Here is a 66420-nt window from a genome sequence, read left to right on the forward strand (position 1 = left end):
GATTACTTAGTTAATATTTGCAAAATTCCTTGCAGTAAAAGGCCCTATACAAATGCTAAGTGTCAGTATTTTAGCACTGCTTTATTATCATCATTTCAAAGAGAAACAATTAAAAATAACAGCTTTTGAATTTTTTGGCAAATATTTCAGTTACTAAAGAATGCAGTTTCAATTGAAGCTGTTTAACAAATGCTACACACAAATTTAATCTGAATTCACCAAATATGTATGGCTGAAAAAAATTATTTAGACTAGATTCACAAACTCAAAGTGGTGGAATTGGTGGACCTTCACCAATAGGCCAGGTTAAGGTTCTCACCACTCAGGCTGTGGGTTCACTGTTCATATCCCTTCACCACGAAAGGTTTATAAGTGGTAGCCCTTTGCTTTTGTTTAAAATATAAAAAATGTAAATAAATATTTTGTTCAATATAATTTTTTTTTGGCAAGAAGTGCAATGAAAATTAATCTCAATTCCATTTAGTTTGTTAAAATTCGTTTTTTTCCTCAAGAAAAAATCAGTAGTTATATGGTCTTAATAAAAAACACATGTACATTGCTTAAATGGTATATACTGTACCACATCATGTACCCTGCATTTTATTTGTTACAGATGCCTTTTTTGTCAAGTCAGCTTTGAATGAGAAATTTATCATTTCTTCCTGTTATTTCTGTTATTTTTTCTCTGCTGTAAGACATTGTGACATGCTGAAGTTGGACTTGCACAACAGGCAGTTCTAGTGTCTGGAAAGCTTAATGGAGCATTCATCACTCTTGGAGCTCTGTTATTTCTTTATGTCACAAATTACTTAAAACATTTTTGTTCTTTTTCTTTAGGGCATTCACTCTATGTGGGCAAGTTGACCCAAACTATCCCACTTCCCATCCATACACATTCTCTTGAATATTTTCAATTCAGTGTGTTTCAAGAAACTAAATTTACTGCAAATGTCATGAAAAAGATGTGTTGTTCCCAGTGTGGCAAAATACAGCTTTTATTCCCCCCAAAATCAAATGGCCAATATGTAACTTGACATACAGGTAAAATGGGTCTCTTCATTTTTTTCCCTCTTTTTGTTGTCTGATCTTATTGTGTGAGATTTTTTTCCACATTTACATGTGATTGTTATGGAAAAAAAATGATTGTTCACTCTTCGCCTACTCTTGATATTACTAAAAAATCAATACAGTATCATTAGTATATCATTTCCTACATGTATTTCCAATTATTTACAATAACCTAGAATCCTTAAGAATGAGCATAGTAAAGTAAGATTTTTCCAGTTATAATTTTTCTTTTTATAAACATTAGAAGTATGAAGTCCTACAGGCCTAGATTCTAAATGGTTTATTTACCTGTGAGGTAAATGTATTCATGGTGGTATGGTATAAGCAGCATTTCATTTAATCTCAGTTTACTTAGCCCAGTGGTAACCAACCAGTGAATCTTGATTCACCGGTAGATCTCAGAGCCTCTTGCGGTAGATCTTGGAGCCTCCTAGAGTTGGTCCGAGGTTGGGATGGGGGCCTGAGTGCACATGTGCATGTACGCAAGTGCCCCAACACAGCAGGTCAGTCTGTGAGGGAGGGAATAGATTTTCATAGATTTCATAGCTATTAGAGCTGGAAGGGACCTCGGAAGATCATTGAGCCCAGCCCCCCGCCCAAAGGGCAGGAAGTCAGCTGGGGTCATAGGATCCCAGCAAGATAAGCATCCAATTTGGTTTTGAAGGTGTTCAATGTAGGTGCTTGAACCACCTCCGCTGGCAGGCTGTTCCAGACCTTGGGGGCTCGGACAGTAAAGAAATTCTTCCTTATGTCCAGTCTGAAACGGTCTCACAGTAGTTTATGACTGTTTGACCTCGTCATCCCTTGGGGTGCTCTGGTGAACAAACGTTCCCCCAAATCCTGGTGGTCACCCCGATAAACTTATAGGTGGCCATCAGATCACCCCTGAGCCTGCGCTTTTCCAGGCTAAAGAGCCCCATGGCTCTCAGCCTGTCATCGTAAGGTTTGTTTTCCTGCCCTCTGATCATACACGTGGCTCTCCTCTGGACTCTCTCAAGCTTCTCCACATCCTTTTTGAATTCTGGAGCCCAAAACTGGACGCAATATTCCAGCTGCGGCCTCACCAAGGCTGAGTACAATGGGAGAATGACGTCCTGGGATTTGCTTGAGAAGCATCTATGGATGCAACCCAGCATTTTTGGTTGCTTTACTAGCAGCAGCATCACAGTGCAGACTCATGTTCATCTTCTGGTGAATGATGACCCCCAAGTCTTTTTCTTCTGTAGTGCTAACCAACGTAGCACTGTTGAGCCTGTAAGGGTGCTGCAGGTTTTTCCTCCCAAGGTGGAGAACCTTGCATTTTTTGGTGTTAAACACCATCAGGTTCTCGTCCGTCCATTTGCTGAGCCTGTCCAGGTCAGCCTGGATCACCCGCCTGTCTTCTGGTGTGGATGCTTTTCCCCAAAGTTTGGTGTCATTGGCAAACTTGGCCAGTCTGCCCCTGACTCCAATGTCCACATCATTAATGAAGATGTTTCATAGATTTCATAGATTTCATAGACATTAGGGCTGGAAGGGACCTCGGGAGATCATCGAAATATGGGTCCAAGGACAGAGCCTTGGGGGACCCCACTGGTCACAGGACACCATGATGAGTGACTGCCATCAATTACTACCCTCTGGGTCTGACCACGGAGCCAATTTCCCAGCCAGCAGATCACGGTGCACCCAAAGCCACAACTGGCCAGTTTCACCAAGAGGTGATCATGGGAACCAGATTGAAGGCTTTTCTGAAGTCAAGATATATGACATCAATGTCTTCTCCCTTGTCTAGGTGATAAGTCACCTGGTCGTAGAAGGAAATGAGATTGGTCAAGCAAGACCTACCCGCAACAAACCCATGCTGGCTATCCCTTAGGATGTTGGCATCAGCCTGTCCATTAAGGATGGCCTCTTTAATAAACTTTTCTAAGATCTTCCCCAGGATAGAAGTCAGGCTGATGGGCCTATAATTAAGTGGATCCACTTCCCTCCCTTTCTTGAAGATAGGCACCACATTGGCCTTCTTCCAGTCTTTGGGCACTACACCAGAGTGCCAGGAGTTTTCAAAGATCCATGCCAGGGGCTGGGCTATGATGCTCACCATCTCCTTGAGTCCCCTGGGATGTAGATTGTCAGGGCCGGCTGACTTGAAGGTATTCAGCTTCTCAAGATGTTCCTTCACAAGGTCAGCGTTAATGGAGGGCAGGGGATCTCCCTCACCCGGACCTCCCTGTCCCATAGCAGGCATGGGTGTCCCATGGGATTGATGAAAGACCGATGCAAAGTATCCATTTAATAGGTTGGCTTCTTCCTGGGCGTCAGTTGTCACTTGCCCCATCTGATTCAGCAGGGGTCCAATGTTGCCCTTGCTTTTCCTCTGGCTCCCCACATATCTGACTTTTTATTGTCCTTGATGCTTGAAGCTAGTTGGAGTTCAGTTTCAGCCTTGGCTTTCCTGGTTTGCTCCCTGCAGGACCGGACCAGTGCAGAATAATCCTCCTTGGAGGTGAATCCCATCCTCCATCCTTTGTAGGCTTTTCTTTTTAGCCTTAGGATGTTTGCTAGGTCCCTGGAGAGCCAGGGGGGCTGCTGTGCCTTCTTGCTGCCTTTCTTTCGAGATGGAATAGACTTAGCTTGTGCATTGAGGATCACTCCCTTGCGAAGCAACCACTCTTCTTGAACTCCCCTCTCCATGGGGTCATGGTCCCTTAGGGCCTGACTGACAAGCCTCCTGAGCTTGTCAAAGTTGGCTTTTCTGAAGTCAAGGACTTCCGTGTTGCTGACTGACTTGCCAGCTTTACGGCGGATGGTGAAGGTGATCAGCTCATGGTCGCTGTCACCCAGCTTCCTATCGATCACTAGGTTGCTGATTAGTTCATCCCCTGTAGCCAATACCAGGTTGAGCAGCGCTTTGCCTCTTGTTGGCCCATAGACTTCTTGGGTCAGGTAGAGGTCATCCACGCATGAGAGGAAGCTTTGCGACAGCTCGGATTTTGCTGAGTGATCCTCCCATGAGATGTCTGGGTAATTGAAGTCACCCATGACAACCATGGTCCTGGAGCATGCGGCCTCAGTCAGTTCCCAGTCGAACTCCTGGTCAAGTTCAGGACTTTGGTTGGGAGGTCTGTAGTAGACTCCCACTGTTGTGTCCCCTGCACCATGTTCCACATGGATTTTAACCCAGAGGGTCTCCAGTCATTTACCCTGGTTGCCAATATCAGCTTGCCTCATGACCCGGCTGGGAGTTCTCTGAACCGTGTCATTGGTGCCCACATGAATAAGGAGCATGGGATAGTGGTCTGTGGACTGGAGAAGCTTTGGGATCTTCTCTGCAATGTCCTGGATGTGGACTCCGGGAAGCAGCAGACTTCCCAGACTAAAGGGTCGGGGAGGCAGATTGCCCCCTCAGACCCCCTCAGGATAGAGTCTCCCACAACAAACACCTTATGTTTTGTCTTGGGGAGAGCAGGGGCAGTAACTGCAGTTGAGCCTGTGTTGCCTGTGGGAGCTGGCAACTCAGCAGGCTCTGTTGGAGCAGCAATAGGTGTGTACCTGTTTCTAAGATCCAGCGGGGCAGGGGCCTTGGTGCGGTGGGCCTTAGGGCCCTTGACCACCTTGGTCCATGCCCCTGGCTGGACAGAGTGGGAGGTGCCAGAGTCCTCCTTTGTCCTGGAGGGAGATGGTGGTCTACCCTCTGGTTCCCGGGGGAGAAGAGCCTGGCAGTAGGAGTTGATCTGCTCACAGTCCCTGATGGCATGCAGTCTCTGGACTGTGGCCTGGAGCTCCTTCAGCTGGTGCACGAGAGACTCCAAAAGGGAGCAGACCCCACACAGGGAGGTGGCCATGCTCCCGGGCCCCAGAGCCTGAAAAAGGGACAGGCAGCCTGCGCAGCCAAGAGCCAGGGGCTCCATCTGTGTGGAGCCCAGAACCATGGGCTCTGTCTGGGTGGCGGTTTCTGAGGTGCCTGAGGCGGGGGCTGCAGAGCCCAAGGGCTGGCTATGGCTGGGACTGTCTACCCTGGGGGGTTCTCAAGCAGGGTCTGTGCGAACTCCATGCTAAGTCACATGCCAGCAGAGAAGCGCGCCTGTTTGCGCAGCCTGTTTGTGCTGCTCCAGTCGCGTGGCTCCCTGGGGGGCTGGGCAAAGTAGGGGCCTGGGCAGGGCTTGACCCAGCCCGGCTCCACGCAGCCGCCTCCTCCCACTCAGTGAAGGGTTAACCCCTTCCCACTACGGGCCCTGCTTGCCTGTGGCTGTGGGGCCGGAGGCAAGGGGTGGAGGAAAGATTGAGGCCCCTATGGTGAGGGACAGTGAGTGGAGCTCTGGCTGGGTGAGACTTACCTGCTGGGGAGGTGCGCCCCCAAATAATGTTTTTTCAATCTGTCCTCTCCCCTCCCCCCCACAGACTTACCTGCTGAGGGTGGGGAGGGGGAGGCAGTACACGGTAGATCTTTGGGTTGCTTTTAAATGCCAAAGGTGATCTACATAAAAACGTTGGTGACGACTGTCTTAGTCTTTGAATTAATATTATTTATTTATGTTATAATAGGACCTTGAGGCCCACATGAGTACAAAGCCCTAGTTGGGTTCTGCACGTTTGTATGGTAAAAGACAGTGGCAGTGTTGCTGTCCGCTTCCAGGCATAAAATGATGCTACAGGTTTAAGATGCTAAAGTTGGACTAAACTAAAGGATGAGGGGATCATTTTACCATTATGCCAAATTAATTCTGGTTTGATTTAATGTCATACAGTTGACTTTGTAATTTGTGGGTTGCTAACCTTTTATCTTTGATACAAAGACACTATTAATTAACATTACTAACTAATTTTTGAAGAGTGACAAAAATGAAAGAGAAAAGAGAGCCTCATTAGTATTTTCAAAGTTGCATTGAATGTGGAATACCCATCTACTTAGGTTCTACTCATTCAGATGGCACAATTCACTCCTACATGATCTTTAATCAGTTGAAATAATTTGTTTCATAGAAACAACATGCATTGTTTAGTCTAGGATAAGAGGAGAAGGAAGCAGATATGTCAAATGGTCCCTATCTAAAACTAGTCAAAATCTTTTATTTAGATCAGCGGTCTTCAAACTTTTATGGTGAAGATCTACCACCCTTGCCCTGCCCTGCCCCCAGTCCCTGGCCGCCCCCCACCTCCCAGACAAGCCACTCACCCAGACCATCCCAGGTGGCAGGGGGCATGGCTCAGCCCAGCCATGTGCATCCTGCCGCTCCCAATTGTGGAGCCTCTGACAGACTGAGATTGACCAGTTGATCAAAATCGACTGGTTGGTGACCACTGATTTAGAGTCTTTTTATATAAAAATATGGCTTCCTTATAAAATTGTAATTTTCATAGAAAATCACTTGCCTTGACATTTTGATTGGTATTGTTAAAAAAACTTTAATAAAACTAAAAGCTATTGTTGACATTGGTTGTTTTTTTTAAATGTTCTTTATCAGCATCCTTTTTAACAAATAACTAGAATTTGGAATTTTTATAGTCCTGTTGCTATGTGATAAAACCGCTGTTTTTCATCATTAATTCTTTCATTGTCTGCCTAAACCATGTTTTGTAAATAACTTTGATGTGAAGAGAAACAGAGACAGCAAAGCTTTTATGCATTGGCTTTGTAAACTTCCAGTAATCATTTGTCTCAGTTTATTTTCACTCATAATGATCTGCTTTACCCTCGAAGAGGGACATTAAAAAAATTGTGCGTATATGCATATTTTGCCATGACTCAGTAGAAAGATTATCCATTTGTTGTATATGCTAATAAACAGAATTATAAATTACCTTCCTAATCTAACCCAAGAAAAATTAGACCAATTGAGGTCAAAGGTTTTTGGCATAAAGTTACTCCTCTTAACTTCATCAGGCTATGATTAGCAGTGTAAGGATATGAACCAGGGGCAGTGGTGACTTTCAGTCACTGCCATGATCACAATTGTGATTGCATGGCTGTCAGCAGCACCTGCTTTTTAATCCCTGCCTCCCCCTGGCAAGTCAGTGCTAACACTGTGATCTCTTGAGAGCCAAAGGTGACTGAGAGAAGATGCTATTATGATTGAAAACATTCCAGGACTAGATTTGGCTTTGATTTAAAGCATATTCAGGTCTAATGAGTTTTGCATGGTGACAAATCAAGGGAGTATTTAGCTCTGTCACAGTAATCAAATGTGACTCTTTTCTTTTTCATGGATCCTCCAGTCAACTGGTTTATGATTTCTCAAGCAGAGAAAATATTGAAATGAATGTCCCCTTTTATAATAATGAAACACAGGCAATGATTCCATCTGCTAAGTATTATTATTCATAATTCAAAAGCAATCAGATGTTCCAGTCGGGATTGGGGCCCCATTGTGTTACATGCCGTAGGAACACAATCCCTATACTGAAGTGCTTGCATTTTAGGAATAGCAACATTCTGTTTCATAGGACTTGCTCTTTTAAAGCACTTTACAAAGTCTATTGGACACATTTAGTAATTTCTGCTGTAGAGGCCATGTGCTCTTAAATGTTCACAGCTTCCTTTAAAGCTCCCAGCCTTCCTTTAAAGCTCAACTCCCAGGCAAGTCTATGCGGACTGAGGATGATAAACATTTTTCAGTGAAGAGTCCTTTAAGGGGAATGTCAGATACCAAGGAAGTGAAGGGAAAGTCACATTTATAGTACAGTTTTTAAGCTGCTGTAACCAATTCAGTTTTGCTGTCCTTTAGCCTTTAATTTGTTTGCTGCTACTGTCCATGAATTTGGCCAATTTTGGGGATAGCTGCTTTACACCTATACTGGCATGAGGGACTATGTTCTCCCTGAAGACAAAGGGAAGTTAACTAGCATTTCAGAAGATGATCGTATGTGATTAATAACATTATTCCAAACAATGTTTCTATAGTACTTTGACCCCACTAACTAATCACCAGTAGATGATCATCGCTATTGAACTGAAATGACTGCCTGCTGAGGAAGAGGTAAAATGTCACATCTTTATACTTTCAGTTTCAAGAAAAAACACTTTGAAATGCCATGGCCTCAGGGAGATTTGATCCAACTTCTTAGCAAATACTGTTACTGAGAAATACAGAGAAATATTCGTCTTTAAGGACACATAAATAAATGCTGAAGTAATATCAGTACATCACTGCTATTTACATTTCAGGTATCCTATTCATTCCTATTAAAACCATATAAAAGGAGAAAATGAGTGTATTTTATTGAGGAACTATATTGGGGAGCAAAGCCTCTTAAACTTTCTTCTGAAATCTTTTCCATGTATTCATCACTGAACTTGCTGTTCTTTGCATACCAATGGCCTGTGGAGAACAAATGAATGTACTTCCTGATCATATTCTGAAAGTGAAGTGTGTAGTGGGGAGGGTTGTGTAGGGAAGAAGCACAAATGGAAATAAAAAAAGCGGAAAAGGAAAGGAAACCAGTACATATTTATCTCCCCAAATATACTTTGTTGACACTAGTTGCATGTGGCAGAAACCATGACTTGCCTAAGCACTGTGCAGCATGTGTGCATGGTGCTTCATAGAACGTTATAAAGTACATGAGTAGGACAGTTAACACTGGCCGGATCTTCCAGACTGGATTGATGCTGCTTCTGAAGATGCTGACAAGGTTCTATGGTGATGTGTTTCCTTCAGGCTAGAATTCTATTTTATTCAGTTTTTAATACCACAGTTTTTTCATAGTAACCAGCGTAGTACTTACGTTGTAGCAAAATCCCCATTTTTTCTTTTTTTTAATTTAAAAATACATTCCTTCCCCTTCCCCAACCATTTCTGACTTTCTCTCTGCCCTCTTTATCCCTTGTAAGTGATTACAAGTAGTACTAGGTAAGCTAAGTTCTTGTATATGATTATTGTAATAAGCCCCTTTTTTATATATTGTAAATAGTGTTCTGTTAAGTTTGTATTGATTTTTACTGTTTTATATTGTATTATATTGTATTCCTATCATTTGTGCATTGCTTTTTATTGTTTCATATTAATATTGTATGGTTTAGGCCTGTGTCTGTAAAGTGATGTCAAGTATCCATTCCCATCTTGTTCTCGTCTTGTCCCCATTCCCTGTTGTGTAAGTATGTTACAATTCTGTAACCTCTCCCACGTAAATTGGTTTTCCTTGAATGCCTGAAACAAAAGAGCGAATGGATGAGTGAAACACAATGATAGCAGAACCCCCTACTAAATCATCCCAGCATCAAAACCAATACCTCGACCAAAGGCCCAGCCAGAACCACCCTCAGCATTCAAGAAACAAAAGATGGCCCAACATACTATTGTGCCGAAGCTGCACATGCTCATTAGGAACATCTGGAACCCTCTGCAACAGGGCTGACTTGCCTGGTCATGCCCTCCCCATAGGAGATTATAGGTAGTCTGCCCCATAAAATGGGGCAGTGAAGACTGACTCCTTGGGATGCCATCTTCACCTGGACCAGACGTGCTCCACGTTGCGCTGCCTATCAACCCAGAGGCCCTGCCAGCGACTACCCCCACCCACCCCGGACAACACATGCTGGAGAAAGTCCCTAACTGGCCATCGAGGACCCACTCCCAGCCTGGATAGGTAGCTATCACCCACATCTTCTCTTCAACCAAGGACTTGGACTCTGCTTCTCTTCCCTACCTGGGAAGTCTCTGAAGTCCACTGAGTCTCTTTCTCCTGCTGCCATTGTGAGTGTGTGTGGGAATCAAGCTGGACAGTACAATGTTCATTTAATAAAAAAACTGTTATTTGAACCCTGAGCTGGGTTTTGCTTTACTGCGGTTCCGGCCCTGCTCCAATCTCTGCTCCTCGCCCCTCTAACTTCTGTCTCATTTCTTGCTCTCCTGCTTCTGGCTCACTACCACCTCCAACACCTGTCCCATGTTCCTGCGGCTCCAGCCATCTTGAGCTCCTCTCTGCCTGCAAATCCCTGTTTCTTTGCTATTGCTCCATCTCCACTGCCCTTTCCCCTGATCTCTGCCACTTGCTCTTTAGTTACCAAGCACCTCAAGCATAGATACCACCGGCACCAATACACATACACACTGTCACCTGAGTCAGTTTTTTTCCTGTGTGTGTATGTGTATGTATGTGTGTATTGTGTATGATTTCATGTCATTATCATTAGCGCATGTATATGCTTGAATTGGTGATAGGTATGCATGTGCCTAGGCTGGTAATTTTGGATGTGTATGTGCCTGAGTTGGCAGTGTGTGTGTGTGTGTGTGTGTGTGTGTGTGTGTGTGCGCGCGCCTGGTGGGGGTGTATGCACCTTGAGCGTGTATGTGTGCCTAATTGGCTTTTGTGTGTGTGTATGTGCAATTGTACACCACACCCTCCTGTCTAACAGTGCGATATTGAGATCCTGAGCGTTGGCCTGACCCCACAGAGCAACAGTGTAACCTGTCAATGTATAAGCACTGACCTGGAGATCAGGCAGTGTCTCTGTTGTGGGTTGGTACATGTCTAGCAAAGGGGAAAGCAGACCCATAACTAGCCCCCTCTACATGTTACAGGTACTGAATAATAAGCTGGTTAATTGCACGATTAACTGAAACTAGCTACACATGCAAAGTACCTATCACACCATAAAAAGCTCCAACCAGCTAAAAAGTTAGACTTTGAAAATGTGTACTAGCTTTGTAGCTGGTTGGCATCTGGCTTTAATTTACAGGTGTAATAGGGCCTGTGGCTGGGAGCCCTGCCCAGTCAGCTGAGCCCTGTCAGCTGGGAGTCCTGCACTGAAAGGACTCTCAGCCCTGGCAGTGCCCCCCAGGTGCTGGGACCCAGAGTCCTGGAGCTGCGGATGCTGGGTCGTGGCAGCGCATCTCCTAGTGCTGGGACCCAGCTGGGTCTTGACATTTGTTGGGTACAGCTGCAATCTCCTAGTCCCCAGGGTGTGTGAAGCCACAGGAGCTGGAAGATCACAGCTGCCAGTCTTCCAGCTCTGGGAGTGTGTCAAAGCCCTGGGGCTGGAAGACTGCAGCTGCTTTGGTCTCTCAGCCCTGGGAGCTTCACACAACCCCAGGGCTGGGAGATCGCAGCAGGTTCCTCTCCCAGCCGTGGGGGTATGGAGTGTGTCCAGCTGAGGGCTCCCAGTTATGGGAGCTTGCTTCTTGCCAGTGCAGGGGGAGCCTGGGATCAGGCTCCCCCTGCACTGGCAATAAGATGTGATGAGATCTAATGCACAATCTCATAATAATACCTATTGCTAAGCACATGTGGCACAAAAGGAAGTGTGATTGTGTGGATAGTGCATCCCATTGTGCCTATCCCATTGTGCCTGCATGAGCAAAGGGGCCCTGATTCTCTTAGATGTGAACATAAAACCAGTAACTAAATTACATGAATGATTTGTCCAAAGTTCAAGATTTCTGTTGTGCTCCTTCAGCTTTCTGCTCTGAAATATACAGTGCTTCGAAACTTGGAAGAGTTGTTTATATGCATATTCTCAATAACTAATATTCACAATGTGAAGGGTGGGGGCAGAGAAAACTTCCGTATGATTTCTCTGTGATACAAAAATATTGAATATTTATTTTTGACACTTTTGATAAAGATACTCTTTGCAGCCTGAAAACATTTATGCTAGACATCCTGGTAAAGGATTTTTCTTTTATACTGATTTGGACAATAATTTATTAGTCATTCAAATCTTAAATGGCAAGTTTATTACTTTATAATTTTATAGTTTTTTCCAATAAAAACTGTATGCATCAGGCTTCCTTTAAAATCTCCTCAAGAGATTTTGTAATTGACTGGAGAGGCAATAACAGCTGTATAAACAAAACCAGTGCGGTTGGCAAGCTAAAAACAGAGCTTAAAACATTTTGCTTCAGTGCTTAAAAAATGCTTCTCAGTATTCCTAAAAACAAATATTTACAGTAACCTTCCCCCTCAATGGATACTTTTTCCCAGCTGATCTGGTTGAAGGGCAGTCACCTGTGGATAAAGTTCAATGACAATTTCCTTTCTTGTCAATTTGAGTGCAATTTAATAGAAGCTTTTGAAATTATTTTTAATTATCTGTGGCCTTCAAAACTTTCATAGAAGTCAATGGGAGGATTGGAGTCTGAAAGAATTTCAGGATCTAGCATCTAGATGGGACATCCTTGTGGACTTTGCCCTGAGACAAGGTGTCGTTGAGTGTTATCAGTAGGGATCCTGGTTTTCTCTGTTAAAAAATCCAAAAATCTCTGATTAAAAAACCCCAAATCATTTATTTTCCATTTTGAAGGAATGTTGGCTGCAGTGGGATGGACCACAAAGTGGCTGGTTTCCAATAATTTTTACATGTATTTTTCAAAAGAGTATGAATTAGAATGAAAAAAGAAAAATATTTCTATCATCTTAAAATATGGTGGCTGAAGTAAATTAAACTCATCTTTTTCTTGTTGGTTTGGTCTGTTTCTTTCATGGATCAATGCATATGAATCTGGAGGTCAAGGCTTGGGAGGAACATTAATGGAGCAGTGAGGGCATTCCCCTGCATATGAGGAAGGGGGAGTGGGATTGGGTGTACAGGGACAGCCAGTAGTCCCCTGTGAGAGAGAGTAAGTATGTTTTGGGCACATCAGTGCTTTAATGTGCAGTAGCCTATTTTACTGGTCATTATAGCGTCATGGCAAGAACTGTGCTAGTTACACTGATGCACAGTAAAATTAGGCTACTGCACATTAAGCATCACTAAAAAAAAGTGTGCTTTCACTACTATGCATTAGGGCAACCTAATGCATATTTAGTTGGCACTTCCAGGCGTTTCTACACATTCTCTGAGGGTGAGGGAGGACACTTTAATTAGAGTGGCTCTCCCACAGATTCTCGTGTATCAGCATCTCTGCGCTTCAAAAATGGTGGTGGGGGCACTTTAACCACAGCTCATTCAATGAGCTTTAATTAAAGTGCCCTACCACCATTTCTGAAGTGCAAGGATGCTTATATACTAGATGTAGAGAGCGGCTGGAGCATGCTAATTAGCGCGCTCCAGCAGAGTCAATTAATCAAGTCTGCCCCAACACTCTAATTACAGCATGTCAGAGCAGACTCCCAGCATGGCTACAGGCACCCACACACATTAGAGGTACTAAACTTAATGCACAGCAGGAAAAGCGTGTTAATGAACATGTAGATGGTCCTTGAAATTTAAGAAAGCAGGAAGGTAAGTCGATTATTTTTTAATTTGGGATAGTTGAGAATTTGTTTTGTTATACTTCATCATTTTAATATTTTATTCTGTTTTTATAAATTATTTAATCTTTTATTGTTAGCTGCACTGAGCCTTTTTTGAGAAAGGCAGCAAAGAAATCTAATAAAGTCAAAATAAATAATTAAATAAATATGTTCTTTGGGTCTTTAGTGCAAGCTATATATTGTGCAACTCTCATCCAACATGCACAACAAATGAACCCTTTAAATATATCAAACCTAAGGGTTCTAGAACTGCTTTGTACATACTCTATATGTATGTGCAGTAATTGTTGAACACACAGACAACTGATTGCATTGTTAGCATAATATGGTATGTTTGTTGCGAAAGCAGAAGAGCAATAGTTGCTCACTTACTGTTGTGTGGCAACTATGTGGAAATTGAATTATGGAGTAGTGGTTAGACCATAAGTATGGAACACCAAGACTTGTGGGTACTATTGCCAAATTTCCTTGGCCTCATCTGTAACTTGATCCATATGGGTAAAGCCCCGATGAAGTCATATAGGTACAGGAATCCACCTGTATTGTTTTAGTTGCAGGTCTTGTGTGTGTGTATATATATGCGTGACTTTGGATAAATTATTTAACCATTCCAATGCTCACTACAAAATGGCTCTTCTAATACTTTTTTTCTTCATAGGAGCACTGTGAAACACTGTGACTTTGATTGTGGCAAGCTGTCTCTAAGTGTTAATGAAGATTATGGTTTAAACAGAACTTGTAGTACATGCGATTGACAAAGTGGCCTATTCACTTTGGTTAAGTTTTCTTTTTTTTCTTTCTAAACGTCACTGTCTGCTTATTTAGGGTCATGGATCAGTAACTGTAAAAATGGGAAAAAATACACTGGACAATGCTATTTTTGTCACCAGTAGAAGTCAATAAATGACAGTTGCAATTAGTTGTAATGGTTGTACTTATTGTGAAACCACTTTTCTGGCAAGGTCTCTGTTTCCAAATAATTAGTGCTGACCAGTCCTGGTTTGTAGCTCAGTCCTGCCCATCTCTTTGTTGCTGTTTTTCTTCTGGGAAAAAATGTGACACCAGTTCAAACCTTTCCTCTCTCTTTGACAATGCCCACCGATCTAACAGGCTCACCCCATGCCCCCCAGTGTACTAGAATTAAAGAAATCATATGGTCCTTGTTTGTTAGCATACTGAACAGTGATCTTGAGTCTTGCACACCTGCCAAATGTTTCACGTTGGGGCTAGAGAAATGTATGCCTGTGCAAAGTGCCAGCATCAGGCCTGGAAGCCACTCTGCATGTACTGAAGCCACATTTTTCTTCTTTTTGCCCAGGAGACAATTTCATTCAATGTTTTTAGTATTGATGGGGGTATCATGTGTCATAACCTGGGAGCACGCGGATAGTGTTTTGTGCTTTGCACTACTCAGATACAAGCTGAAGACTTCTCTTCTTATGGGAAATAAGTAACAATAACATTCTTTACTGATGCTTAATATTAAGTCCATATAGATCTGATCAAGAGTTCTGAATGGAATCAGGTCCAGGGGGAATAATGGTATGGATACACATACACTTGGAGCAATCTCAGCTGGAGAGAAAAAGCGGAATAGCAGCTCCAAAGTGCTGTTACACTGTGTGTGCATAAACATGTAGTGACACAGTTATGGCAAAACCTCTCCAACTTTAACCCTGATTAATCCAAGGTTGAAGTTGGGGCAATTTAGTTTACTGTGGCCAATGCACACATAGCAGTTACAACCTAACAGCTGCTATGTGCTCTGAAGCAGCCGTTCCTCCTTTTTGGAATATGCTCCAAGCATACATTTGGTTATTCCCAATATTGACTATCTACCTTGTCTATCTAGGTAGTGCCTTTCCCATGTCTCCATGTTTAGCACAAAAGGCCTGGAACTCAGCATTACCATCTAGCTACTACAGTAATAGTGGCCTGTCTGTCTGGTGGCCTGCAGAATGCAATCAGCCTGTAAGCAGTTACTTTGCCACCCCCAGGCTCCCACTCACTTGTCACTTTCCCCATCATCCCAGCATCAGGGGGCTCTGGGATCCCTATCCCTCCTCTGGCTTCCTCATCCTGCCCCCATCCCAGGGGGCAGCATAGCATGGCACAGTGCATGATGCCAGGGGAGCCCACAGCATGATGAGCTGAGGATGGGGCAAGGATGCCGATGTATGTGTTGCAGCTGGGGGGTGGGAGAGAGAGATGTGCAGTGCAGGGTGGGGGGCAGTGGGAGTGCTCATAACTCATGCTGGTATGGGGCATGTGGGTCTCAGATTTTAGTAATTGGATATAACTTCTATAGTATAAATAACAATAATCTTACAATCTTTATGAAATACTCTAAGATCCTTGCCTGTATTCCATGCATACCCCAAATACCCAAATGAAAACAACTGGGTGTCAAGGAATGCAGGATCCAGTCTTGCATGCACACAAAGGTTGACTATTATAAATGATCTTTCAGAAACTGAGTTCTATTTTAAGGTTTTAAGGTTTTTTGTTTAAGGTTTGTGACAAAATAATGACATGCATACCTAAATACTGAAAGAGTCTTGCAGCCTGTCCCTTTCCATATCTGTATATCTGTTTATCCACAAGCAGGTACTGTTCGAAATACAAGGATTTCTTTTTTATTTGTGGACATTGCCCTTAAATAGAAAAGGATATGTTCTTTTATATTTTCCTTATACTGTAGATACATTTTAACAAAGTCTGAATCAGTTAAGCTGTTCTACTTAAGAACACTTTTCCAGCATCGGAGAATAAATACCACATTTATTTGCTTACTACATGCCCCCAGATAAGAAGAGCAGTTTGTTTTAGGAAGGTTAACTGAAGACAAAAAGATTTTTCTCTTAATAAAACTGTTTCCCCATTTAAGACATCAGTTGCTCATTTTAGCAAAAAAAACGGTGAGTATGAGACAGGAATAGAAAAGGTACTTAAAATACAAAAAAAAAATTGTTTTTAGAAGATAGTTTTCATTCTGGACTTTGAAAGTCTGGGGACCCTGCTTACAATAACTTTAAAATAATCACAGGAATTAATGATGGAAGAGACACTTCCTCCTATTAATGCTATGAGGCATTTATAAATGTTCTCCAGGAGTGTCAGGTGGGGGGTGCTTTAATTAAAGTGGCTCTAAGAGCCTCTAATTAAAGCATCTGGAACATCTTATGTATCAGCATTCCTGTGCTTCAAAATGGTGGTGGGGCACTTTATCTTAAGCTCATCAAACTAGCTTTAGTTAAAGTGCCCCTGCTGCCATTTTGAAGTGTAGGGATGCTGATACACAAGATGTGGAGGCTGGCTGGAGTGCAGTAATTAATTGAGTCTGCTCTGACACACTGTAATTACAGTGCATTGAAGCAACCTTGCTGCTCATGTATATGCACCTCTAGAGTCCATGTCCTAGTGCTCTGACTAGTCTACCTTTAGTTGTCCCAAATCTTTCCTTGGAGGATGATTTTATAACTTAACACTGTTTCCATTTCCTAACTGTCCCAGACTATTCTCTTCCATTAAATATTTATAGCATTATCAGCCTCACCTTTGCCATCACTTAACTTAGCTATATTTATTATAAAAACTGTGTGACCTTGTAGGTCTTAGATCACTAGGTAGGTTTTATACTACTTTGCATGCTATGGCCACTCAATTTCAGGGGAGCAATGGGCAAAGAATTATCCTAGTTCAAAAAAGCATAGGCTTCTACCCATTTAAGCTAAAAAGGCTTGGTTTCAGTAGTGTAGGGCCTGACACATGGTGGGTTACTTCTCATTTCATTTTCTAGCAATAGTACAAAAACACACTGGCTGTTACATTACTTACTCCTTTAATTGGAGGAAGCTATTTTCAGAACATCTGGGATCCATAGGAGTTTACATTGTAAACTTGCAGGAATATAAATTATTCACTGATGTTAAAATGTAGATTGAAGAATAATTAGAAGTCACAGTTTCTGCTTTTATGCAGAGTAGTAATTTTGGCTTTTCACAGCAACAGCTGGGGAAGACCTAGGAACATCCCTTTGTAATGTTGTTTTGAACACTGCAAAGCAGATCCTCTCCTGATGTAAAGCCCTTTGGATATCAGTGGAAATATAGTTAATAGTGGAAGATGATCTTCCCCTCAAGATGATACAACTGTTCAAAGCTGTTGAAAGTCATGCTACACATCTCAGTAATGCAAAGCTGGAATTTTTTGCAGGGAAGAGACTAGGAGGTCTTTAATTATTGGAGCAATTATAAGGATTGCATACCTGTGATTTGCCTATGCATTGAGTTGCCAGTAGGGGTGTATGAAACAGGCCCCATTCGATTTGGATTCAGATTTGGCCCAGATCAGGGATAGTGATTTGATCTGTTGATTCGGATCACTGTACCTGATTGATTCGGTCAAATCTGAATCCAACAATTTGATGCTGATTTGGCGAATCAACGATTTGGACATGGGCACAGCTTTAAAAGTTTTTTCTATGTTCCTTGAGGTAGCAGTGTAGCTTGTGATCATTGTGGTGCTGGGGCAGATGGAGTGTCTCACAGCAGCCCGGGGGCTCTTCAGCATGCTCAGCAGCGAACACAGAAGTGGACCATAAGTACTTTGGGTCCACTTCCAGGTCTGCTGGGGAGCGGACATGCCCCCCTGCACCCTTCCGGCCCAGAGGTCAGCTGTGGAGAGAACCTGGGTGCCCTCCCCCCAGACCCAGGAGGCACCAATTGCCAAGCTGGGAGGGCCCCCCAGCACGCTCCCCGGTGGACCTGGAAGTGCTTCTGGTCCACTTCCAGGTCTGCTGCCGCGTACACTGGGGAGCCCCCCATGTTTCTGTGGGATGCTCCATCTGCCCCTGCACCACAGCGATCACAAGCCCCTGCTACCTAGAGGTATGTAGAAAAAGCATTTAAAGCTGTCTCTGTGTCTAAATCACTGAATCTGTCTGAATCTCTCCGAATTGATTTGGAGGGTTCCAGATCAATTTAGAGAGATTAAAGGGTCCTCTGATTTGATTCGGAGATTTGGCCACTGCATCAGGCTGAATCTCCGCCGTATCGAATCATGGACTGAAGCTTTGCACAGCCCTAGTTGCCAGCTATATGACTAGGGTCTGAGTGGGGAAGTGACAGAGAACTGGAGGGCATCAAAAAGGGTGAGGAGAAGGGCCTGAGTCGCACAACAGAATGGAGCTGGCGGTCCCAGTGGGGGGAAGCAGCGTAGTGGTGGCAAAGAGAGAGGGGATAAGCAAAGCAATTGGAATTGCTGGACTTGATGCATAGGATGGAAATCCTTCCCCAATTTAACTCATGATCCACACAAGACGGGGTGTAGTTAGAAAGTCATCTTTTTAGTTATATACTGAGTGAATGTGAGAAGGAAGCAGTAACATACAAGGCTGTCTAAAGTCAGCTTTGAGAGCAGAAGGTATTTTAAGACGAGGAGAAAATTTACCATCCTAATGTCACACTGTCTAAATGTTTGTTGAAGGATCTGGGCAATAAACTGGACAATGTATTGGAAACTACTGTGTAGGGGAAAATCCTACACTCATTGAAGGAGGGAGATGATGACTTAATAGATGTTTTCCATTTCTTATTTCCATCTCTCTACACGTAGACATATTCCATATAATCCAATGCAAAATTCTTTTCAGTTTGATTTTTTTTTCCTTTTGCTATTTGTCATGACTTGATAAGGGGCTTATGTCACTTGAGTAACTAGCTGCAATTTTACACCTTCAGGTTCATTTGTTTTGTCTGGTTTCTGCTTTGTCAACAGTCTGACGTCGAGCTGGGCTGTGTAGTGGAGTCGGGCGAGGTTTCTGATAAGAGATCAGACTCATTGAAAGCAGCAGGTGAAGTCCAGTATAGTCTTGATCTGGCATGTAAGATAGTTAGTATGTGACACGGGGTGGATGGAACCAATTGTAACAGCCAACATGAATTTCCAAAGCACCATATCAGCTGAAGCTAGGCTAACTCCATGGAGAAAAGAACAATTATGGTATCATTTGCTGCTGTCTTACTACATTTCACTGTATTTTCCATTTTGTAAATCTTTAGCACTACTTCCTTTTTCTTTGTCTTCATATACAATGTGCTCACTTACATATTTATATCATCCCCATCACTCTAATACTGGACTATGTTATTGATTTTTAGCAATACCCCACCTAAAATTAATTATTGTAGAGTATTTAAATAAGTCAGATGCTGTAAACTGGTTGCTTACAGGCTCAGGATCATCACTGCTCAGCTACGTCTGTAAGATCAGTTCAAGGCTACAACTGGCTAGTAATTTTCAGTGGCTTTGTTTCCAGAAGCATCTCAAGTTGGTGGCCAAAAAGGGTGCATCCAGGCGAGCACGCACGAGTGGTTGGTGACTCCTCAGAGCTGTCTGAGGTGTAACAAACTGCACGTGGTGCACGTGCACCCATTTGCTAATTTGCAGCATGATGTCAAAATCTGACACCGGGAAATTTGATACTGGGAGATAAAAAGAGTGGTGTAGCACCTGCAGCAGTAGGGTGCTCCACCAGAAACAGAGCTTGGCCACTCAGAGCCATGCTCTGGCTGCTGGCCAGACTCCAAGTGGCTGGATCACCACCACTGCTGCCCTGGGAGGCCCCCAGGACCCTAGGTAAGGCTGCTGGGGCCAGCACAGGTGCTGCCTCCAGTCTCCCCTACCCCTCCCAGGACAATTTGCAATGAACTGGAGTGTGTGTGCATGGATGCACTCTGAGACAAAAAGCAGTGGCATGAATATGTGCTGTTGCTTTTTGTACCACAGGAAATGCATGTCCCTGACCGTGTGCGCCTGTCTGGACATGCCAAAATGATGTATCCATACTCTACAGTCACTTTTAAAAATATGTAAATAATTCTGATATGTACTAAAACATACCTCTTTAATGATCCCTGCACCAAAACTGATGCTAAAATTTAAGAGCTTTAGTTATGAAATATTAACAATATAATCTATTCTACTTTGTTATTGGTTTTATATACCAGGGTGATAAGTTTCCTAAACAACTTGTCCAACTGATTTGTCATTATTAAAGTGATACTATTTTATTGCTTAAAAATAAATGTGTTCCTGCAGTTTGTCATGTATTGTTGCTTTTTGAAAAACAATAAGAGGAAAGTAGTTATGGTATCAAAGGAAAAAAAATGTAGGTTAAATTATTGTCAAGTAATGAAAAACGTGTTGTGGTAATTTCACACAATACTTCCCGTACTATTTTCAAATATGCTGAGAGCATGTTTATATAAAGATATAGTTTCTAAGCCCTTGTTAGGACCACAGATGCCCTAACCATGACTTCTTGAGGGAAAGAAAAAAAATAGTCATGTAAGCATGTTTATTTTGCAGTGGCAAGGAAGTTCTGACTTGTCCCTAAGACATGACTCACTGGTTCAGGGCTATAAAAGCAAAGATATTTACACACTAAGAATCAGAGTTTCAGAACTCAAGAATCCAGCATGATGAGACCAAGCCTTCCAACTGCTCTCCTGTTCTTCTTGGGCCTGTCATATTGCTTGGCACTGCCTGTACCCTATGATGATAGCAATGAATTCACAGAGCAAGACCTCAAGTTTGCAGAGGTATGGTATATAATTTTTGCATGTTAGAGCATGCTGTATGATTGTTGCTGTGCTTTGGGAACTGGATATATGATTTTATTTTTTTCCTCTAGCGTTATTTACGGACCCACTATGCCCTCCACCGTAACCCTGCTGGCTTAATGAGGAAGAGTGCCAATTCAGTGGCAGCCAAACTTCGAGAACTGCAGTCATTTTTTGGGCTGAAGGTGACTGGTGAACTAAATGAAGAAACCTACGAACTGATGCAACAGCCAAGATGTGGGGTCCCAGATGTGGGGGAATATAATTTTTTCCCTAGAAAACTCAAATGGTCAAAAAATAATTTGACATACAGGTAAAATCATAACATTTCACATCTGTTTCCTGTATTCAATTTAGTCTACTACCTACCTGTTTAACAGTCATTATATAATAGACCGATAAGCTCAACAACAAGAAAAAGTCCAGGCTTTGTAAAAATCTCATGGTGCAGTTTTAAAATTATGGTCTTGATCTAAAGTTCATGGAAGCAAATGCAGATCTCTCCATTGGGCTTCTCTACATGGGGGAGTTAGCATGCTGTCAGTTAAGGTATAAACTTACAATGCACTAGTTCTCTGATCTAGTGTCACCAGACACACTTACTCTACATTCAGGTTGCCTTTGTGTGGTGTAGTGCAATACACTGAAAGCGTATTAAGCTATGGTACACTTGCATACTTTTAGGACAAAGAATGCACACAAAGAATTTAAAATAGAGTAGCTAGGACACTGTACATCTCGCCTAATTTCCCCTACACTAACTTTCCTACATAGACAGCCCCAGTGACTAAGGCTTTTGATCAGCTCCTGTATAAATATATGCAGTTATCACACCATAAGAAAATGGCTGCCATTAAAAAGTCACGCCAGATGCCAAAGATGAGAGAGAGAAGAGTATTTCTGCCTATACTTGAATATGAATGTAATGTAGTATCTATGATGCCTTAGTGAAGTAGCTATTGACAAATCAAGATTTAGTAATGATAACCACTGTATCTCTTAAAAGACTTCTCTATCTTGTGTTACCTCTCTACCATGGTGGGGAAGAGTGTATTAAGAATAGCTTCTGAGAAGTGACTCTTTCCTAGTCAAAAGTAATTTCAGTTGCCTGGATCCGCCAAGAATTTAACTGCAGATATTTTATTTGCTTGTTATAGAATTATGAATTACACACAAGATCTAACCCGTGCTGAAGTGGACAGAGCTTTCAAAAAGGCATTCAAAGTATGGTCTGATGTGACACCACTTAACTTTACTAGAATTCGTAGTGGCACTGCTGATATCATGATCTCCTTTGGAACTAAAGGTATATGTGAAAGATTACTTTTTAACATTATAATTATCACTTCATCTTTCAAATAACAAGAAATTTAAATGCTGTTGCTATTCTAAATGTCACTTTGTAGAACATGGTGACTTTTATCCCTTTGATGGACCTTCGGGACTACTGGCTCATGCTTTTCCTCCTGGACCAAACTATGGAGGAGATGCCCATTTTGATGATGATGAAACCTGGTCAACTGACTCCAGAGGTAATATGTTCTAAAGGTCATCATAAATACTTGTCAAGAATAATATTCATTATTAATTTCGTACCTATTTACAATGTTTACAAAATCCTTGGCTGGATAATTATCCTCATCTGGTTTGTAAACAATTTACTTTGGGTATTCTCTGTTAAATAATCATTCTAAGAGTTGTGTGGTTAGTTATTTTGCCACCTGTTAGAACCAAGTAAAATACAACTATATGGCATGAGATTTTAAACAAAAAATGACAGTGATTAACTTTTTGGAGGGATGTTGTTTTAGCAGGGTAGCTAAGACATCTTACTGTAGCTCTGGATGTATGAATTCAAGCCCTACTCTGAATTTATGGCAAAGACTACCTTCAGATTATCTAGTTGTAAAAAATGAGTACCTGGTTATTCAGGCTGACCACATCACGTCCTTGTAGGCTGCTAGCTAAGAAGCTAGTGTATCTTTATCATGCTAGCACTATGGGCCTTTAGGTTTGGGTTCATATTGTGTAATTTTTGGATTCTCAAACTTTTTCAGGACTGTCAGGGCACCTATACACAAGCAGTGAGGCTTCTCCAACATGCTGTAATTACAGCGTGTTCGATCAGACTTGATTAATCTCCATTCCCAAAGCACTGTATAAAAACCCTCACTGGTCTGCATGGTCAGGAATAATGGATAACATAAACCACAAAACCCAGAGAAACAAGGCTGTTTTTTTTCTTAGTGTTCAGGTATCTCACTATTTTTTATTGAAGTTTGAGGATTCTGTTGTCTGATCTGAGTCACAGTGGGTGTGTCTACATGATATCTTTTCCTGGGCAGTAAATGAGTCTACTGTGCAGTTAGCTACTAACTGCGGAGTACATACTGCATAGTAGTGCATACGTAGACACTAACCAGGAGCAAATTTGCTCCCAGTCAGACCCACTACTAGGGGACCACAGAGGTTGGGGAACTCCCCTGGTCCTGGTGCTGTTCAACTCCCAGGCCCCCTCAGAAGCCAGGAGCCAAGCAGCTACGGGATGCTTTCTGTCACCCCTGCTCCTCCCCACCCTCGCCCCTCCGGCTCAGGTCCTGGCTCTCTACAGGAGCTGGGAGCCAAGCAGCACTGGGACTGGGGAGCACTCTGCTTCCCCATGCAGCCAGGGGCTGGCCAGGAGCTGTCCTGCTTCTGGGACTCCCAGCCAGCTCCAAGCTGGGTGTGGATTTCCCTGAGCAGCCTGGATCTAGCTGGGAGGTGCCCCAGGATTGGGCCAACTCCTGACAGTTCTGGGCTGCTCAGGGAAACTCCCACCCAACCCAGAGCTGGCTGGGTGTTGCCCCAGAAGTGGAACAGCTCTGAGCCAGCCCCTGGCTTTGCAGGGAAGCCCCACTGGGCAAAGGACTTGTCCTCATGTGCCCCCAGTGGGTGCACCATAATATGCTATTAGCGCAGAGCAATAAACTCCAATATGCACCAGTTTATTTCTCCCAGGCTCTGCATACAGAGGGTGAGGACTTTACTCCTTTATGTCAGAGTTAATTAGTTTACTGAGGCCTAATACCACTGCACATGTAGACCATGATGCTTTACTGCACAGCAAATTAGTCTACTCTACAGTGAAGTGCACATGTAGATGCACCCAGTGTAAGCCTCTCAGTGACACTAGTGGGAGTTGTATATACTCAGCTCTTCTGAAGTTCAGACCACTTTTATTTAGATTGAAAATATCTGGCATTGTCTACATGAGGAACCATTTATAAAAGATGCAGCTAGTACCGTTGTTCAAGCTGCTGATAGTACTATACAGCATGGTATTTTCTACACCAGCTGATAACAGATTGAATTGATGTAGTACAGAAAACAGGGTCAGGATTAGTGAGCTATGTGTACTAACACTGGAATCCTGACAAAATTTACCTTGATTTTAGTAGGGCCAGATGTCACACTATAGCTTTCAACATCCTTAAACTAGGATGCAACTGGGAACATTTTCAAATAAAATTTAGAGTTAAATAAAAACTTGTGGAGCTGAAACCATTGGACTCATATTCAGTCTCCCATTATCTTGAATAAAGAAGTTGTCTTGCACTTTGCATTTCAGGTTCCCTATCTCTAAGATGGAGAAAATGATCCATTCCATTTCACAATGCCTTGTAAAAGCTCATTAATGACTGTGCATTCACTTTGAGAAGGCAGGGGTCTATATAATTATTGTAGAGCATTACTGCAAAAGAGAGATAATGGAAGGAAATCAAACTATAAAACAATAAGATACATGTGTATATTAGTTTAACCAGTACAGTAATTTTGCTTTTCTTTCTCACAGGATACAACTTGTTCCTTGTTGCTGCCCATGAATTTGGTCACTCTTTGGGGCTTGAACACTCCAGAGATCCTGGAGCTCTTATGTTCCCTATTTACACATACATTGGAAAAACTGGCTTTGTGCTTCCTGATGATGATGTGCAAGGGATCCAGGCTCTCTATGGTATATCTTCCCTTTGCCATTCAGTCCCTATATCCTAGTATATATACATTACACTGCATGGCTGTGTTCCTGCTGCTGATAGGATGGCTCTGGTGGAGTAAGATAATTCCTATATCTTTGGGTCATCGGTGTCACAAGAGACCCAGATTTAGCCATGAGGTGAAAAATGCAACAAAAATTATTCTAGAGCACGAGTAGTTATTGTCTGCTGGCTGCCTGTTGTAATGGAAATTTGGCCTTCTGTGGGAAGGATGGGTAGAGACTAAGAAGAGGAAACAGGACTGTCTTTACAGGACTTTGGAAGGAAGCAACCTTCTGTCCACTAACACTTGGTATCCATATATGATACCTATTTAGCTTTATTCACAACTATTTTTGCAATGTAGCTAGCCCTCAAAGGCCATGGATGTGACCAGTTAAAGGGAAAAAGAAAAGAAAATGAATATCACTAGTCCAGACAATCTCTCCATAAAGGCTGTCTTCATCATGGTACTGAGAAACTTTTTAATGTCCCATACAGTATGTGGTTATCTTCCACACACTGGGAAAAAAGGCTGTTAAGCCTATGTCATAATTTGTGGTTCCAGGTCCAGGAGACAAAGATCCCAACCCCAAACATCCCAAAACTCCAGAGAAATGTGATGCAAACTTAACACTTGATGCAATAACAGAACTTCGCGGAGAGCTGCTAATCTTCAAGGACAGGTGAGAAAGCAAGTGATAGATTAAAGGGCTTTGCATAGAAACATATGCTGTGTGCTCTTTCAATGTATAGGGGCAAGCCCTTTGATTAGTATAGATGAATAGAACACCTGGCTAGATAACCTTTACATAAAATATAAGTAAAAGAAAAAGCACAACATATTTCTTTTATAATTTGAATATCTTTGGCCATGAAATGATAATTGATTACATTTTCCATTGGCTAATTTTCTATATTAAATGTTAAACTGTGTAAGGCTTTCTTAAATACAAGTAAGTCAGATTGCAAACTCAACAAAAAAGGCTGCAAGGGGCTCACTGAATATCATATTTAAACAGCCTCTGTAACATACTGTCCTGTCACTCTGTGACAATCAAGAGTTACTGCCTGAGAAACCCATAGAATCATGTATGTGTAAAACTGTTATGAATGGCAACTTAGATCAGATATACTTGCCATTTGACATCACTGCACTAGATTTACTCCAAAATTAAGAAATGAATTAACTTTCTGAACAAAAACTGCCCATCACACAGCTCTTTACCTGATGCATTACCACATGGTTTTTACTTTCCTTTTTTTTTTTGAGACAGAAAGTTGAGCTAAAAGAAATCGAGGTACACGTTTTTCCTCTTCTAGGAAAATCATCACATTATGACTGAGAAAAACGATCTATACCATGGTGGCTAGAAGTGAAGGATGTGGTCTAACATATGTCCCTTGTGGCAAACACTAAGAAAGAAAAGTTAATATTGACAGAGCCCTTGGATGAAGAAAATCATCAAAAGTATATTTTCTGTTTCTGATTTAGGTTCTTCTGGCGTCTACATCCCCAGATGGTTGAACCAGAACTGGTGTTAACCAAATCATTTTGGCCGGAACTTCCCAACAAGTTTGATGCTGCTTATGAAAACCCCATCAAAGATCGTGTGTTCATGTTTAAGGGTGAGTGTTTTGTAACTGGCAGAGAAGTGAAAGTATCTTAATCACTCCCACTGTTTACAGTTCATAGATTTCATAGATTTCATAGACACAAGGGCTGGAAGGGACTTTGCAAGATCATTTGGTCCAGCCCCCTGCCCAAAGGGCAGGAAGTCAGCTGGGGTCAGATTATATCTCAACCATCCTTACTCAGACAGAATTCCCCTTGGTTTCAGCTCATGAAAACCTACAGGATTTTACATGTATAGAGAGTATAGAATTTAGCCCAGAGAATGATATCTGCACCTAGCATAATAGATTCTGTGGCAATGTGCTATCTAACATCAGCTGAAAACCTGTCCCTGAGACCCTAAGCAGTCATACAGAAAACAAAAATAATGTCATCATGTCTCATAGGCTCTACTCCTTTAATATCTTGCTGTTGAAGGTATGCTGTTGTAAAATACTAATATGTGTTTGGTGTAACTATTTACAGGCAGGAAAGTCTGGGCAATGAATGGCTATGACATAGTTGCAGATTATCCAAAAAAAATTTATGAATTGGGATTCCCAAAAGAGATGAAAACAATAGATGCAGCTGTCCACATTAAAGACACTGGCAAGACTCTCTTTTTTACTGGAGACAAGTACTGGAGGTAAGTTTGTGATATAATGATTCTAATTTTCAATCCAATCTTATGTAAAAGAGCCCATAGATTTTTGATGTACTATGTCTAAGTGACTTTTTGTCATCCTTTCTTCAAAGTGTCAGAGGAATCAGCTGCTTAGAATATACTTCAAGGGTCTTATAAAGATGTTTATAAAGTTTCATAAACATACTGAGCTAAGTGGTGACTATAACCACACCCCTGAGGAAAGAGCACTAAGTGCATCACACCAGGAGCTGTTGTTACAGTCACATGTTACAGTGACCATAGGACCTTGAGATCCTTTCAAAGGTGCTACGGGGTGCCACACAATGGCAGCCCTGTTAGGTGTGCAAACTTGATTCACAGGATAAACCTAGATATTTCAAATAGAAATCCATAGTTGTGGTCTTTCTAAGTCCTTCGCAACAGAAAAAACGGCTCCATTATTTTTTTCTGTAGGCACAGAAGACTGACAAGTAAGAGCTGGCATTTTCCATGGAGTGCCTTGTGTCTATCTAGGGAAGTCTCAAGTCTAGAAAAGTTGGGAGCCACTGCTCTAGATGTAACTCCTTCCCTGCTCCCTCCCTCCTTAGTGTATGTGGCACAAAGTAGTAAAGCTGTTGTTGCCCTGTGCCAGCAGCAAATTCAACCCAATCTGTGCTGCCTAGTAAATTTGACTTAGAGACAATGCTTTACCTGCTGCTTGTCCAGGACAGACATACAATTCCTGCTGTTAAACTATGTACCCAGATTATGAGCTACAAGCTATCCCATATAGTCTTTAGTTTATTACCTGGTTGGGAATAATTACCTCCCTTGACCTTGTTAGCAGTTGAGGTTGTGTTTCTGGCATATCTTGGAAATGAGATTCACTGTTGCTTTTAATACAGATATCTGAATGACTTCTAGCTACTCAAAAGGTGATAGGACTGTGTCAGATTGCAAAACACCAAGCTCTCCAAGTTTTCTGAATTTGCATTTCTTTCATCTTTAATATAGCTATGATGAAGAGAACCAGGTTATGGATGAAGGATACCCCAGGCTGATAGAGGAAGAATTTGCAGGAATTGGCACCAGAGTGGATGCAGTTTACCAGAGAAATGGTAGCTATTATCATTTTCTTAGTTTTCATTATTACTGTAAGAGTGAAGTGAAATTCAGGATTTTTGTTCAGTAAAAATTTGCAACAATTTGAATTTGTCCTTTGACCAAAACTGGATCAAAAATAAAAAATTCACATTAAATTACATTTCCAAAAATGACCTTATGGAGAGAATAGATTTCAAAATATTTTATTTGGGCCTTACCAAAATACTTTATTATTTTGACAAGATTAAAATAATTCATTTTGAATAATAACATCACATGGTATTAACTCAGTACAGTTGAAAAAATGCACTTCAATCTTATAGTAACAAAATGTTTTAGTAATTTATTGAAATTGTAGACTAAATTCATGTCTTCCTTTAAGCAGACAAGACTCTTGGGGTAGAGGCCTTATTTTTTATTAAATTAAATAATAGTTGCAATTTTTTTTCTTTGCCAGCTTTTGGGCCCAAATACCCTTCTTTAGGCAAAGGAGAATTCAAAGATTGTAAAATTTCTCCCAGGCAGAAAAGAAAAGCATCCCAGTTTTCTGGAATCCATGTTTCCTGATGAAAGAGTGTTCCTCTGATATATATTCAACCAGCTCTAATTACCACATATTATTTCCCGGTGTGTGAATAAGCACACGTTTATTTTTTTTCCCTTTTCTAAAAGAGCACTTCATATTGTACAGTACTTTAAACATTCAAAACAATGAGGAAGCTTGTCAGGATTTATCATATCTGGTTTACAGAGAAGAAAGGAACATGAGCTGCTTTCTCTAAGGCCACAGAGTAGGCAATTGGCAGAATCAAAAACAGAAATCAGGACCTTATGACTCTCACACAATATTTTCAAGTCTTAAGTATAATAACTGAATAATAATATGAATGAAATCCTATAAACCTCTGACTGCAATTCATCTCAACAATATCTTTTTCTTCAACAGGCTATCTCTACTTTTTCAGTGGACCGCTGCAGTTTGAATACAGCATCTGGAGCAAAAGAATTGTCCGGATCCTGCACACTAACTCCATTTTCTGGTGCTAATCACACTTTATATTTAGTGACCATGTTGTAGGCTGTGGAACAGCTTGTAGAACATGGAAATAATACTGCGGGCATAGGGTTTTATAAGAGGAAAGCATGGTTCTGTGAACAAGCTCTGGTTATGTGCCATCAAATATATACTGTATATATGGAACTTTATAACTTTATATCAGTCTGGAACTGAGTTAATTTAATAGGAAGAGAGAAAAGAAAATAGCCATCATTTCAAGGGGCATTAGAACATTTAATGTCAGTGTAGAAATAGATTTGGGGTCCCTTGGTAAGATGCTAAATGAATCCTCTGTGATCACAAGCACCACAGCTCTGAATAATATAAGGGTCCTTAGTATCTTAACAGAGGCTCTCAGTGCCTCTCAAAGAGCAACCTACCAGCCTCAGGAGTCCCTATTTAAATAACTAGGAACTTATTCTGTGGTCCACACCTTGTGTACCTTCCAGTACACATTTCTTATGTGTAAAGAATTGGTCAGGGCTGCAGGACTGAATCCTAATGGAGAGCTACTGGAGTTAAGATACTGGAGTTATAGACTGTAAATATATATTCCTACTTGAATGTCCCCTTGGGAGTGGATGGCCATGTCATCTTCACAGAAAGCAGAAGAGGGAGAAATGGCAAAGGAGATGCAAGGAATAAAAGGTTTTTGGAAAAACCAGCAGTCTGAATGATACTGTAGAAACCAAGAACAGAGGACAAAACTAAGCACTATGAGACATTTAGGAAAGGTCACTGCACTCTTGTACTAATATAGCATCATGAAGAACACCCTGGGCTTTATCTTTCACAGGTGTTTCTTCAGGTAGATCTATGGATTCTCACTGAAATTGCAGCTATTTAAAACAACTAAGAGTTCAACTCTCCATTCCAAAATATGTTAAAGTTACATGACTTTTTGACTACTGAGTCAATGTTTCCACCCATTTTGTATTTATTTTAGTTATTTCAGTGCCATATATGTTAACTGTTTTTTTGCAATCAACATAAATGATACAAGACTGTGATTATTTCTCAACTTCAAATGTATTAAATAAATGGAATGAATAAAAGTAAATTGTGAATCTTCTTCAATAAAAATACCTAGGACTTCATGCCTAAAAAGACACAAGAGAACTACAGAGTATTAACAAAAACAAATTAGGAAGCATGAAATTGATTTTAATAATTATGTTATTTTTATCACATTTTTAAAGGAAAAATCATGTTTTCATTCATTTTTTCATTCATTCACATTTTATTAAAATATTTTGCTTTGTTGAACAAAAAGCAGTCAGACCCCAAAACAGAAGAATGGGCATCATGGGTAAATGTATTACCCATGGAGCAGAATATCAGAAAGGATTATTAAATTACCCAGACATTATGTACTTTCTTTTTTTTTTGCTTGAATCATAAATAATTGACAATTCAGTAGCATAAGTAGGGGATGAGGTGATTGGGGTACCAACTCTGGGCGTCTACTTGGGCAGGGGGCACAAAAATAGAAACTACTGGGTTAGTGCTGCTGCCAGTAGCAGTGACCCAGCTACTGCTGCTGTGCTGTGCACCATTGCCATCCAGGGTGCAGAACTGCCCAGCTAAAGCAATTAATTTCAAGGAACCAAAAATTAAGAATCTCCCTTCTTGAAAGCACTCCCTTGAATAAAGCTCGTACTGTAACAATTTTTCCCAACACTACCAAGCGAAATGCGGGAATTTGTCATTTCTCAGGGTTTTCAAGTCAATATCACATGACTGTCTGGAAGAAATACTTCAGTCAAACTAAATTATTCAAATTAATATAGGGGTAACTAAGTGAAAAGCTGCAGCCCATCTTATATAGAATATCAGACTTGATGCTTGATGATCTAAAGATCTCTTCTGGCCTTAATATCTGTGGATCTTGGAAGATTAGCTGCTTTTTCCAAATACACCAGTAGCAGCGTTGTTTAAGTTAAATATGAGAAACAGCGCTGGTAAAAAATACAAAGTAGAACATTAAGGCTAAGTACAGATATTCAAAAAGGCTGAGGGAGAATTGATTCAATGTATTCAGGATTCACTAAGCTGTGTAGATTGGATTAGGAGAGAACAGAACACATGCTTCTCCTTTGGTAGGGACCGGGGGAAGCAAATGTCTGCATTGGCTAGGGCCAGCAGCTGCGGGATGATCCTGCACACCTCCCAGTGTGCCAGACATTGCTGGGGGTGGCCCAGCCTAGCTAAGCTGGGGCCATCCTTGACTGGCTGTGGGGCACACCCCCACAAACCCTTACTGTCACCCGGATGCCACCTCCATTGAGACCAAGGCTTCCAGAATGGGCCCTGGCACCCTTAGAAGCTGGGCCAGCAGTGGCATAGGAGAAACCAGAGTTGGGGGGTAGAGGCTAGGAGGGAACTGAGGCTTCAGCTCTGTCAGACCACAGCCCCCTTTGTCCAGCTTCAGCTCCCCGCTGGAGCTGGCAGGGGGGTGCAAGGGGAGCCAAGATGGATGCTTTCCTCATGGTCCACATAGCCTTGGCTCAGCCAGTGGGCAGCCTGGAGTTGGCAGGGGGCCTGGGGGAAGCCAAGGCTGATGTTTCCCTCAGGGTCCATGCTTGCCCAGCTGGGTCAGCGGGCAGCCTGGAGCTGGCAGGGATAGCCAACAGAGACCCTGAGGGAAGCATCTGTGTTGGCTCCTTACCACCCCCCTCCTCCCCTGCACCAGGCTGCATGCTGCCCGGAGCTGGGAGCCATGCAGACAACTCTGTGCTGGCCCAGGTGTGGGGCCAGCTAGGTGCTGGGCTGGAGCAGCACAGGTGAGGTGTTGCAGTGGGCTGCCCTGCAAAGGAGGGTCTGCAGGGAGGACTGTAAGGCAACTTGAGTTGGGAGGGGATCTGAAGTTCAATAGACCAGTTTAATCTAAACCAGGTAGGTTGGATACTATATCCATCCAGATATATTAGCACTGAGATAAAAGGCACAGGCTGTAAAAGGTAAATGGTTACTATTCAGATAAATGGCTAGTTATTTGGGTACATAATGAACTAGAAAAGATAGAGTTTGGGATGGTACCAAAAATATCCTTTTACAGGGTAAAAAACAAGGTTATATCTTTGGTCTCATCAAGTGGGTGCGCTCTGTGGTGGGGCTCAAAGCAAGAGAGGAAGAGCCCTGGTTGAACACTGGTAGTAAGTTGGTTGTTATATGCACTTAGTTCTCTGGTAATTTTAATTGCAGTTGTTACATTGTCCAGGAAAGGAAGGTGTTAGCAACTGTGTCTTTAGAAGGTTTTTGTAAAAGTTATGTTATAAAGAGTCTCTTCTTCTGTAATGCTGAGCCATTCGAACAATCTGTCATGTTTCCTGGTCCTCAGTGAGTTCTGCACAATATAATCAGGTGAGGTTTTTGGCTGTAGCCGTGTTGGTCTAAGGACATAAGCAGGCAAGGTTCTTTGAGTAGATGGGCTATCTTTTATTAGACTGACTGAGTAGTTGGAAAAAAGTTCTTATCAAGCTTTCGAGTGCAGTCACCCTTCTTCAGGCATAGGAAGTCTCTGCTGTTCAGAGACTCCAAGGAATGAGAGAAGCTAAAGGTGTGGCAGGATGTCAGCGAGCATGTAATTAGGTGGAAATTAGGAAAACAAAAGGTAAAGCAGAGAAGGGGGGAGAATGGACGGGGCGGGGGGGAAACCAAAGGTGAGTAAGGGAGACTCTACAGTGGCGGTAATTCAAGGCAGAAAAGAGGCCGTCTGTGAAAAAGGAAATGACTGGAAATTAGGAAGACAAAGGGCAGAAAATGCGGAGAGGTAGAGAAAAGTATAAGAGGTCAGGTCTGGCAGGTGGTGGTGAATCAGTTGTCAGGCAGGTTGTAATGTGTCATAAAGTCAATATCTATACTGAGTCCATGATTGTTTGTATCCAGTAGATTAAACACCTTTTGTAGACGAGCCTACGAACTTTACTTCATAAATCTACTGGATACAAAAAATTAAGGACTTAATATAAACTTTGGATTTATGACACATTACAACCTGCCTGGCATCTGATTCACCAGGTACCTGCCAGACCTGACCTCTTACACTTTTCTTCCCTCCCCACTTTTCTGCCCTTTGTCTTCCTAATTTCCAGCCATTTCCTTTTTCGTAGGCAGCCTCTTTTCTACCTTGAATTACCGCCACTGCAGCCTCTCCTTTACTTACCTTTGGCTTTCCCCTCTCTGCCCACCCCCTCCACCCCTTCCCTGCTTTACCTTTTGTTTTCTAATTTCCGCCGAATTACATGCTGGCTGACATCCTGCCACACCTTTAGCTTCTCTCATTCCTTGGAGTCTCCAAACAGCAGAGACTTCCTATGTTTGCAGAAGGGTGATTGTGCCTGAAATCTTGCTAAGAACTTTTTTCCAACTACTCAGTTGGTCTAATAAAAGATATCCCATCTATTCAAAGAACCTTTCCTGCCTACAATTAGGTGAGAAACATAAATGAGCTTTTCATTATAAAATATAAAGGTTAAAAACTCAGACTGGATTAATTTAAAATCAGTAGCATGATGGAAAGGCAACCAGTGCAGGAACTGAGTATTTGTGCTCCAGTTTGTGATTCTTTGTTACTGATTAACTGCAGGAAGAAAATATTTTTAACACAAAGACACTTTACATTTAAGGCAGGAAAAGAAAAACTGACCCAGGCACTAGATGGCAGTAGTGCTTCTCTTCTCAGAGAGTGATGCACAGTAATGGCAAGCTGGCCTGTTGTAAAAACTATAAAAACAGTTTGTTTTAAGAATGAGGAAATAAGTCCCTGTGTTTAGTGAAAATACTAAACACCCGTAAGTACATGTAATATATGGCTAAACTCTGCTGGAAACATGGAGCCCTGGGGAAATAAGGCAAGATACATAGATGGCTACATAGCAGCTGTCAGAGCTGCTAACTGGTACATGTTTTTCAGTTCACTGGCCTTTTCTTTCTTCAGCATCAATGCCATGACGTTTTAACAATGTACCTCCCAATTACTCCCATACCCTAGTTTTTGGGTAACTCTTTGTAGTGGAGGACTGCTTTAAGAGAACTTAGCTTAGCACAGGCCACTTCTCGTCCTGTCCAGCCACTGGACCTGGAGTCACTGTAGAAATTTTACTAACAGTTAAACTCCTATAGCAGACTCAGCCTCCAAGGACAGGCTGGTACAAGATCGTAAATAATAGTGTAGCAGGCTCAGTGCTTCAAGGACAGGCTGACAAGACACAGGCCTCGTAGACACAGGCCTCGTCGCCTTAAAGTCTGAAGCAGAGATACAGCCCCCGCCATTAGTTAACTCGCAAAAAAATAAATAAAATAAACAAACCGGTTTTGAAACAATTAAGAGTGTTCCCACACTGACCTGATATTCATAGTGGAAAATCCCCACCTGTGCGCGCATCTTGTCTGTAGACTATAAATTGCCTCTAACAGTTTTATTCAGGGCCTCTGAGTTCGCTCAGGGTGCCAGCATGCTGAATAAATTTTGAGACAGACAGCGACTCTGTGTCTTTGGGAACAGCTCTGCAAGGGGTTACGAACTCCTCAACATCACTGCTCCTCAACCCACCTGCAGCGCTGCCACTGCTTCTCCCTGCCACCCGTGTGAAACTCTTCTGCTGCAGAAACACCTCTCAAATGCCACAGAAACCCTCCAGCTCTCCTGGCTGGATAAAATAGGTCCATGGGCTGTAGGTTGCTGACCTCTGGCCTAGTCATTTATCTCCATTAAATACATGAAGATCGATAGTCCAGTCCATGGCTAGAGCAGAGTTTTTGTCCAAGCTGCAAGCCTTGTCTTTAAAAAACAGAAAACAATCGTGCTGCAGGGCTTGGATTCTGGAAAATAGAAGAACAGGGAAAAGGTTTTTTCTGTTGTGAAAAGAGCAAGCAAAGCAAGAGAAATGTTTTCAAGATAAGCCAAATATTTACAATAATTTGAAAAAGATGTTATAAGGCATTAACGGGAAACAGGATTTAACAGTTATTTGGTATTGATGTTTCTGGTCTTGTGACTTATCAAAAAATGGGGAATAGGGAGCAGGTCCTGAAAGGTTCTGAGCACTCGTGACACCCAAAGATCTCAAGTTGCAACCAAGAGACTAACATCAGAGGTGAGTAGAAAACTGCTTTCTGTTCTAGTTTTTCAGCTTTGGAAGCTTTTAATGAAGTAAACAACACGCACACAGTCCCTCTTGTCTTTTCCCACCTTTTTTTCCCTTTGCCCTTTCTTCCAAAAGAACCTATAGCAGGGGTAGGCAACGTTTTTTGGCCAGAGTGCCAAAAAAATCACATCTACTCTGTAAGGTGCTGGAGTGCCAGCCTGCAGCAAAAACATAACTGGGGTGGGGAGGGGTACATGGCAGAATGCATTGCATATTTAATACAGTTAATAAGTATAAATGTTGCTTTCTTTTTTTTTTTTTTTTTTTTACAGTAAATACCAGGTTTTCTAAAAATTCTGAACCTGGTGACAGTAAATAAAACTTCATGTACTGCCTTTGTACCTGTGAATTCTTTTTTCTTGTTAAGCATGTTGTGATGAGAGGGGGAAAAGAGGGAGAGGAGCAGGGACCAGTAGGCAGCGGGGGAAGCACTGCGGGCAGGCTGGCCTGGCCAGGCCCTTGGGAAGGCTGCAGCTGGAGGAGGGTGAGGGTCAGGTGGGGAGCGGGGGCTGCTCCAGGACTCTGCAGGCTTGGGCCACAGCGGGGAGCCCAGCAGAACTGCAGGTGAAGCCCAACCAGCCCACGCAGCTCTGTGGGGATGGGGTGCAACCACCCTGCCCGCAAAGGGATGCTGTCTGGCTAGGGCAGGACTCTGGGCTCAGGGGGCTCCCTGCTTGGCCTGGTGCATGCTGGGTACAGTGCAAGTGGCAGCAGGAGCTGCAGGCTGTTCCCCTAGGCTCTAGGAACAGCTGCCGCATCCAGTGCTCAGGGTCAAGCTGGCCGGGAGCCTGCAGCAAGAGCAGCAGCTTAAAAAAAAAAAAAATTAAACAATTTCCTTGCATGCCTCCCAGTGTGCCAGGGAAAATGTCTCCACATACCACTAGTGGAGTGCCTGCCAGGGGTTGCCAAACCCTGACCTATAGCTTTGTAATTTGTCAGGACACACATCTAAAATGAGAAGCTACAAGTTCAAGTCCCTGCCTGTGCCTAATTCAAACTAGTGACAGGAATTTCAGCCTCCTCTAAGTTAGCCAAATGGTCTTATCGCTAGGCTATTCAGCTGGTCTGAGGATGCTATATCTTAGGTAGGATATAGTAATGGGGGACCCTTAACCCTGCTACAGATATCCATTTGGGGTGTGGAAAAGCTAAATAAAACTCTGGTCCAATGAAGACTAAATGGCTTATTTAAAGTGGTAAGGCTAGTCCCAAGATTTTTTTCTTATTTTGATTAATCTGTGTTTTCCAACAAAATCAAATTGATTGAAATAGACTCAGCCAGTGCTACTTGATATGACATGGAGGTGCTCAGCACATTGCATGATTGAGTTCTGTCCCCTAATCTTTCTCATTACTTCTTAGCGTAACTTTAATGTGGCTGGACTGGTACATCCTTTTTAGTCATGTCCGGTCAGCTGCAAGTTACACTCTGGCTTTTCAATCTTCTGCCTGAGAATGCCCTGAAGGTCTATTCCTTTTCCACTAAATTTCTGCCAATGTATTTCATCATTATTTTTTGCAGCTTTATATTGCCAGACTAGAATTTATTAAATGACTCTCAGCTTGCAAATAATACTATCCATGCCTTCCCCACTCATTTTTCTTCTATGTAGAAGAGGGATGGATAAGGATTTTACTCTAAGGAAAATTGTTCAAGCCTAGCTATGCAGCTGAGAAAAACTTGCACCATTTTCTTATTATGTAATCATAGTAACTGGGCACCAAACAATCTGTGCAGATTGCATTCATTTTCTCATAATACTCCTGTGAAGTAAGGAAATATTGCTAATGGGGAATTGCCCACTTGATCAAGGCCTACTTGATCAAGTCTCATTTACGAGTCAATGTCTAGCTTGAGCATTTGATGAGTCTCAGACATCAGCTAAGTGCCTAGCTCTTTGGCACTGTCAGGATTTAGGCAATCTGGGACATACCCAGTATATTTAGGTGCATAGGACCTAAAAGCTCAAAAGCCAAAAAGCTCAATTGTAGCTAAATGCTAGAATTAGGCACCTCAGTTGCTTTATGAATCTAGCCCTAAGTGGCTTGACCAAGGTCAGAAGGGAAGTGAACCTGGTTTCCCTGGAGCATAGGAGAGTCCCTTACCACTATGCCATGGCAAAAATGCTCTTTATATTATATTAAGTGTACTCCCTCCACCTTTTTTTTTACATTGTAAACAGCATACATACATATCATAAACTGAAGCCAATTGGGGATTTTTTTACAAAGCTTTTCTTTTTATCAAAAAATACTGATTTGTCAAAACTCAAATGTTTTATGTAAACATAATTGGAACAATTTCTTGGGTTTCAGATGAAATCATCTGGTGAAATTAAGAAAATGAAACTGTAAAACAGCTTCTAGCCTGGTAGTCTGGGTGCTAATCTGGGTAGGTGACCCAGGTTAATGTCTCTGCTGTCCCTGAAACTGATCAAATATGGACTAACCTTGTCATCCAATGGTCATGATGTTCACCTGGCATTAGAAAGATAGAGACTCCAGTCTCTATTCCAATGAGCTCTATTCCAATTTTGCTGCTGCAGCACCTGCTTTTCCATCTCACTACAAAGGCAGTGTCTGGGGCTACTGTCCCAATCGTCCCCCTCAGCTATACTACTGACCCTAACCACAGGTGCAGTCTGCAATTGTGAGGTGAGGGAGTCAGAAGCAAAGTGAGTGGACAGTAAAGGGAGTCTGAATCTAGGAATATCTTCTTGCTGTGGCTTAAGACTCAGTGGACGCATCTACACAAGATGCCTAAATGCGCGGTGGATCATTCTACTCCACATTACTGGCTCATGGAAAAAATGATGCTAATGTATTAATGCACAGTAGAATTAGTCTACTGCACATTAAGCATCACAAAACACTTTGCCGTTGTCACTGTGCATTAGCACAGCTTAATGCGCCTTCATGTAGTACCTCATATTAGAGGTACTAAACTTAATGCATAGTAGCAAAGGTGCACTAATGAAAGTGGAGAAACACCCAGGTAGACCTTTATATATCACTAGCCAATTGCCTGTTAAGAATGCTGGATTTCAGGGAGCGTTTACGTGATCCCCACTCACTCCCTGCTTACCCTTCCAGGCCAGCCATGTAAAGACTCCCTGTGCTGCTGCCTCCTCCTCTAACCTCTGGCTCAGGGGCTACCTCCCTCCACCTGCCTTGCAGCAGGTCTTCCCCCTGCCTTTCCAATCTCCAACAAGATGTGTCTCTGTGGAGTGATAAGGAATCATCTGGGGTTCTGTGTAATACTGGGTGCATCTACATGTGCGCTTTAATGTACATTAGCCTATTTTAATGCATATTAAATATCACTGAAAAATATCAAGCTATTTAGTTAATGTGCATTAAAATAGGCTAGTGCTCATTAAACATCACTTTAGTTCAAGTGCCCCTACTACCACTTTTAGGCACTGTGATGCTGATATAGGAGACATGCTTTCAGAGCTGCTCTAATTCAAGTGCTCCCCCATGCATCCCTGGAGCACGTGTAAAAGTGTCCTGTGCTCTTTAGTTAATGCACATTAAGACAGGCTAATGTGCCTTTTCCCAGTACCTCATAATGGAGGTACTACATTTAATGTGCATTAACTAAAATGCAGTAATACACGTATAGAAGCACCCACTGACTCATCTTTAAAAGCCTCCTTACCCAGCAACAGTTGTTTCAGCTGGGGAAGTTTGAAGAGCCCCTTGAACTGTACAAGTCCACATGTATAGGAGACTCCAACCTACTTTGATTTCAAACTTCTGTGAGTTAGGACAATGAACTGTGAGTGTGATACAATTCATAGAGAAGAGCAGTGTCTAGCTATTTTATCAGCCACTAGTCACTGGGAGAGAAGCACTGGGCCAGAAGAACTTTATTCAGAGGAATTTTGGAGCTCCTTTTCCTGCTGTTGGTCTGTCATTCAGGCTTTCCAGAGTTATCTTATGTTTTTACCCTCTTCCCTTAATAAATTGTTGGGTGTGTTACAAAGTACTGTTTAATAAAGCATTGCTTGCATATGGGGAAGTATTGCTCATGATGAATACCCATAAGCTGTTATTCAGTTTTCTCCAGATTGTGAGTAGAGGTTCAAGCTGATATTATTTAAGTGATTAGTAGAAACCATGGAGATTGAACTCAGCTTTTTTACTGCTACTCTGTGTTGGGCAGGAGAATTATATATACTTATTGTTTATAGCAAGTAGGATGTGAACTGCCATGAGAGCTGCTGGCTTTGAAGAATGAACGTTTTCTTAATAAAAACCCTCCAAAAATTAAATGGAAGAGGCCCAACCAGTTCGACTAAATATGACATAGGAAGTATTACATAATTGAGTTTGGTTCTTGGTCTTTCCTTTTCCTGCTTAGCAAAACTTTAATGTTGTAAGTGGCAGACCTGGTCAATAACTAAAAAAACATAGTGATAGGTGTGGGGACCTTGCATGAGCCTAAGCTATGAATGATAGGTGCCTAAGCTTATATTGATTAAAGTGCTCAACATAAAATCAATAAACAGTAGACTTGGAAAATAGAATAAAAATCTCTTAGTCAAGGCTGCCAGTATTGGGCTAGGCCAATTACACATAACTCTTTTTGGAAAGTGCTCATACAATAGTAGTTAAAAGTAACAGCTAGGAATATCTGAGGTAGTAACTGGATGTTTTATCTTCTAATAGGAAGGACTGAATCATATACTGTCACCTAGTATCTTACTGAAATAATTGTGTGTCCTTGTTAATTTGATAGAGTGAGGTGGAAGTTAATAACTACCTGTTGCCAGCTTTGGCATTTTCAGGCAGAGGAACATAAATTAAGTTACATACTGAAGCCAAGGTCTATAGGGCTTGTTACCAAGTGATCACAGAATGAACCTGAACCAAGCAACTAACCTGGTCAGCAAAGGTCAAAAGACAGAAGGGAAACATTAATAAAAGACTTCTCAATTCTTCAGTCCAAATACTGCATATCATAACTTTAGCTTAAAATTATCAGCAATGATGACTGAGGTAAGCAGATGTGTTAGATTCAGCTTTGCTATAATAAATATAGTTGCACTGCATTTAGAAATATATATAAAAACAAAATAGCTTTGTCAGTGAAGACCACAAGCCAAGGCGGCAAGGATGGTGGCAAGCAGCATTCCAAAATGGTGAAGGAAGAAGATAAGAAATGCTCCCTTCCAGATCCGTAATATTCACAAGTACATCAAGAAAACTGGTCTAGTCTAGTTCCCAAAGCCTCAGTGAAATAAAAAAATATATGAACCAATCAGAACATGTTCATTAGAATAACCAAAACTCAGTACGTTCAGGCTGTGCGCCACCCTCCTTTCCCCTGAGATTCCATAGCTGGTAAATGTGAGAAATTGTATCGTGCTGTTATGGGCAGTTAACTAGACATTGGGATAATGGTTCATTCTTGTGCTTTGCAGTGTAAACAATGAAATATCAGGCTGTAGACCTGTCACTGGCCTGTTCCTAACTTAACTTCAACAAGTAGCAGTAGGAGGTTGTTTGTACCTACCTGCCACTTCTGAGGTAAACCAACCTGAGTTTTGGCTCTAGGAAAACAGCCAGTAATCTGACTTGAGTGGCAGTAATACCCTACCTGCTAAGAGGGTATGGAGGACTGTAATGGGCTCCAAACCTTGTTAATAGAATGGAAAGGGGTCCAGGTTGGGAAGGATGCCCAAATCCCTACATCTTTTCCTCCCTTACCTGTTGAGGTTTGCCAGTGCAGTCTTTCCCTGGTAGAGGTCTTTTCCCCCTGGTTACATGGTTCTGATTTCTCCCCTTGCCCTCCCACTTCCTGCCATCTCATCTCTGTATCTCTTCTGCCTGTGCCCTATGGGGACACCAGAGGCAAACTCGCAGGAAAGGAAACCTGAAGCAACGTGGCCACTGGGTCAAGGTGCAGGCAGAGCTTGATGACCCAGGGAGGGGCAGTAGAGGGATCATGTGACACAGGAAACCCTGTATAAGTCCAAGCCTCAGGCCAAGGGAGGCAGCCTGGCCATGGGAGCCATGGGGGATGGAACGTGCTCTGAGCGGTGGAAGGACGGGAATCCAGATGATAGTGAGAGGACTCAGGAGCCAGCCCTGAGTGAAAAGAAGCCGGGATCCTGCATAGGAAGCAAACAAAATACCCTTGGCACTTTCTGTTTTGCTTTCTTTTCCACTTGAAGTCCACTTCCAAGGGATGTGGTGAAACCCATGTGTGACATTACTTTGAACCAGGACTCTGGCAGCAGGAGCATGGAGCTCAGATGGGCAGGGTGTGGGTATGAGGGATGGTGGGGGATGTGGGGACCCCCACAAAGTCCCCCCAGTGATGTATATTCCCCACCACTGGTGGCAGCAGCGGGTGCTTGGAGTGCTTGTGGTCCCCACAGGTGCTGCTGCCAAGCAGTACATAGCTCCGGCCAGTGCTGCACATGGGGAAGAAAGGAGTAGAGCCAGGCCAGCCCACCTCAATCATACAGGGCTCCCTGGGGTGCACATGTAGTGTCCACCACTTGTGTGCCACTGGGGGAGGCCCGGCATGATGGAGCTGGATGCCTTCTCCACTCCTTACTGTGCAGGTCCCAGGACTCCACCAGGAAGCAGGGGGCGGGACTCCTTTTCACTTCCAGCAGAGTCCTGGGACTTGCACAGCAGGAAGTGGCAAAGGTAGCCAGCTCCATCGTACAGGGCTTCTCCCAATGGCACATGAGTGGCAGGAGCTGTACATGCACCATGGGGAGCCCTGCATGATAGAAGCAAGCTGGCCTGGCTCCATTCCTTGCCCCCATAAGCAGCTCTGGGAGGACCCATGTGCCACTGGGTGGCAGTGCCTGCTTGGGCTCAAGTGCTTACTGCCTACTGCTGCTGCCAGTGGCAAGGGCTGTGCACCTTGGGGGGTGGGGAGTCCCCACACCCTTCCTCCCCACACACTCACACTCTGCCTCCACAGCACCCTCACATATACACCCCAACATATCCTATTACCCCAACACATGTTTTCACACCCGTCAAACCCCCCCACACTCCACCATGCACACACCCCTACACAGAATATGAGTAAGACTTTCTTTAGTTATTATGCAATCACCTCTATATACACTACACAAAGCATGAGAAAAATATTTTTGTAATAAAATTAAAATATGCTATAGTAGGTGTTTGACATTTAGCATATCATTTGGGGTGGGAGGGGGGTTCTGTGTCCAAGATGGCAACCCTTCCCTCCCAATAAGAGTACTTCTGTGGGTTTGTGGGGGGGACTTCTGGTGGCAAAAACTAGGGCTTAGGGGCAGAGCTTCCAGTCTCAAGATGGCATCCAGGGGGTGGGGCACCTGTCAAGGGGTAGAGCTACTCTCATGGCGCTCAACAGCTCACCAAAACTCATTAAGTGGCCCTCTAGCCAAAATAATTGCCCACCCGCTGGACTAGTGTGTGTTCTGTGGCTACAGGAGGCTGATCTTGCCTGGACTGTAAGACAAGAGATGGCAGGGGCAAATAGGCAGCTAGTGGCTTTGAGTCCTATGTAGTAGATATTAGAGGTGCTGGAACCTGAGTTCATGGGGCATGACTGGAGCTGAGACAGGAGCTTGCATCCCTGAGCAATGGGCCCAGAGCTAAAAGGCTCAATGAAAGTAAAATTGGGAAGAAGCTGGGGAGAACCTCAGACCAGACTGAGTTTGTCTCTCTAAAACCATGCCTTCCCTTCCATGTAGCCTCTCCTACTAATTTTAACATAAAGGTATGGCATGTGAGATTACTGAATAGGGGAGAGCTGGGGGTGGGGGGTAGGCAGTAGTAAGCTTCTAGAGCCAGGTACCCTGTAGTACAGAGCAGGCAAAGTCTGACCTGTGGGCTGGATCAGGCCCATGGCCAACAGCCCCTGCCCACATTGGTGCAGCTGGTTTCCATGGAGACCCCAGAAGTGGCAACACCGTGATGGCATGGGACCAGGGTTTCCATGGAGACCAGCCCCAGCAACACTGGCAAGACATCCAGCTGGGTGGGGAACTGCTCCAGGTTTGCGGCAATGACAGTGTTGTCTGGAACTGGCATACGGGCAGCAGATCATGGCTCTGCCCCAGCCTTGGACCACACTGTCACCACTGCAAGATCCCAGCCCCAGCCCCAGCCCCAGAGCAGCTCCCCACTCAGCTGCACACCCTGTCAGCACCGCAGAGTCCAGTCTCCATGGAAACCCTGGCCCCACACAGTCATGGCACTGCTGCTGCTGGAGTCTCCAAGGAAACCAACCACAGTGATGTGGACAGGGCCTGCTGGGAATGGGTTACTCAGTCTGGGTGCACCTGCAAAAGCCAATGGTGGTGGTGGGGATGGGGCTGGCAAGCACCCACAGAAGCCAACAGCAATGGGGATGAGACTGATGAGCACCTGCAGAAGCTGCCAGCAGCAGTAGCAGCAGAGACGGCCCTGTTGAGGGAGGCACGTGACTCCCCTACCAATCACCTATGCTGCTGGGAAATGAAGCCCGGCTACTAGCTGGATCTACCATTTTGCCCACCCCCACTGCCATTTTGAAGTGTGAGGATGCTGATACATGAAACATGAAGGCTGGCTGGAGCATGGTAATTACCACACATTATTGTATATGTGGGAGGTATATTTTACAATATACCACACATATTGTATATATGGGGGGTGCTTTAAAGCCATTTTAACAAGCTTTAGATAAAAGAATCCCACCATTTTGAAGCACGGGGACACTGATACACGAGACTCTGCAGGTGTTTTAAGTAGAGTGGCTCTTGGAGCCACTCTACTTAAAACACCCTTCTCCCCCACTCCTAGGGCACATGTAATAATGCCCCATGCATTTTAATTAATGCACATTAAGACAGGCTTATATTCATTTTCCTAGTATCTCACAATGTAGGTCCTAGATTTAATGCACATTAAATAAAGCACATTAATGCATGTGTAGATGTGCCTAGTGTGAAGGAGAAATCATTCAATGTCCAACCTTCAATATCAAGATGTTGAGAAATCTTATCAGATTGCATATGTTTCATTGACAAGTCCTAATGGATATTTAAACATCTCAAATGTATAAAATCAGAAGCAGTTTGGCAGTGCTGTGTTGGAAAGGTAGAAAGCTGCTAAGGAAGTAAGGAAACTTGAAGCTCACTATTTAGCTTTTGGGAATTTTCTTCATGCTGTTCTTGAGACTCAGAATGATTTGTTACACACTCCAAAAGTGAGTCACTTACCAAAAAAATAGATCGGATGTGGGTTTACTATGCATATGTGAGAGTGTGTGTACTAACTGGGAAACAGATTCTTGCTACAGTCTGACTCAAACACAGCATTGTGCATGCTACCGTAAGTAAACATTGGAAAAGTTTTCTTAAAAAAAATATGTATAATAGTTCCAGACTCCTCTAACTCTGTTCTTGGTAGTTTTTGCACTCGACTTTTCATGGTTTGACTTTACATAGTATGCTGGTACAGATATACGGCTTCAGAACTAAGTCTAAGGGTTAAAGCATAAGAACATAAGAATTTCCTCACTGGTTTAGACCAGTAGCATATCTAGTCTAGTATCTTGCCTCTGACTGTAGTTAGTACCAAATGCTTTTGAGTTATGTGCAGTCAATCTCTGTAAAATCGTGAAAAAATCTGCTCAGAAGTTTTCTTCCTAACCCCCTTCAGTTATCACCTCACTGAAACATAAAGTTTATAGTCTTTTTGTTGTTCTTTGCCTAAGTACTAGCATTCTCAATATGCAACTCTTTTGAACTGTCAGTTTAGAGCCCTTCTTAAACTAAACTTTTTCCCAGATTTTTGTCTCATCACATATATATTAATGTGCCTTCACTAATATTTTTCTAGCCCTTGGACCTGCTTCAGTTCTTGTGATCTGTTATCTGAGACTATGTGAATACAATTGAACATGGTGTTGATCACATGGCATCTCCCATCAGCCTGGAGAGATGTGGGTAGTTGGGTTCTACAGGGCTTGGTCCTCAGGCCTGCACTGTTCAACATCTTCATCAGTGACTTGGACGAGGGGGTAAAAAGTACCCTGTTCAAATTTGCTGATGACACTAAGATGTGGGGGATGTGGACACACTAGAAGGGAGGAATAGGCTGCAATCAGACCTAGACAGGTTACAGGGGTGGGCGGATGAGAATAGGATGGGATTCAACACTGACAAGTGCAAAGTGATGCACCTGAGGAGGAACAACTGGCACCATACCTACAGGTTGGGGAACTCCCTTCTTGTAAGTACGGAGGTGGAAAAGGATCTTGGAGTATTCATCGACTCCAAGATGAATATGGGCCGGCAGTGTGGGGATGCAGTCAGGGAGGCCAACCGCACCTTGGCATGCATCCACAGATGCATCTCAAGCAGGTCCAAGGAGGTGAACCTCTCCCTCTATGCAGCACTGGTCAGGCCGCAGCTGGACTACTGCATCCAGTTCTGGGCACTGCACTTCAAGAGGGATGTGGACAACATGGAGAGGTCCAGAGGAGGGCCACTCACATGATCAGCGGGCTGCAGGGAAGGCCTTATGAGGAGAGGCTACGGGACCTGAACCTGTTCAGCTTCCACAAGAGAAGGCTGAGGGGGTATCTAGTGGTCTGTTACAAACTAGTCAGAGGGGACCAGCAGGCACTGGGGAAGTCCCTGTTCCCCTGAGCACTACCAGGAGTGACCAGGAATAACGGTCACAAGCTGGCAGAGGGTAGATTTAGGCTAGATATCAGGAAGCGCTACTTTATGGTCAGGGCGGCTAGGATCTGGAACCAACTTCCAAGAGAAGTGGTGCTGGCTCCTATCCTGGGGGTCTTTAAGAGGAGGTTAGATGTACACCTTGCTGGGGTTGTTTGACCCCAGTACTCTTTCCTGCCATGGCAGGGGGTCGGACTAGATGATCTACTCAGGTCGCTTCCGACCCTAGAAACTATGAAACTATGAAACCGGAGCAGATAGCTACCTGAACTAGCCCTCCTTGGAAGGTAGCACAATCTACAAACATTGTTGATCCCTGACCCCCTTGACTCCCAAAAAACATTTCCCCTGTTTGTAGAATGCATATCCTATGTAAAGGGTGCCAATTTGAACCACCCTGAGACAGCAGGAATCAATAAGTGTCTCTGTGCTTCAGTATGTACTACTAAGCATGGACCAATGGAAAATCAGCCCACCATTTTACAATATAAAATGTAACCAGCCAGAACAGAAAAGTGTGGATGGATACTAGGATAAAAGAAAGTGTAATATGTGAGAGAAAGCCATTAAGATACATATGTATACATGAAAAAAATATACCCTGTGTTTATAAACTAAGGGTTTAAGCATGTCATCATTGAGATAAAGTCTTTCACCATTACTTCACAAATGAGGCAATTATCAGAACCAAACTAGGCTTCAGTGCAAATCTATGGTTTAAATTGAGTTACAGTATCACTAACTTCAAATTAACCAGTTACACAAATAACAGTCATATATAAGCTCAATACACTGTTTATACTGTGTTGAGAGAATATAATTAGAACAGTTCCTGATATTCCAAGAAAGCCATGTGTCATTAGGAACTAATTAGTTAAATCACTTTCTAGAGAAGCTTGTCTTGGTAAAATATTAATCTTTTAAACACACTAAACACAAAATTACTCAGCTTCCTCTGTTGCTTATGACAGCCAATAGACTCACTATTGCCTAATAAGGATATAAGTTAATGGCAAGATTTGGTGTGATAATTAATATGCCATATTCAATAACACCATATTGTGCAACTGACAAAAATGGTCTATTCTTGTTCTTATTAAAAATTAATGGCAAACCTTCCATTGGCTTTAATGGTCTTGGGGGATCAAGACCCAACACTTTTTTTCCTATATAACATCATCAATATACCAGACAGACCTATGTGGCATGGCTTAGGTCAGCTCTCGCTGGCTAATATTATGGTTTAAGAATAATACCTATCATTCATTATGGATTATATTTGTGATAATATAAAATGAGATCTAGATCTCACAATGAACTCTTCAAATGAGGAATTGGTTTTATTGTCACCAGCTCCCTTCACTTCAGAGGGTTGGGACAGTCAAAGAACAAGGATGAAATGTATTCCACATTCACAGAGACAGAGAAGCAGTGTTCAAATACAAAGTAAGAAATGGCCCTTGCTCTAACGGACTTATATTTTAAGCAGACAAGAGAGAGGTTGGGTAATGACACATGTGGATGAAGTGGGTGACTGCTTGAAAATGTTAGTGTAGCTCCACTATATATTTTTCCAGTTTTTTGGGTGAGGTTTTGCTGGTGGAGGGAGTGAGTTAAACAGAAAGACAAAGAAGAGAGAAGGTGAGAGAGGCAGGGGGGAAGAGGAAGAGAAGGAAGGAAGAGATATGAATGGCAGGGGGACAGACTAACTAGACAATTAAACATCCTGACTTCTTTATCGTTCACATCAAATTAGTTGATACATCAATATAGTTCCTAATCTTTAGTCCAAGAATGATTTGGTGAATTAATTCCCTTCATAATTCACATTTTATTTCCTTACTGAAGAAAATGGTAGGCTTATATCAAAGGTAAAACATAAAAGAAAGGAGATTTTCTAGCCAGTGGGACTGCTTCTCCTCTCATCACTGTCCACTGAGTCCGGCTTGTCTTGGTCTACACATCAATGTGATCTGGTGGCCTGGTTACTTTGACAATTGGCTGCAGAACTTATTTCCCTTCCCAAAACCTGCATTCTCTAGCTTAATGATGGGGTTACTGTGATCTTGTCATCAAGTTCCTGGTTATAAACTTTCTTCAAACAATAATGGAAGAATTTTTAACACTAGACCGGTAATCTTGCTTTTCTCTAGGCTGCATAGAAACATTTCTGTGTACAAACATTACTTACATCCTTATTAGGCAGAAAATGAATCAGCTGACACACAGCTGTGTTATGTAAGGCAAGCCTTAGACAATGTCTGTGACACCATGCACATCTCATCACAATGCAGAATGAAGATAGAAACACCACAAAGTCTTATTCATGTCTTCAAACACCAGTGCCTAGATTTATCAAACAGCTCTTTAAGGCTCTAAATTCAACATTTAGTCAGCACTGGCATTCACCTGCTGTGCAGATGCCTGCATTCCTATAAGCATTGGATATCTAAGTTCTAAGGGGTATGGCTACACATGTGTTTTACCGTGGAGTAGACTTATTAGCTCTACAGTAAAGCATCACCATCTACACATGCACCCAATATTAAGGTGCAGCAAATTAATGAACTCCACCATAAGATAGCATTGTCCCAGAAAGCACTATTTTATGGCGCAGTTACTTTGCCAAAATGCATGGGCTGGCTGGGACAGAGAGTGCTAAAGTGCGGGGGTGCATGACACACAGCTCTGCATTTCAGCACTCTCCCCCACCTGATGCTGCCACTCAGAGCCCAGGGCTGATCCCTGAAGCTTGCTGCCAGTCCAGGGCTGTTCCACACTAGCTCAAACTGCTGTGGTCCCAGGCACAAGTGTAGACACAGTGCCAAGGAACAGCAGACTCCGGCTGAAATAGCTCTGAAGTTTATTGAGTTGCCTTAATTGTATGTGTAGATGCGCCCAAGGTCACTTAAGTTCTTGTGGTTGGGCTGGTACACCTTGTCAAAGCTTAAGCAATACAGAGTAGCTAAATGCATGCCAAAGACCAGTGGAGATGCACAAACTCAGTACTGCCCAGTCTAGTGAGGCCTCATATATAGTCATGATCTTATCAAGCCTGTCCCCACAAAACATGGACAAAATTAGGGTCATCAGGGGTCAGCAATACTGCTTAATTTGTACAATAGCTCTATCTAGCCAGGATGGGAGAGACCGTACCTATGACATGAGAACACAGAGAGTGCCCTGGCCAGTGGGTATTGAGTCTTCTGGAGGAAGGTTTTTGCACTGTAGAAGCACTTTATATACATAATTCATTATTTACTGAGTCAGAGAAAGAACAGGGATGGCGCTGTGATCCAACAGAGGGCAGTCACCTAGAAGGAGGTGTGGGGAAGGATGGAGGTTGGAACCATAGGTTCCAGCCCCTGCTTACATGAGTATTTAAGTATTTTATTCCATGTGAGGCAGCTTCAACAGGAGGGATTGTTGAATCCAATCCCAGATAAATTCTAGAGAGATTCTTCTTTATCTTCTGCATTTTTTTCTAACATTGGAGACCAGAATAAAAACTTTTGATTTCAACTTGTAGTAAGGGGAAAACCCAGCTTTCCCTGTGGGTGTTTTGTTTAGAATGATGCAACTGACTAGCTCACATCCTTATTTTGAATCATTACATATTCTCTTCCTGCTGCTTAAAGTTAGCTCTAGTTCCAGTCTTTTTTACCTCTCAGCTCTACGTGCTAATCCAAGAATCCTATGTTACTTCCCATTTCAGCTCTTTCTGTTTTAAATGAGCTGCAAAATACCTTCCTTTTTAATGATCACTATTAAATATCTCATTAATATGTTTTGGGTTGGGTGGCAAGCAAAGAGTTCAATATTCGTCAGAAGTAGTTGTTCCCTTTTTAAGAAGGAAGGGTTAAGTATAAATAAGTAGGACCTTGAGGGCCCTAACACACCCAGTAAAAGAACAAATGTACCAGGTTATTAAGATAGCAGGAAATAACACTTGCTAGAACTTGCATAGAGACTAGGATAATATGGCTGTGAGACCAGCTCACTTTTGAGAGAAAAGAATAACAGTGTTCCCATGAGTGAAAATTTCTCTTAATTAGAAAATTACTAAATTTTTGGGATCAGGTCAAGTTCTAGACAGTGCCTACCCAGCTAGGATTAGATCCAGATTGATTGCCTTAATATAAATGAAGGATTATTAACAGGATTATTTTCCTTATATCTCTATCTAGCTATAATTACTTAATTAAATCTTTTCCTTAATTTATATCTTTCCTTATAGCTTTATCTAGTGATAATAAATTAACTATTATCAATTAATAATCCAAGGATTATTACATAGGGAGTAAAATGAAAGCACTGGGTAACATGGGGCCCCTGCAGGACATGCTTGGCAATCTGGTGGTTGCACCGGATGATAAAGCTGACCTCTTTAACAAATTCTTTGCCTCCATTTTTCTGAGCAGGCACTGGGACATCCCTTCCACTGGGATTCTGGACAGACTCAGGAGAGGAACAGCCAGGCCTAGGGTCAGAGAGGACCCAGTTAGGGAACTTCCGGTGGGGCTGGACATGTTCAAATCATCAGGTCCATATCCTCTCCACCCCAGGGTGCTGAGGGAATTGGCAGGGGTCATAGCGAGACACCTGGCATGGCTTTATGAGCACTCATGGTGCTCTGGCCAGATGCCAGAGGACTGGAAAAGGGCCATTGTGGTCCCCATTTTCAAAAAGGGGAAGACAGAGGATCCAGGAAACTATAGGCCCATTAGTCTTACCTCGGTCCTGGGGAAGGTCTTTGAGAAAATTATCCAGGAGCACATCTATGAGGGGCCAGCAGGGGAGATTATGCTTAGGCGCAACTAACATGGTTTCATATGGGGCAGGTCCTGTCAGACCAACCTGGTTGCCTTCTATGACCAGGTCACAAAATCTTTAGATGCAGTGTCACGGTGGACGTGGTCTTTCTGGACTTTAGGAAGGCCTTCAACACTATCTCTCACCCCACTGTCATCAAAAAATTAGGTGACTGTGGCATTGATGCCTACACAGTCAGATGGGTCACAAATTAGCTGGAGGGCCAAATCCAGAGAGTGGTGGTGGATGGGTCATTTTTGACCTGGAGGGACGTTTGCAGTGGGGTCCCCCAGGGCTTGATCCTTGAGCCCACATGTATAACATCTTCATCAGCAACTTGGACAAGGGGGTGAAAAGCACCTTGTTCAAATTCACGGATGACTCTGAGATGTGGGGAGAGGTGGGCATGCTAGAAGGGAGGGACAGGCTACAACTAGATCTGGACAGGTTACAGGGGTGGGCAGATGAGAATAGGATGGGATTTAATACTGACAAGTGCAAGGTACTGCACCTAGGAAGAAAGAACCAGCAGCATACCTGTAGGCTGGGGAACTCTCTTCTCATCAGCACAGAGGCAGAAAGGGATCTTGGAGTCACTATTGATTCCAAGATGAACATGAGCCGCCAATGTGAGGATGCGGTCAGGAAGGCTAACCGCACCTTGTCATGCATCTACAGATATATCACGAGCAGGTCCAAGGAGGCGATCCTCCCCCTCTATGCAACACTGGTCAGGCCACAGTTGGAGTACTGCACCCAGTTCTGGGCACTGCACTTCAAGAGGGATGTGGCCAGCATCGAGAGGGTCCAGAGGGGGGCCACTCACATAATCTGGGGACAGCAGGGCAGGCCCTACAAGGAGAGGCTGCAGGACCTTCTCACAAGAGAAGGCTCAGGAGGGATCTGGTGACCGTCTATAAACTTGCCAGCGGGGACCAGTGGAATAATGGCCACAAGTTGACTGAGAGTAGGTTCAGGCTAGACATCAAGAAGCACTACTTCACAGTCAGGGCGGCTAGGATCTGGAACCAACTTCCAAGGGAAGTGGTGCTCGCTCCTACCCTGGAGGTCTTTAAAAGGAGGCTAGACAATTACCTAGCTGGGGTCATATGAGCCCAGTATTCTCTCCTGCCCCGGGCAGGGGGAAATATTGCCTTTAGAAGATAAAACTAGAATGAAAGTTCTAACACTCCTAATTACAGCACATGCAGGATTTACTAACTTCAAAGTACACTACTGTATTTACTTGAATCTAAGGCACATGTTTCCCCTCTAGTCAGCATTGTGGCAGGGGGTGGGGGTGTGGAAATATCATCTTGGATTTGAGTACTAATCCAGGTCAGGTGGCAGCTCAGCTCTGGTTTTGGTCAGCTGGGGGCTGAAGCTGGAGCTGAGCGGCTGCCAGTCCCAGGCAGGAATGGCTCATTTGTCAGGGGGGGACCTTGCGGCCAGGGGGAAAATGGGGGAAACTGAGAGGGGGAAACCTGCAGCCTGACCCCCTACCATGCTTGTCCACCACTGATGCCTGTGCCTGACCTTCCCCGCCTCCTGCCTCATCCATCCCCTGCTTTCCCTGCTCCCAGCCCAGCTCCCCCTTCCCCTCGTTACCTTCTCAGGCTCTGGCTGGAAGTGGTCACTGCTTCTCTATGGGGAGTGATTGCAAGTAGGGTCAGGGTGTGTGGGAGGCAGGGTGTTGGAGGGCAGGCACAGATATAGGGTAAGGGGCAGGAGGACTAGTAGTATGTTGATGATCTGCTCAGGTCCCTTCCAACCCTACCAACTATGAAACTATGAAACAGTTATCCTGGTTTCTCTGATTTAAAAAAAATCCCCAATTTTCAGTTTAAAATAAATAACCCCAAATCCACATTTTTCCGTGATTAAAATGAAATGCCACAACATACATTAGTGGTGTTTCATTTTAATCATGGAAAAACATGGATTTGGGGTATTTTTAAAAATCCCCAATTTTCGGTTTAAATGAGAGAAAAGCAGCTTCTCTGGTCATTAATATTGTTGACCAGAACTGGTTTGCAAACTATGCTCTCCCTGTTACATATCTACCTTCTTCTCCATCCCATTACTTCCTCATATCATACTATAAAAGTGTAGTGTGGTGGAACTACTGGTATGGGTAATACAGTGGAACTCACCCTAAAGAGGCAGAAAATACTAATTCATGAAGGAAGGACTGTGTCTTAAAGCTATCTATTAAAGTCATGATCCCTGCTGGTCTAACAGCAAAGAAATGGTGGTAGTCTAAGGCAGAATAAATAAATTCTTGCTTCTTAAAATGTAAGGCAGTAACAATTAAAAGGTTTTACTGAATGGGCCAAGTTATGCAAAAGCCCTCAAAAAGAAGGTACAAACTCATATAACAGTATCTACATAAATGTAAAATTATATAAAGAAGTGAGTGTATGGCAGGTGTGTATCACAGAGCTATAGAACAGAACGTAACGCTCCTCACTTCAGATGGGAACTGAGTAATTTGAAATGACTGAGTTAGACTTTTTTTTAAAACCCAATTGGAGTAGCAAAATGTTATTAGAAGATGGCAGGCCTTTTCCATCCATGATTCTAAATTGATACCATTTCTCTTCTTCCTTTTTGCTGAACTGAAGGTGATTCTGGATTTACGTAAAATGGTATTAATTTTATTATGAGTTTAAAGAAGAACTGATGCATTTGGGAAATTGAATAAATGATGGATTTGTGAAAAATAATTTTAGAATGGCAGACCCAATTTGGATGCAAATTGATTGAGTTATCGGAAAATTAATAATTTTTATGTGGAAATTATTGGCTAGGGATCAATTTCAAAGTGTGATCTGGAAGCCTCATTTCATTCTTTTAGCTTTCCAAGATGCATCATTTTGACTATATATGGTTTTTCCTATGAGGATATTTTAAAAGAACAGATTCAATTTAATAATTTAATTCAGTGGCAAAACTGAAAATGCAAAAAAAGAAAACAGTTCACTTGATTTCACAGCAAATCAACACCACCATGTTCATTTGGACTCAAACGAAATGTCTTATTTGACCTGAAACTAAACACGTTTTTCCATTTTAATGTTTTAAAAACAATTTTAAAATTATTTAAAATAATATAATTACCTTAGATAAATTTGGTCTCCTAATGTTGTTTTCTAATAAAAATTGAAATGTTTCATTTTAAAAAGTCAGAATATTTTCTATTTTTTTCAGCCGTGAGACACTGCCAAATTCAACCAAATTTTCTAATAGTGTTGAGCACTTCAAAACAGCATTTTCCAGCAAATGAATTATTCATTCAAAAAATTGAGTCTAAGTTTTAAATGTGACCCTTAAAAGTCATGTATGAAATCCTTCTTGGTTTTATGGAAACCAAATTGCATGTGAAATTTTGTGTGTACATTTCCAAGTGATATTTTGAAAGGATTGTTCACAAATCAAGTATTATCAAAGTTTCAATACTTCTAGCTTATCTGAAGAAATTTCTGTGGGAAATTCTTGATATATTGGCTTTATGCTTTGTTCTAATAAACCAGGCAGGCTCCAGTTCTAGCTTTTAGCATTCTGCATTAATACCTTACTCTGTAGGTACGTCTACATGTGCCTGTATGGTGACATTGCTACTGCGCTGTGCTTTAGTACTTCCCCGCCAAAAGGAAGTACTAAAGCTCGGCACAGTAGCAGTCCATACTGTGCCGTACACTGGCCACAGTTATTTTTAGCTGCCACTTTGCCATAGCGGAGCACTATAATGAGGGAGCGCACTGCTACAGCAAAGTAGCTACTGGTCACGTGTACATGCATGTGGTTGATACATTGCCATAGTGCGTCACTATGGCAATGTAGCATCATGTGTAGATGCGCCCATTATGTAATTTCTTTAATCTAATTTGAAGGAAACTAACTGTATTAGAAATACTTTCAGTTCGAAAAGATTTGTCAAAATTGAAGTCAGAGGACAAGACTCATAAAGTTTGAGGTCTTATTAGAAAAAAGGTAGAGATAGCTTCACCTAAAGGGCTTTAGTAATCCCTCAGTTCACCCCATTTTACAAAAGTGCAACTTCACTGATTTCCACAGAGTTAGAAAAGTTTGCATTGTTTTAAGCAGGGGCAGATTTAGAGGAGGAGGTGCAATGGCATAGTTGCACCTCCCTTTAATTCCTGCTCCACCCAAACTTTAAAACCAGCTGCTGGGAGGAACATCTGTATTTCTCTTCAAGCAGTGCTGACAGAGTCAATCGACTTCATGTCTTACTGTCATCTCCCTGATTCAAGTTAATTTCTCTCCACTCCACACAATGGGGCAAAGGGGTGGATCACCAGTAGAAGTAAATCCAGTTGCTTTTGCTATCTCCAGCTGTTGCTCTATTATCAGCTGAGGAACTATACATGTATTTTTCATTCAAATCTCTCCTCTTCACTCTACTCTTATCACAATCTCTCTGGCTCTGTCCCTTCTGCTTATACTTTGCTCCATTTTATCAACAGATTTTTCTTTTGATAAATCATTTGCTCATTTTTCCTGGTCTCTTTGTAATGGGATTCAAACCTTCTCGTTACTGGCATGCATGTAACTATGATGACAAAGTGGGCTTGATAAATTTGCCCATTTCTGCTATCTAACATATTGGTATAACACAGTGTTCACAGCCAATAGTTTTGAAAACCAATCCGTATACTAGTTTTAGCATTCTTGCTCATGAAAGCATGTGCATTGCTGATCAGATAGTCTATAAGATACAGACTTCTGCTAGTATTTAGGTTATGTTCCTAGCCACACCGAAGTCTATAAGAGAGAGTTATAACATTAGCAGAGCCAGGATTTCACCCATGAAGTTTAGAAAAGCCTGTACAGTTATTCTACGTGAAGTTGATAGCAATACAAAGTCTCCCAAGCTCTTTTTTCCATAAGGGTGTAGACTTTTAAAACAAGGTGAGATTTCACCATGACCATAGAAGTGACACATGAGTAAATAATTACCACAGTACAAACACCATGGGCTTGTAAATACATCCCTCAGTAAGTAATTTCCTGTAGCCTCATATCAGCAATAATCACAAAGTCTAAACCTGTAATCCTTGACCTGGCTGAATTCCCACTGACTTCAGTAAGGGTTTTGTCTAAGTAAGCACTGCCTTGAGCAGTAATACATATATTAATATATATTGTGAAACAGATAGAGTACAGGTTACGTTGATAAAATGAGTATGTATATGTTATATAATTTTATCAATGTAACTTGTACTTTATCTGTTTCAATGTGGATGTCATGGCTGAATTCCTGGTTTTCAATCAAGTATTGTACTATGACATAAGAAAAGTAGTATTATTTTTTCTGTTTATTTTTTCTACCTGCTTTATTTAACCCCCTCAAATAAAGAAATGAAGTAACACAGAAAAATGACAGATACAGGAAATAGCTGTTAAATAAAAGGTGGCTGAATTCTGTTTTCTTTTGTGTATCTAAATAGCAATTTTCTTGCTGTCTCCCTGCCTGATTTTGGTTCTGGCTTTATACTGTGGTTCTATAAGCATGCACATACTTGAGCATAAGTTGAGGCACATGTATTACCCCAATAGCTGAGTGGTTAGGGCTATAGCACTGGAAACCCAGGTTTTAGGCCATCTCCCTCACCCAAAGTGGTTTTGAACCTGTATCTCTGTCTGATTTGCTAGCACACGGTGATCTAATTACCTGGCCACAGGCAAAGCATTATTTCAGCCAACTTCCAGAGTAGCTTTTGACCATTGCATGTATTAGTGATTAGATAAAATAAGTGCAGAAGAGTGCAGATGGGAAGTTTCTAGCCTGTTGGGAGCTAGGTTCCACAATAGAACCTGTAGTGATAAAAGTTATTAATTACAGGCGCTCCCTACTTTAGAAAACTTGGGAATTGGGAGATGGTTTAATCAGGGAGCAGCTGGTAGTTGGGGTGGATCCAGAGGCTGTCAGAGCTCAGCAGCATGTCAGCAGAGCTGTCACTGGGAGCTCTGCCTGTGCTTTGAGCTCGACTGAATTCATCTGCTGGCCAGTGTGGTCAGTGTGGGCTCTTCCCCAGGTCCCTGCTTCCAAGCAGTTTGAAGCACAGGAAGTAAGTATTGCTGCTCCTTGCTCTTCCCTCCCTTTCTCCCTTCCCCTGCCCTCCTCCCCGAATTCAGCAGCTGTGAAAAGGAGGGGAGGAGTGCCAGGGACTGAGCACCACAGCCACTTGTCCCTTCCTCTCCCCTGCCCTTCAGAGCTGCTTGAAAGCAGGGACTCCAGGCAAAGCCTGCACCAACCCCCTCAATAAGCTCATGGAAGTCATGGTACATGTAGAGCCCCTAACAGGCACTCTGCTGACACGCAGATGAACTCATTGGCTTCCAGCACCACAATGAGGGGGGGGGCCACATGCCTTTCGGCAGTGTTTCACATGCACAGCGAGCTCCCTTCCCTGTGCACGAATTGCACAACCAAAAGATGCGTGGCTGCATCCCCATTATCATAATCGTGGATCTGCCCGTGCTGTTAGTTATAGGCAAGAGGTCTGCAAAGCTTGCCTACGGCTCCATAATAGAGGCTGTTGTTTAGTTCTTTTCATTTGTGACTGTCTTTGCTGAACCCGATGATCGCTACAGAACCCAAAGCCTGTTCCTTTTCAGAACAGCAGCCATCTCAATGAGCTCCAACCACCACAACACAGATTTGTCCAGAGGTCAGCTTTAAAAGGAGCTGACCATATAATGGCTAACTTGTGATATGATGGTTAGAGCACTGTGCTGGGAAATCAGGGATCTGCAGGCTTAACCCCCTCTGGGTTAGAGGGGCCCAAAATCCAGCTCTTTATCTTCCTGGTTACGTGGCCACTCTGCTATTTGGCCTAAGAGATAAGAAGGCCTTCCTACTAGTCAGGCAAGGTTTTCTGGGTAGATGTGATATCTTTTATTAGACCAACTGAGTAGCTGGAAAAGAGTTCTTAGTAAACTTTCAAGTGCAATCACCCTCCTTCAGGCATAGGGAGTCTCTGCTGTTCTGAGACTGAAAGAAATGAGAGAAGCTAGAAGTGTGGCAGGATGTCAGTGAGAATGTAAATAGGTAGAAATTAGAAAGACAAAAGGTAAAGCAGGGAAGGGAGGGAGAAAAGAGCAGAGGATAAAAAGGCCAAACAGAGACACTCCAGAGGAGTAATAAAAGGTAAAAAAAAGTGGCTTTTTTACCTTGGATTCCTCTTAGTCATGCGTTTGTGCCTGGCTGCCTATTTATGACTTAGATATAGGAACCCAATCAGAATGGGCATGTGTACAGAGGTGCACATCTTCCAGCTAGTGTATAGCTTACTGCACAAGCTCAGTCTAGGCAAGCACATTTACATGTCTGTGCTACAGGGGAAACAGAATCACTCCCAGCATGTAAGTGTCAAAAATGCCACTCGTGGTTAGAAAGTTGCCTTTTAGTCACCAAGAAGAAAAATGGCATTTCACCCTACATCAGTTATTCAGTAATACATATTGAATACATATTGAAGAACTATGATATAAGTTCTAAGATAGTGTCAATCCAGAGCTTGAATTCAGACTCATTTGGACCAGGAGAATATCTGACACTCTGTTAACAGGTATAATGCCGTCAGTTTAAAAGTGACTCAGCCTTGCAGTGTATATCTGTTTCCACAAGGCACTTAAAATGTATGTGGGTCACACGCAGTCATGGACATGTATTTAGTTGTGTGGGGATTTGTCAGCAAGGAAGGCTAATCTGGATTATGTATAGTCATATCCAGACTGTCTATGTCATAGGTTGCAACTTCACAAACGTTTAGTAGAAAATTATTTATTTTGGGGATGTATTGCAAGAGGCAATGTAAAAGCAGTATCATTATTGAAATTGATTCCTGATTTTCATACTTTTTACTTGATAACATGACTAATTACTAAGGGGTTCTTAAAGTGGCCAAAAAGCTGCTTTTTTAAAGGGGCCCAAAATATTTTTTTTGGTACCATTATAACCACATACTTGATTTTAGCTATCTTGCACAAGTAGGTAGAAATCTCAAGAACTCCTATACAAAAGAAAGTAGAACAGTTTATAAAGCATTTTCAAGTGAACAGCAGACAAGAAACAGCAATACTAATATATGTGTAATAAATACAAAAACTGAATCATCAGATTTAATTCCCCCCTGCTAGCTTGAGCAGTCACACAATTTTAAGTTATATCAGAAACTGATTAAACTGTGTCTGTAAAGTAAGTGGATTTTTATTTCATTTTTTGCCTCTCCTATTATTCATGTTAGAGTACTGTTCTGGCACCTCATTGCTCTCTGATGGTTAGAAACTTGCTTTAATTTCCATCTTCAATTTCTTCATGGCCAGTATTTCTTCTTGTACTTTTGCTTATAAAGTCCTTTTCCCTCCCTGGTGTTTCCCTCCTCCCACTCCCTACAGCATACTTGAAGAAAGTAACCTTATCTCCTCTTGGCCCAGCAAGGCAACATTTTTAGTGTCCTCTTATAAAATAGGCTCTCCATTTTCCTCAATCATCCTAGAAGTCCTCTCAACATCTGTTTGAGCATGCATACTTTGAAGCATCCAGGGCTCAGGAGATGAGCCCACAATTGATGTAGATCAAGTGAAAGAACAACTCGAGCAGCTTGACATCCATAAGTCTGCAGGCCTAGACAGATTGCACTCAACAGCCTTAAAAGAGCTGGCAGACATCATAGCATTCCCTATGACCAAGATATTTGAAAGCTTGTGGCACTTGGGTGGTGTACCGGAAGACTGGAAAAGAGCCAACGTGGTCTCAGTCTTCAAGAAAAAGAGGAAGGAAGATCCAGGGAATTATAGACATATCAGTCTGACATCCATCCCTGGAAAGATCTTGGAGAAAATTATCAAGGGATCCATCTGCAACAGGCTAATGAAAGGGAACCCGCTGAATGCTGGCCAATATGGTTTTATTACTGGAAGGTCTTGCCTGACCAACCTCATCTCCTTCTATGACCAGGTGACACATTGCCTGGACAAGGGAGGCAAGATTGATGTTATTTATCTGGATTTCAAGAAGGCCTTTGACTTGGTCTCCCATAAGGGAGAAGACACTACAAGAGGACACTAGACCCAACAGGTACTAGCTGATGGGAACAAATCAACATGACGCAAGGTTACCAGTGGAGTCCCCCAGTGCTCAGTGCTCGGGCTGGTACTCTTCAACATCTTCATTAATGATCTGGATTTGGGCATTAGATGCAGACTGGCAAAGTTCATGGATGGCACTAAGATATGGGGGAAGGCGATCACGCTGGAGGACGGGCTGGAGATACAGGCTGACATGGATACACTTGCAAAGTGGATGGACCAAAACCTGATGGCATTCAATGTAGAGAAGTGCAGGGTGCTACACCTTGGGGGAAAAAACAGCATCATACTTATAGACTTGGCCGTACTATGCTTGCCAGCATCTTAACTAAATGAGACTTGGGGGTCTTGATTGACTGCAAGATGAACATGAGCCACCAATGTGATGCCATGGCTGGCAAAGCGAACCAAACTGGCATGCATCCACTGATGCATCTCAAGCAAAACCAGGGACGTCATCCTTCCTCTTTACTTAGCCTTAGTGAGGCCACAGCTGGAGTACTGCCTCTAGTTTTGTACCACCCGCCCCTCCCTCCGCCCCACTTTAGAAGAGATGTGGATAAGCTCAAGAGAGTCCAGAGGAGAGCCATCCGGATGATCAAAATCCAAGAGAACATGCCTTACGAGAGGCTGAGGGACATGGGACTCTTTAGCCTGGCGAAGAGAAGGCTCAGGGGGGACTTGGTGGCTGCATATAAGTATATAAGAGGGGTGAATAAGGATCTGGGAGAACAGTTGTTTACTAGGGCTCCCCAAGGGATAACTGTGTCTAATGGCCACAAACTTCTAGAAAGCTAATTCAGACTCAGTATAAGGAAAAACTTCTTTACAGTCCAAGTGTCCAAGGTCTGGTACAGACTCCCCCCAGAGGTGGTAAAAGCACCTACTCTGGACTCATTCAAAAAGGATTTGGATGTTTATCTTGCTGGGATAATTTGATCCCTGCAGACTTCATGCCTCTGGCAGGGGGGCTGGACTTGACGATCTCATGAGGTCCCTTTCAGCCCCTAATGTCTATGAAATCTATTCATTTAATACCACATTTACTGACCTTACCACACATACTTTTTCCCCAAGAATTAGCCTTCCAAAATAAGGGTGTATGTATTAAGTGGGGATGCTAATTTTTTGCCCAGAATAGAAGCATGGAGATGCTGTAAGGTGGCTTCTGCTTCTCTTCCCTCTAGAAGCTGCATGGAGAGAGGGGCAAGATCCAGCGGAGGATGTTCCAGGGGGATGTAGAGGTTCATTTGCACCCTGCTTTGATTCCTACTCCACCCAACATTTATATTCATCTGCTTGGAAGTAGTGGGATTTCTAGTCAGATGCAGTGCTAGAGCTAACTGATTTCATGGCTTATTATCTCTACCTGATTTACTCTAATTGGTCCTCACTCTACAGGTGTTAATGGTCTCTCCGTTTTAATGGTCTCTGTATTCCCCTAGTCAGGCTCTCCTTCCTTTGGCAATGCTGCTGTCTGTTGAACCTCCCTTCTCATGTTTCACAGGCCTGCAGATTCTTTCTAGTTGTTTTCAAAATCCTGGATCCACCAATGTAGTCCAGTCTTCAGCTGCAGCTTCAGTTTCAGCTTTTGGCACAGCAGCCAAGAGCTGCTAATAATTCAGCTGTGAAAGGGTTAAAACTGTAGCTATTGCCTGTGCAGGAAGGGGAGGGTAAGTGAGCATAAGATTAGACTCTGTTCTCAAAGAGCCATAACTCATGAAAATTATTTTTTCTTCATTATGCCTTTCCATAAACAAGGTGTGTCTTACTTGGAGGGGTGTGGTCTGTAAGGAAATATGCAGCTTTTCTGTCTCTGCTGGAAATACCTTTGCTAAAATTTCTTTTGTCTTTTTCATTATCATCCATATTTACACTGGTCCTTTTCTTTCTTGGTCATTTTCACTGATGAGTTTCCAGCCTGTGACAGGAATTTTTGTGGTTAGTTTCTCAGCGCATGACCCTGCACATCATACTATTACATTTCATCCAGTTTTTCTTACTTCATTCCTTAAAGTCATCCAAGTCTTCCTGAATGGTATACTGATCATCATCTTTATTGACAGTGTCTCATAACTGAATATGACAAACTTAATCAACATATGACTTTTATTGCCAAGGAGGGAAAGTATTAGACAAGTACAATCCAAAGAGCAATGCTGAATCAACTCAACTAAAATACTTCACATTCAGTGTAACTCATGATCATCCCCACATTATGCTACTTATTTTACAATTCTTATTAATTCCCATCTTCTCCACCCACGAGAGAAAGATATATGGGACCAGGAGGAAAGCAACTTTTCCTCACTGACCTACTTCTTCTCTGACTTGCACATCTTGCCCCATTTGACTTCCCAGTGGCTCAGCTTCACTTGCGGGGGTAGAGGGTACTATGGGCAATAGTGAGCCTGGCCTGCTGATTACAGTATCTTTGGCAGAAAATACAGGCTCAAGCTATCCTCTGGTGAGGTAGGTCTAGAACCCAGGTTTCCCACTCCTTCAAATGCCTTAGCTGCTTGGCTAGAGAGTTGAAGGAGTAGCTGCCTTTTCTTCCTCATCCTTTACAATGTTTTGGTGACTAAAGGCTTGGCATTATGAGCATGCTTGGGCAATTCTACTTTCCCCCAGAAGTTGTGCAGCCTACTGAGCATGCTCAGTAGGAAAGCATGGGTGAGCACATCTATGTGGAATCTAAATTGCGCACAGTTGCCAGAAAAAGCAGTTACAGGTTATGTAAGTCCGGTTAGGCAAAATAGGATCTGGCCCTTTGAGTTTTACTTCCATCTTGAATGTGGTAATTTACTTTTCTGTGCCCATCTGCGATTAAGTCATTCCGCTTTTACCTCCCTCCTCAGCATAGTGAAAGTGAAGTCATGACTTTAGTTTAGGCTTTGGACTGTAATCTTTAATTTGTGTCCCTCCTAACTGCACAGCAGCTTTCTTTCTGCTATCTGTTTTCTCATTTTCATTATATACTGTGCCATGCTTTAGTACGTCTAAAAGGAACTACTAAAGCACAGTGCTGTAGCAATGTTGCCATGCACCAATGTGTAGACGCGCCCTTAGTTTATCAACTGTTATCTTTTGTAACTCACAAATCTTAGTTACAGACCAAATTTAATTTTTACTCGCATTTTAAATTAAACCGATTCAAATTGTGACACTGAATTCGAAATACAAATTTATAAGACCTCAAAACTTACAAAACGAAGTCTAAATTACCATCAGCTCTTGCTGATTCAGTAACTATCCAATGAAGATAATAGCTATCACATTCAGGAATAACTGTGCTCTACCAGTATTAGTAGAATTTGTTCTTCAAACTATGCCTGGGAAGCTGAAATTTCCCATAATAACAATTTCCAGTAGCATTTATTCAACGGCAACACTAGCCTTCTAGCACAGCAGATTTCTAGCACTGGCACAATGTGTCCTCTTTTACCATCCTTGTCCAAGATCGGTTCTGCGTTATGCTATCTCACTACCTTTCTATTCGTGTCTAACATTCTGAAAAAACACACACCCTTCATTTCTCATGTTCCAGTCATTATTTTTTCCCTTTATGTTCTTGTTATCCCTTAAATATCCAGTTTTTGCTTCTGAGAAATGATATAATAAATCAAGGTAAACTGCAAACTAACTTGAGGTTCAGAAGTGTTGCAAGTGATAAAACACATTGAGCAAGGATTAGTGAATATGTGAACAAATAATAAAAGACAAAGAAAAAAGCCCATTGTATTTACAGGTGGTATGTTGTTTTGAACTGATTAATTTCTAAATTGCATATGTTTTCAATTTAAATGTGAAGACCTAAAAATGATGAGGTGGCGTTACACAGGAAGTCTCTGTGGCTAAGAATACTCTTGCACAAATAATGCAAAATTGTGGGGAAAAAAGCATATAACAACTTTTTTTTCCTGTGCTAAGAGTAGGGAAGGTTGTATAGATGGGTAGAATTGGCTTCCATTTATTTCATAGAAACATAGAAAAGTAGGGCTCGCAGGGACCTTATAAGCAGGAATCCTGGTTTTCTCTGATAAAAAAAAATCCCCAATTTTGGGATTTAAAAAAGCAATCCAAAATCCACATTTTTCCATGATTAAAATGAAACACCATTTTCCTTTTAATAGTTACCTATATACAGTGGTGTTCCATTTTAATCACGGAAAAATGTGGATTTTGGGTTACTTTTTTAAATTCCCAAATTGGGGAATTAGCTATATATAGATAGCTATCTATATACAGTGGTGTTTCATTTTAATCACAGAAAAATGTGGATATTTGAGTTACTTCTTTTACTCCAAAAATTGGGGAATTTTTTTTATCAGAGAAAACCAGGATCCCTGGTCATAAGGTCATCTAGTCCTGCCCCTTGCTCTAAGCAGGATTGTCCCTGATTAAATTATACCTCTCAAGTGTCTGTTTAACCTGGTCTTGAAAATTTCTGGGGGTGGAGATTCTACAACTCCTTTAAGTAGCCTGTTTCAATGCTTAACCACCCTCATAAGCAGAAAGTACTTCCTGATCTCCAATCTAAATTTCCTTAGCTGCAGAAAAAACAATTATTCTCATCCTCTTTATAACCCACTTCAGGTACTTGAGAGCTGTTTTCAAATCATAGAATCACAGAATCATAAAAAAGTTGGAGTTGGAAGGGACCTCAGGAGGTCATCTAGTCCAGCCCCCTGTTCAACACAGGACTAGCCCCAACAGGATCATCCCAGTCAAAGCTTTGTCTAGCTGGCTTTTGAAAATCTCCAAGGATGGAGCTTCCACCACCTCTCTGGGTAACTTGTTCCAGTTTTTTATTACACTCCTAGTAAGAAAATTCTTCCTAATATCTAACCTAAACTTCCCTTGCTGCAACTTGAGACCATTGCTCCTTGTTCTGTTATCTGCCACCACTGAGAACAGTCCAGCTCCATCTTCTTTTGAAACCCCTTTTAGGTAGTCAAAAACTGTTATTAAATCCCCTCTCAATCTCGTCTTCTTTAAACTAAATAAGCCCAATTCCCCCTGTCTTGCCTCATAAGCCCCTCACCATTTTGTTGCCCACATTTTTCTCTTTTCCAGACTAAATAACCCTGGTTCTTTTAGGCTTTTTTCATAAGTCGTCTTCTAGGCCTATAATCATGTTTGTTCTCTCTGCTGAACTCTTTCTAATCTGCCCATCTTTCTTGAAGTGTGGGGACCAAAACTGGACACAGTACTGCACCAGGTGAGGCCTCACTAGTGCCACATGTGGCTGCTAAGCAATCCACTACCTTTCCAATTAACCTAAGCAGCTCTGGATATGCCTACACTGCAAACGGGATAAATTAGCTTGTGCTAAGTTCCATAACACTCCAGCTGAACTGCTACTTTATCAAAGTTAGTTACTTTAAAGCTTCTTTGGGAGATTTATACATTTGCTGCAGTCAATGCTGTGAGTGCAGCATTAGGTCCTTTACCATCAGGCTTAAAAAACTTATAGTTGAAGCCATGACATCGCTATTAACTCTGAGCTCTGTTCAACAGAGATCAGTAGCAAGTCTTCTGAGCTCTACTCAGTGGAGAGCAATGCCAAACTAGCTGTGACAGTAGACCCTGTGATTATCCCAGTATTCCTTGAGTATAGGTGCATTTTCTGTTTCCCAAAGATCCATTTCATAGTTTCATAGTAGTTAGGGGTCAGAAAGGACCTGAATAGATCATCTAGTCTAACCCCCCCACCACTGGCTGAAGCACCCACTGGGATCACATGACCCCAGGCAGATGTTCATCCAAACTCTTTGAATTTACCCAAGGTAGGAGTGAGGACCATTTCCCTAGGAAGTTGGTTCCAGATCCTAGTCACCCTAGCAGTGAAATAGTGCCTCCTAATCTCTAACCCGAACCTGTTCTCCAGCAGCTTCTGGCCATTGTTCCTCATCACCCCAGGTGCTGCTGGGGGAATAGGACCCTTCCTATTTGCTGCTGATCTCCCCTAGTGAGTTTGTAGGCAGCCACCAAATCCCGCCTCAGCCTCCGCTTGCTGAGGCTGAACAAGTTCAGGTCCTTTAGCCTCTCCTCATAGGGCCTGCCCTGTTGCCCTCCAACCAAGCAGGTGGCCCTCCTCTGAACCCTCTCAAGGCAGGCCACATCCTTCTTAAAGCATGGTGCCCAGAACTGGAAGCAGTATTCCGATTGAGGCCAGACCAGTGTCATGCAGAGGGGGAACATCACCTCTATGGACCGGCTTGAGATGCATCTTTGAATGCACGACAAGTGCCGGTTGGCTTTGCTGGCTGTGGCTTTGCCGGCAGCTCGTGTTCATCTTGGAGTCAATAATGACTCCAAGATCCCTTTCTGCCTCTGTGCTCACAAAGGGGGAGCTCCCCAGCTT

General features: G+C 42.5%; 1 protein-coding gene across 1 annotated transcript; it reads left to right on the top strand.

The window, feature by feature from the left end:
• Positions 1-20711: 20711 nt before the first annotated feature.
• LOC149875244 (collagenase 3-like) lies at positions 20712-30212 on the top strand. Its single transcript, XM_090031758.1, has 10 exons — positions 20712-20849; positions 20942-21183; positions 22028-22176; positions 22277-22402; positions 24703-24864; positions 25452-25569; positions 26379-26512; positions 26985-27144; positions 28138-28241; positions 29174-30212. The coding sequence occupies exons 1-10, from the start codon at positions 20727-20729 to the stop codon at positions 29272-29274; spliced, it is 1419 nt and encodes a 472-aa protein (XP_089887884.1). The 5' UTR covers positions 20712-20726; the 3' UTR covers positions 29275-30212.
• The last annotated feature ends 36208 nt before the right edge of the window (positions 30213-66420 follow it).

Source organism: Crocodylus siamensis, chromosome 1 (assembly GCF_052110815.1).
Source record: "Crocodylus siamensis isolate JL-2025a chromosome 1, ASM5211081v1, whole genome shotgun sequence".
In the NCBI taxonomy this organism is placed as follows: Eukaryota; Metazoa; Chordata; order Crocodylia; family Crocodylidae; genus Crocodylus; species Crocodylus siamensis.

What these genes read in the sequence shown, in the direction of transcription:
- LOC149875244 (XM_090031758.1), top strand. Translation starts at nt 20,727, where the DNA reads ATGATGAGACCAAGCCTTCCAACTGCTCTCCTGTTCTTCTTGGGCCTG. An exon ending in CTGCTAATCTTCAAGGACAG is followed by an intron (nt 25,570 to 26,378) that starts GTGAGAAAGCAA and finishes TTTCTGATTTAG; the next exon opens with GTTCTTCTGGCGTCTACATC. An exon ending in TCGTGTGTTCATGTTTAAGG is followed by an intron (nt 26,513 to 26,984) that starts GTGAGTGTTTTG and finishes AACTATTTACAG; the next exon opens with GCAGGAAAGTCTGGGCAATG.